The sequence below is a fragment of the Diadema antillarum genome, unplaced genomic scaffold (assembly GCF_040938485.1).
Source record: "Diadema antillarum isolate AM-2024a unplaced genomic scaffold, OU_Dant_1.0 seq00002002_RagTag, whole genome shotgun sequence".
In the NCBI taxonomy this organism is placed as follows: Eukaryota; Metazoa; Echinodermata; class Echinoidea; order Diadematoida; family Diadematidae; genus Diadema; species Diadema antillarum.
The window spans coordinates 383,955-443,401 of record NW_027272658.1 but is presented as its reverse complement, the minus strand read 5'-3'; the positions used below and the strand labels follow the sequence as shown (position 1 = coordinate 443,401).

Below are 59,447 nucleotides of genomic sequence, written 5' to 3'. Positions count from 1 at the left end.
GTATATGAATAGTCTGTCTTCTTGTACATTTATGTCTTTAAATGTAAGAGGAATAAGAGATAAGTTGAAAAGAAGAATATTTTTGAATGGTGTAAAAGTAAAGGGAGTGATATAATTTTATTACAAGAAACATATAGTACACGGGAGGTGGAAGATATATGGAAGTTAGATTGGGATGGACCTATGTTTTTCAGTCACGGATCAAATCATAGTAAGGGTGTATTAACGTTGATATCTTCATATTTAAAATTAAAGATTGAAAAAGTGGTAATAGATGATGACGGAAGATATGTTATTTTTAAAGGTGATATGCAAGGGGTTACTTTGGTAATGGGAAATTGTTATTTCCCTACAAGAGATAAAGAGAGAATGCAAGTGGAGTTTTTGCAGAAATTAGATATTAGTGTATCTAGGTTGTATAATCCTAATCAATTGTTTTTTATAGGAGGGGATTTCAATTTGATAATGAATGGAAGTTTAGATTATATGGGACCAAGGAAGGTGTTGAAAACTGTTTTTAATGAAAAATTTGAAGATTTTTTGAATAAATATAATTTGATAGATATATGGAGAAAGAAAAATCTGAATAAACAACAATTTACGTTTAGACAAAAAATGGCCTGTTATTCAAAGCCGTTTAGATTACTGGTTTTGTTCTTCTAGTTTACAACACTCTGTGAAAAAGTGTGAAATAATAACGTCAATAACGCCTGATCACTCTGGTGTTTTGTTACAGGTTGAACAGTTGGTAGATATATTTTGTTATGGTAAGTCATACTGGAAATTTAATAACAGTTTATGTATGGATAGAGAATTTGTTGAAAAATTTAGTAATGAAATAATTAGATTAAGGGAAGAATTGAGTTTGAGTATTCAGGGTAAACGATTGTTATGGGATTTTATGAAAATGAAAATGAGGGGATATATTATAAGTTATTCTAAAGATAAAGCAAAATTGAGAAGAAGTAGAATAGAGGAGTTAGAAAGAAATATTGAGGAATTAGAGAACCAGATATTAGTTTCATCCAGCAATGCGGTAGTAGATGATATAGAGGAGAAGAAATCGGAGTTACGAAAAATATATGAGTATTCTCGACAAGGTTTGAGAGTTCGGTCTAGGGCTGAATGGTTTGAAGAAGGAGAAACAAAAACACAGTATTTTGAACAATTGTTGAAATCTAATAAAAAGAAAAGTGTTATTAAGGAAATATATGATAATAAAGAACAGTTGATAAAGGATGTAAATGGAATAATGAAAGTAATTAGGTTATTTTATGAAAAGTTGTATTTTAATAATGATGAAAATATTTATGATATAAATTGTGTATTTTTTGATGATATTCCGAAATTAAGTGAAGAGAGTAGAGAAAGTTGTGAAGGGAAAGTTAATATAAATGAATGTTTTATGGTTTTAAAAGAAATGAAAGGTAATAAAGCTCCTGGAAACGATGGCTTCACAGTGGAGTTTTATCTCACTTTCTGGTCGGTTCTGGGGCAAATGATTGTAGATGCTCTGAATGAGGCATATGATGAAGGGGGCTTTATCAATATCAGAAAAGCAAGGTGTTATTACTTTATTAGAAAAAGAAAATAGGGATGTACTATACATCAAAAATTATAGACCAATTACACTTTTGAATGTAGATTATAAGATATGTATCTAAGGTGTTATCAAATAGAATTAAAGAAGTTTTGGGAGAGATTATTCATTTTGATCAAGTTGGGTACATAAAGAATAGGAATATAGGAGAAGCGGTAAGATTAGTAGATGATATGTTATTTCATTCTTTGCACTACACAAGTGGGTTTTTGGTCACAGTGGATTTCGAAAAAGCGTTTGATTCAGTTGCACATGAATTTTTATTTCGGGTCTTACATAGGTTTGGTTTCGGTGAATCGTTTTGTTCCTGGGTTAAGGTGCTTTATAAGGATATTAGCAGTTGTGTTATGAATGGAGGGCACTCTACTGGTTATTTCAAAATCAAGAGAGGGGTTAGGCAAGGTGATCCCCTGTCTCCGTATTTGTTTTTATTAGTAATTGAAACACTGGCGCAAGTAGTAAGGAAAGATAACACTGTAAAAGGAATATGTTTTGGGGGAAATGAAATAAAGCAAATTTTATATGCGGATGATATTTCGTTGTTTATAAAGGACATAAAATCTTTAAATAGGTTACAGTATATTTTTGATGAATTCGGGAAAATAAGCGGTTTAATTGTAAATAAAGAAAAATTTAATTTTTTGTGGATGGGTAAGGATACAGATAAACCTGTATTATCTGTATCTGGAAAATATGTGGATGCAGTTAAAATTTTGGGGGTGAATTTTGTAAGAGATGTGAGGGGGAAGAATGAGATCAATTTTAAAGAAATATTAAGTAGAATAAAAAAGTTGTTAGGATGGTGGAAACAGCGTGATTTAACACTCATGGGAAAAATTCATTTGTTGAAAACTTATGCATTATCAAGGTTAAATTATGTTTCATCACTCATAGTTGTTCCTCAATGGATATTTCCTGAATTGGATAAGATGGTTTTTGAATTTTTGTGGAATGGTAAAGACCGGGTAAAAAGGAATATTATGTATCAAGATTATGTTAATGGGGGACTGCGAATGATAAATTTTAAGCTGTTTGTCAAAACGCAGCGTATTATGTGGTTGAAACGTTTATTGTATGGTGAGAAGAAATCTGGGTGGAAAATGTATTTTGATTTTAGTTTTCGATCAGTAGGAGGAAGGTTCTTATTTTTATGTGACTATGAATGGTCTAGATTGACATTGACAAATCCAGTTCCACCTTTTTATTTAGAAATGGTTAAGGTATGGCAGGAAATGGATAAATGTAGGAATTTTGAAGATGAAGTGATGAATCCAGTTATATTTAATAATAGAAAAGTATGTATAAAAGGGAAGAGTATTTTTGATTGTGATTTATATGAAAAGGGTGTTTATAATGTACATCATATTTTACAAGGAGGTTTTATTAAACCCGTTGGGTATTTTCGAAATTTAGGTATTATGGGAAATGGTATATTTAAGATAAATGATATTTATAATGTTTTTCCAGAAAAGTGGAAAGAGTCCACAGGGAGTGTAAGGTTTCAGCAAATTGATGTATTAAATTATGATATACAGGTGAAGATTTTTGGTAAGATATTAGAATTTCAAAATATTAAGTCAAAAATAGTGTATGAGTATTTTGTTACAGCTTTACAAGAATTGTATACTCTGGAAATAAGATATGGTGAAGTGAAGTATGATTGTAGTGATAAGGAAATTAGAAATTTATTTCTTAGACCTAGAAGCACGACTTTACTTAGTAAACATAGGGAATTTCAGTTTAAGTTGTTACACGGGGTGATATATACAAGGGAACATTTGTTTAAGTTTGGTTTTGTGAATGATAATCTTTGTTCTTTTTGTCAATTGGAAAGGGAAACTTATTCACATATATTTTTTGATTGTGTGAAAGTAAAGCCGATATGGCAGTTTCTTATTGAGTTTTATGATTTAGTTGAGTTAGAAGAATTAGAATGGAGAGATATCTTTTTAGGTTTACGAGGTAGTTCAAATAGAATCAAATGCGTGAATGCCTTGATAATTTTGATGAAAATTGTAATATTTCGGTCAAGAGAACAAAATAAGTTACCCAAGAGGGAAAAGATAAAGAAATTTGTTTTGGATTTTATAGAGGAGGAAAAGAACGTTGCGGTTAAAGCAGGTAAGCTCGGTTTTCATTTGCAAAAATGGGAGCAGTTGAAACTTTCATAGAGTCAGATGTATGGTCAGTTTAGGTTTTAGCCGTTTTAATGTTTAGGAATCGGTATATGTATCAGCATTATGGTGGTCACTTTTTTTTTCCCCCATGTAAAATGTTTAGTTAGCTTCGGTTTTAATTTGGTGTGTGTTTAACTGTCAAAGAAACAGGTAACCAAGATACCACAAATATGTAGTGTGACTTGGCGTGCAAATGTTGGTGTTTGTGAGTGCGCACTGGTGGGTATGTTGTTGTTTTGGTTGATGTCTAGTGCATATATGGGTGTGTGTGTGTGTGTTGAGGGAAGGCTACGGGGGTGGGGGTATGTTAGTGGGGAAATAGGTGGGGATGGTTAGGGTCATAGGTAGATGTAGTTAGGTTAGAGTAGAGTAATGGTTAGCGGGGAAATAGGTGGGGATGGTTAGGGTTAGGTAGATGTAGTTAGGCAATGGTAGAATAATGGTTAAGGGGTCAGGCAGGAATATGATTTGTTTTGATGATATACACATATGGTTATTTTGTGCGGTACGGGGGGGGAGGGGTGGTTGATAGGTTAGATAGAAAAAAAATGATGAGTTTTGTTCGGTTAAGTAAAGAATGCTTTTTTTTTAATATGTTGTAGGAACCGCTGTATTCTCAAGAGAGTGTAAGAGAATTTATATAATGAAGTGGATATTGAGCAATCTGATCAAGTTGATCAAGATTTTTTTTTCCCTTTTAAGAGTTATACTTTATCTGATATATTTGTGTATATAGTGTGTGCTCTGCCAAAAAAAAAAAGAAAAAAAAGAAGGAAGTTAAGTGAAAAAAGTGATTGAGTAGCACACATCTCTTAGTCGGTGTGTGAGTGATAAGGCACATTCGGATTGGCTTGATTAGGCTGATCAAAATAGCTTTTTCTGAGAATTATGCAGATTTTTATGTCATTTCTTTTATAAAAACAGGGTATGATTTGGTAAAAAGAATCAAATATATTGTACTGTATGTTTGAAAAATGATTTAGCAGCACAAGAAAGAAGAATGCAGCTGCTTTCTTTTTTTTTTTTGTTGATGGACGTATTAATTTTATTGTTAATATGGATTTCACATTGAATGAAACTCAAATAAAAGAATATTACAAAAAAAAAAAAAAAAGTGTGTGTGTGTGTGTGTGTGTGTCATGGCCGGCGGAACTGGGGGGGGGGGGGCTGGGGGGCTAAATGGGCCCCACTTTTTGTGCACCATAAAGGAAGAACTTGAAGTGTGAGCGCGGTTAGGTTATGTTGGGTTTTTTTTTTGCACTGAAGACCTTTTTCTTTTGCTTTCTTTCTTCTTTTTTTTTTTTGTTGCTTGTCAGCTGAAGAAACCCGGAAGTAGAAGGAGAAAGTTGAGCTGAAGGCGTTTTTCTTTTTATTTTATTTTATTTCATTTTATTTGATTTTTTTGTTTTTGTTTTTGCTTGTCAGGTGAAGAAACCCGGAAGTGGCACCAGAAGTTGCTCAGAAGGCCTTATTTTGTTTTTTGGTTTGTCAGCTCATGAAACCCAGAAGTGCCCCCCCCCCTCCCACACACACACACCCACTGTTGAAAATGCTCCGCCGGCCCGCCGGGGGGGGGGGGGGGGGGGGAGGAGGTGTCAAGGTCATGACCCACCCCACTCCACCCCCCACCCCCGCTTAGACAGGAATCTTTGGAAATTAAAAATCATGGGTGTTGTAATTTCTTTCCCGATTTAATTTTTCTCTTTTTTTTACTAGCCAATAGTGGGGGGGGGGGGCTGCAGCTGCAGCCCCCCCCCCCCCACCCCCAATCGGTTCCACCACTGCATTGTACATGTACTATTATAGCTACTAAGTATCATGTTTTAACTCGTGAGGAAAGTAGGGCAAACAATCATAACAAAACATCTAGCATGCAACTATTGCAATGAATGGTGAAAGATTGCTTTCCACCCTCTCCTCTTCTATCCATCTAACATACTGTCCTTGTAATCAGTGCCGTAATATGCGCGCGTAATTTCCAATGCTTGCATGCAGGATGAAGGCATGCTTCGCGCGCGTGCAGTGTGTGTATGTGTTCCTGAACGCGCGCACGAAATCACCCTCTTTCTCTACGAAGGGTTATTCTGGTCTAGCGTGCACACCGTTTCGTGTCTCAAAGACTTAAAGTAAGATGCTAAAATCGAACGTAGGAACACTTGAAACTATAATCAGAAGAAACTTAGTAATTCGAAGCTAATATAATGCAAATCTGCAGTTTTAAACAACCACTGTCTTGCACTTTATAGAGTGAACAAGTCGTAGTCGTACAGCCTACTAACATCGCGTCATGACACGTGTGTAGTGCTAATGTGGTCAGTTCAGCTTGGCTCGGTGCAATGCGCTGTGTATCAGTCGCACAGCACAGTACAGTCCACCGCATGGCGTGTCGACTGTTGGAGTCGACTGGCCACTGGACGGCTGGCAGTTCAATCCCCAATTTTGCATTCCCTTTGTATCATGGTGTCTATTCAGTGCATTGCCATTGATTGGCACTTTGTTTAACTTGGCCGAGATACATCGTATCTACGATCGTAAATTTATGTGTATGTGTACGAGTTCCTTTTAAAGGTGGAATGTACGTAAAATAGAGCAGTTCTCATAAAGTGATATCATTATCAATGTCTGCATGATTAAAAAGTAAGGATTTTTGCTCTGAGTCGAGTCTGTAACACTACAGACCGCACAGTGTGTGAGACTGGAATTTTGGATTTATGGAGATGTTAAAAGCAAGCCGCCCATAATTTGACCGTAATGCCGTTTCAAAAATTTGACGCCTTTTGCATGTGGTTGAATTTTTATTGGGAGGTCGAACCTTGGACAATTTGCTTTACTGTTAGTGTGTCAGAGCTACCAAGTCTTGCGCATTCTGCGCGAGACTCAAGAATTTAGGGGCCATCTCCCGATCTCACGCATGACACCCATTTTTCTCACGCATAGGGCGAAGTCTGCAACTTGGGCCTATAATAATGAGCATAGCTCAAAAGATTAAAGTGATAGTTGCAATTGAAGGTATATTTCCCTTTTGTCTTTCAAAATAAGTACAAAATAATCACTGAAGTGTGCACCTGATCCCACCATTAAGAGCCAAAAATTGAAAAAGCTCCCTACCGTGGGAGGCCACAGGGGGAAAAAAACCCTCCCACACCCTCACTCGCGCGCACATTCGCACGCCAAATATGGAGTCGTGAAAATCTCACTCATAAAAATTGTTTGAACTTGGCATCCCTGCTGTGTTGTGAAAGCAGATGTGATCATTCAACTGTCTTATACTAAAGGAACTGTACAGTTCTGCCTGGTTGAGGTGGGGATTCAGTTTTATAACATTCCAAAGTGAGATAATGAGAAACCTCTTTTTTTATGAAATATGAAAGAGCATGTAATTTTAAGAAGGATTCAACGTTTATTTGATGATAATTGGGTTTCAAATAACTGAGATATCCCAAAAAGTGATTATAAAAGGCGACAGGCCACGCTTTTTATTAGGATCTCTTTGTTTCACCTTGTTTTTGGATATCTCGGCCATTTCAAAAGCGATTTTCATCAAATAAACTTTTGATACCCCTTAGAATTGCATGCTCTTTGACATCTCATACTGTGGTTGCTGAATATCTTGCAAGACATTAAAAGCTAAATCCTCACCTCAGCCAGAACTGTACAGTCCCTTTAAAGGTTTAGGTGCATGTTTCTACTGAAGTTGATTTCGACAATCATGATCGACTTAACGTTAGTGTAATAAAGGCAACTGTATAGTATCGCATTTGCACACACATTGGGATTTCATCTGTGTGATTTGATTGATGGACTTGCAAAAACTGGACATATTGTTGATACAGATACTGAGGAAATTGTACCCTGATACCTTAGTAGTAGAAGTTCTTGAAGTTATAGGGAAAGACTAGTCAGTGGTAGTCATATAGTCCAAAAGAAAGATCCAAAGCTTCAACCTGTCTGTCTGGGGGATATTACTCTAAGTATCTGACATTTCTGTACTTGATGCATAGACTAGTGATCTATTGAATGACCAGTTTCTATACTCGTGTCACATTTCATGATGATAATAGAATGATCACCATCTTTCGTCTGATGCATTTATGATTATCCTCATTTTTATCTGAAAATGTGACTGAATACTCTTGCTGCCCTCAGCTTTTCCCCCAATGACTTTGTTCAGAATTGTATACACAAATGGTTTAGTTATGCAAAGGAAATCTTTCATGTTTTCCAGAATGCGTTACGTGGCCGCATACCTCCTCTGTGCCCTGGGTGGCAACAGCAGTCCCTCAGCCGATGACATCAAGAAGGTACTGGGAAGCGTAGGCATCGAAGCCGACCAAGAAAAAATGGACAAGGTCATCTCCGAACTCAGCGGAAAGAATCTGGAGCAGCTGATCACAGAAGGTAAAGTAGCTTCTAGTATTTTTTTTTTCCTTTGAGGGACATCTCCAGCTCTTGCAGTCATTTTTTTTTTCGCAGTCAGATTTTCCATTTTAAAGGCAGCATTTTGAAGTTGTATTTGTAGGATTGCACATTAAAACTTGGCTCAGTCTCATAATGATTTTTTTTTCCCTGATAACAAATTAAAGGTATAATTGGTTAATGTGCATGTTCGTGTTTCTGTTTCAGTACCTTTAAATGCAACATTTAACAGTTGGAAGAGTGTAAGATAAAGATATCTTGTTTATAATAAGCATGTTCTTGCAGTAAACTTGATGATATTTACCGAGTATGCTGTAATTTTTTTCTAATACAGATGAAATGTAATTGATGTCTTTTCACATGCTGTTTCAAGGAAGATTCTGTTTAATTGAGAAAATCATTACTGTATAATCAGGAGTTAATGTGAATTATGTTCTGGTCACATTTAGTGATGATAGTCAACACAACACCATCTTTCGGCTGATTTTCTGTGATTAGCTACTAGTATCTGAAAATGTGACCTCATATCGATAGTTGTAAACTTTTAAGACTGAAAGCATTCTGTGAAGTTTTGTGGGCATGTTAGATGCTAGACCTCTTCCCTACATGTTAAAACATAGTTGTCAAAGAATAACTCTAAGCAACTTGCCATCCTAAGGGAATGAGCTTAAATTATATTTTTGAAAAAACATTCAAGTTGACATCAAATGTATCAATGTTTGGATTTCATAAGACTTCCATGTAAACGACAAAGCATTGTCAGAAATGCTTGGTGTTCAACTTGAGCTTGATATACTGAGATTTCCAAGCAACTGCCCTTTTTGCTAGCCACACAACCAAAAGGGATTAATTTCAGACGTCGGGGCTTGGGCAAGCTGCAGAAGACTCTTATATGCTGATGCTTCCATGAAATGTTCAGTTACGCCACATTCTTTTCTTGCCAGTTGGCATGTATCCAGCGGTATGCTAAGATATTCTGACACCAGCTGTCCATGAAAGATGATTTTGCAATCCATTACTATTTTACTATAGCTTTTTATGAAGGACAGTCCCATCTAGCAACAGCATGAAATTTTCAACTTGCAAAATTACTGTATTTGTTTGTGGTTGGGATGGGGGGGGGGGCGCTTAACATGTACATGTGAGGTAGTAGTATGGCAGGTTTATTTTTACATTTTGTATGGGTTAAGCAAGCAATGAATGTATTGTAAAGTTTTGAGTGTATTGTGTGGTTGTTGTCTTTCCAGGCAAGGGCAAGCTGGCATCCATGCCGGCTGGAGGAGCCGTAGCCGCCGGCGGTGGTGGAGCAGCAGGCGGCGGAGCAGCCGCTGAGGAGGAGAAGAAGGAGGAGAAGAAGGAGGAGAGCGAGGAAGAGTCGGATGACGACATGGGCTTTGGTCTCTTTGACTAGGCTTCCCAGTGGCCAACACACGCATAAGAACAAAAAACTCCCAAAACTGTTGTGATTGTCAATTTTAGGACTCGATCTGCGCAAATGTGACTCTTATTTTCCACCACCTCAGTGTCACTCGTTAAATCATCTGCAATGGTTGCGTAATAAAGTTATGATCACAGCAAAGCTCTGATGTCACTCTTTACTTTTCCTTTCTGACGGTTTCTTAAAAGCCCGCATTCAAGAAGGTGGTTGAAATCAAAACTATGGTTTAAATTTAGTCCATGGGATGAAAGTAAGCATGAAAAAGGCGTACTTCTCACATGAGTGTATGGACGCGCGGTCATTATTGTCTGTTGGCATATGCAATCTGTCATGCCAATTCACACACAAGAAATTTGTGTAAACCATGGTGTAAATGAAAATCACCTTCATGAATACAGGCCTAGAGCTTTACATTATGAACTGCATGGTAAGGAATATGCTACAGAGGAAACTCGATATAACAAGTCTGGGACCAAGTCGTTTTCCTCATTATAGCCGATACCTCGTTATATCAGTAGGCATAAAAAAGCATAACATTAAGACATTAATTTGTACATGTGGGACTGAATATCATATTTCAATTAATACTGATAACCTGGAAAGGTGTGTGAGGAAATTACCTTTATGTGTAAAAAGAGGTTTTTCGCCAATGAAGTACAATATCAAGAATGAGTTTAAAGAATGTTCAGGGGACCGTTTCATGAAAGTTGTCAGCCCTGACAAGTCAGTCACTGACAATTACCATGGTAACAGTCAGTGACAAGAGCTTCTTAGCCAATCAAAACCGAGGATTTTGCTGAAGTTGTCAGCACTGACTAAATTGATGAAACACCCCCCAGATTTGTAAATGTATACATGTTGTTTGGGTGAGATCATGTCACGATTGTCTGTGGATTGGTATGTGGTTATGGCAAGTGTGTGTTGTATGTAGAAAGCTTGAACATGTTCTGCATAATGCTGTGTGTGTATGTGACACATTTTGTATTTATGTACATTATGCCTGTGTGTGTGAACATTGGGAATTCCATGGTAGAAAGCCAATCACAGCATCAGATTGCCTCACACCTCACACATAATGATGTCATGTATGCATAGGGTCATACATACTCCTAGCACACTCTGTGCACACACACACACACACGCACATGTGTGTACGTACAACATGTGGTGCTAGGTGGAGTGCACTGAAGAAAATACATGCGTACAAGACACACTTTGCGTCGCATCGAGCTTTACAAACTTCGAACATGATCTGGCAAAGTAAAGCTTTACCTGGAGAGATTTCGCTTTACCTCGCTAGAACAGGGCCCCGTTTTATCAAAAGATAAAATCAACTTTAAATCTCCTTACCACACCGGCTTGCCATATACTTACAGTTGAAATAAACTACACTTTGTATATAATCAATTTTAACTCATAAAAAAACGGGGCCCCAAGTTTGATTAACTATGCTTTTCTGTATTCGGACATTATAATTTTATCTCGTTACAGCAGTTACTTCGTAACAGCCGATCTCGCTGTAATAGTAGTGTTTTACATAGACTTGTGTGGAAGGAAATTTAAGACCGCGAAAGTTTCCTTGTACATTTTGTAATAACCGATATCTCCTTATAGCAATGTTTGTTCTACTGTACCGAGTTTCCCCTGGAGGATATCAGAATCCTCCAAAGGAACTTGTTATCCTGGCAAATTGGTCAGCCGGACACTTTCCTTGGTAGACCATTGTGATGTGCCAGCAAATTCCAAAATGATGGATGATTTTTTTAGCCATTCTGAGAACTATGCTAAACCTCTAAGAGCATAATGATTACAATCAGCACACATACATTGATCATGGGTATGTAAGTGCATGTGCGTATCTGTATAGTCAACCTCTCCCAAGTCAAATCTACAATTGTATTCCGACTGAAGAAATACGTTTTTTGCTCCAACGTACAGAAAATTGACTTATGAGGGATTAAAATCAATATAAAGAGAAGAGGACTTCAAAGACCTCCAACGTAGGCGATTATTTGAGGTTGACTGTATATCTGGGTGTCGTGTGCGCATGTATTGTTTCGTGTTAGTTTGCATGTGCAATTCATTTTGTCTGTTTTTACAGATGCTGGGTACTGTAAAAGTGGATATTTTCGCGTTTGGCCAGGTCAGAAGAGTTTCGCGTGTTTTTAATTCCGCGGAATCAAGACATCGCTCCCAGGAACGTATGGCGAGCAAAAATATTCGCGTGCTTTTATTTTTGCGCTAGTTTCTGGTTGCGCGAAATGCGCGAAAATTTCCACTTTTACAGTAGTTGATTGAAGAACTACATATTCCAGACAAAGTCCACACAAATCGCTTAGCTGCATAACAAATTTCCCTTCGCCATGTTGGTCATCAATTTAAACTTTATGAATGACTGTATGAGGGGAAATCCATACCTTTTAGGACACAAAACACCACATAAAGAGCTCAATCATTCTCATTTTCACTCTATGAAGACAATTTAATGAAGCACATGCCAAGTTAAGAGTGTCTATATGCAAATCGTGTTAAAAAAAGTAAAATCACAACCATTAAACTTTACTCCTAAATTAGTGTCACATACAAAACCAATTCGTTGACATGGAAACAATTACAGTATTTTAAATCGAGAGTACATGCAGAATTGAACAATGCTGGTATGCACACCAAATTTGGGGAGTTACCTGTATGTAAAGATGAATAGCCCTAGATGAAATTGTTACTTTTTTGCTGTATTTTGTACTGTTTTGCGTCAGTAACGCTGCAGGTTTCATGGCAATACTGTTCAACAAAAATTGTGTTCCTAAACGTCTATTGCAGGAAAGATAGAATAAGAAATACTGTTTTGTTTGTGTGCTTTTTCCGAACTGAAAATGCGCCTTTCAAGCCAAAAGTCCTAAAGAATACTGCCATGCTGTTTACGAGGTTGGCATCCATGAATAGTACAATATTGTTGGCAGCATCAAGCCTTTCTGTGCCAGGGACTATGGACGGTGTGTACAATGCTATGGGGCTTTCTGTGCCAGTCGGCACTTGAAGCACTCAATGGCCCGAATTCACGAAGGTGGTACAAATGAAACCGTGGTTTAAACCATGGACAAAAACCATGGAGCGCCAAGTGTCGCGTGGTATATTTTGTTGACAAAATTACCGTTTTGTTAACCAAATTATCATTTCGTGGACGAAATGTTCTAGGTTACAAAATGTTGTCATTTCATTACAAAATAATAATTTCATCAACGAAATGACTGATTTTGTCACGAAATATTCAATGCAACACTTGGCGCTCCATGGTTTTTGTCCATGGTTTAAACCATGGTTTCATTTGTACCATCTTCGTGAATTCGGGCCAAAGGGTTAAACTTGCCTAACAATCTCATATGGTGATCTCGTCAACTATGTGTCTAAACACAGAGCTCTGTATATGGGGGGGGGGGGGGGGGGGGGGGGGGGGGGGTCCTAAACATTAATATGGATCAGTTGGTGGCACTAAGAATACAGGAGCTGATCTAAATAGGGACATAAATATCTCTGAGTAAAAGAAGGGGGACTAGTGGCAGCCAAAACCTTTCAGATTTTTCAGATATTGTAAAATACATAACAGATCAGCATCTAGCACAACATCCCCCCCAAAAAAAATAAAAAATAAAAAAAAATAAAAATAAAAATAAAAATTAAGAAATAAAAATAAAAATTAACATAAAATAGCAGCTGTCCACAAGATAGTGCTATTTTCTCAAAAATGAAGATGGTGGGGGTTAGGTGTGGATGCAACTTACGTAAGTGGGAGCATTGGGCAGAAACCATTACAAAACCCACTTTTGTAGAGCAGCACATCTGGAGTGGGATGCCATGCAGTCTTGCTGGAATTCCACACAAAGATTACAGAAATTATGCTGACGTCCATATTTGTCACAAGACACAGAACAGATGCACACAGTGAGTGGAAGTACAGTTTTGTACATGTGACAGATAGACAAGGAAAACTCTTACAATATTAGGCAAGTTCTGCTAAAGAAATTTTGTCATTTTGTCTGCTTTCCACCCACACAAGAGCTCTTCACAATTAGTACAGTATAAGTGGACATGTCACATCGAACAAACTCATCGGAAATCATATTTTACCACTCAATGCTTATGATATAATGAAGTACAATGAATATGAATTTCCTTGCCTTTCCTGCAGTTTCTGAGTGCAACAAACTGAGAAGTTTCCAGTGCTCAAAATGAAAGACTAGCTATAAAATGTAAGGAATACAGACCTAACTATATCACACAGAGAGGAAGCTCAGAAAATCTATATCACATTAACGGACATACAATCCAGAAATGGTGTCATAATTGTGATAAAGCTTATTTCTTTCCACCGCATAACAAATCACACAAGATATGGTGCAACCACTTTCTACTGTGAATATTAAAAAGGACAAATCCTAATTTTACAGTGTAAAAAGAAAATCTACTGTACAACGGTTTAGAAGAAATAGCACACATTGACTCATGCATAACCTGCATAGACAAAACATAGTTAGGTACCCGTGGCCCTAATGGGTAATACTTGACATGTTCTCTTTTTATTGTGCATGACAGCAAGCTGTTGAATTCTATTGAGTGTGATGTCAAATTAACATCACATATTCATTATGACATCACACTGAATATTCATTATGACATCACACTGAGGTCTGTTCTTGTGTTTTTATATTGCCATTAGTATAAAGCAAAGGCAGATCAATGCATTTTGACATATAAAACTTCAATAAATCGCTCATACTTATGTCAGGAAGGGGAGAAAAGTAATTTGGTCCAAGTGAAATTCTTTGTGAAAAAGATAGGCAAGTAAAACATATGTATGCATCAAAAACTAAAACAAAACAGGCCTTTGTCTTTGCTCTGTTTATCCCCCAAACAAGCGCATCAAACCTTTACTTGTTCAGCATTAGCACTTTTACATTCATGATTACACACAGTACACTGCCTTTAAATCACAAGTGAACTTTTCACCTGTCAGAACACCAAAATACATTCTCCCAATGTAACTTCACGCAGTATCTTTTCAACCGTTTTGATGAATGCGACAAAAGGCACAAATTTATCTTTTAAAAAAAAGTTAACACAATAAAAGGAAGTCTACATACACACCAGACCTTCTCTTGCAAATTGTAAAACACAACACTTCACTTGAAAACAGTGAACAGACAAGAAAGATAAAATCCCAACGTTCCTCTCCGCTTTCCTTTTTGATACAAAAATATATACAAAATATATCATACATTGTACTGAACAGAAAGTTAGCATGACTGCATTACTGATATTCTTTAGGCCATAAAGAAAGTCGTAATCATTAATAGATTGGCATTCAATTCATTCTTTGGATAAATATGTTTAGAAAAGAAAGTAATGTTAATATCAAGAAATATATCACGAAAAAAAACGTCAAGACAGGCAGTCAGGACTAGCTCATAAAAGGATGGTGAAAGACGACTGGAGGTGAATGTTGCTGAAATGACCTTTGACCTTCAAGAAGATTACCTGCTTCATTTCACTTGCACACGCCACAAACCTCATTTGCATACAGGCTTCTTGGGCAGTATTTGATACGATATAACCAACAATCAGTGAGTTATCATCGCTGGTGGAAAAACAAATTATTATTATTATTTTGTTTTTTGTGCAAGGTATCAACATCAGGCCCATGACAGCTCGATAGCCGTAGCCTACTTCCAAAATCTGAATGTGCTTTCAACACACAACATGAGGTGATTGGTAATTTTTATCAAGATATTATGATGAAGTACTTGTTTAACAAGATGTCATAAAGAACTTGATATGTAATCTATACATATCTCTGCACAGCTTTGAAGTTACTGCACTGGGCGCTTCCCTAGGTAGAATTCCCCTTGAAAATTATTATTCTTATGAGCAGTCACATTTACTAACATGCTTGCCTGGAAAATAAAGAATTTTATAGCTGTAGACCATGTAGGACTTTACGTGCCTATACCCTTTTATTCATTGAAATGGTAATAACAAGCTGCATTTTTCCTTATTTCAAATACATTGAAACGTCACTCCTACTCAGAAGAAATATAGATATCAAAGCACACCGTTGCAAAGTTATTTATCTTCCTTAAAAAAATGTTATTTATTTGACATTTGCATGGGCAAGAGACTTAGGACATTTTGAACTCTTTCATGCACTACCCAAAGCACAGACATGAATAGACGGTTGTGGAAAACTTACAGGCGCTGAAAAATTAATTCCCCATAACTTTATGTCACCACACAGACGTGGCACAATCATGCACATAGCATTTCATTGCTCGCTTTTCGACACGTCTCAACAGGCATGCATCTACAAGTACAGCGCATTGCCTTACATTTTTTTGCACACGTTGAATAACATTTCGTATCTTAGAAATATACATGTACACTTTGTACAGACAGTGACCACTGTGGGGTACCAAATACTGTCATTCTCAGTCTCTTGGTCACAGAAATGTAAAAATACACTCCCCTTTCTCAGCCTCTAGTAGCAAAAAAAAAAAAAATGTTAGCATACACTAAAAATCCAAAATCAGTTGAGCACGACTGTTGCATTCAAACAGATTCAACATTTGTATCCCTGTGAAATTATTGAAGAGGCCTGTAATTCAATCTCCGTGAGTTACAAAGCAGCAAGCACAAAACATCACCAGAGTTTGAAAATGGACTTTGGAGCAAACAACAGCAAATCTATTTACAAGATGGAACCAGGATCGTGGTGAGGGCTTGTGTTGTGTGTGTGTGTGTGTGTACACCATGCTGGCATATTTTACCAAAAAGTGGACAACTTAAACGTCACAAGACCTCCATGATGCATGACGTCAACTCTTTGTTACTGTACAAATCATGATACAAGAACTTCATATAAATACACAAGAAATGTTTCAACATGAGTAACAGTGCACATAAACAGATTATGTGTGCCTAGAGAAAACCTCGACCAAAAAAGGGGGGGAAAAAAATCAGCAACCTATATTTTAACTTATTCCGCAACGTCATAAAGTAAGGCGATGTTTTTATATTGTTGACTTTAGTAGATGGTCATTAGTTTCAAATCATATGGAAGATGTTTATTCCACTCGCCATATTTATATCCAAACATGTAGTTACAGAGTCATGTGTTCCACTGTGATAGATTCAGAATTACACAACATGGTTGCCTTTTGCCCCATCCTGCAAATATACCAAAACAAATGCATTTCCTTTGCGCAGCTTTTGATTTGATCTTGATAAAAGTAAAAACGGCAGGACAGATAAAATTCATAGATATCTAAAAAAAACCCTCATACATCTATTCTTATTACCGTGATAATTTGTACAATGTACAGTACAATTGCTACAGGACATGACTTTGACTTACTAGGATGGACATGGTATACACTCATTAGTCCCTAACCCTTTCTTCGTATGTTTACACCAGAAAATTGCACATAACTAGCTGCAGTGACGACCTTTATATCCCGCCAAGTGACACTTGAAGAAAAGACAGTGGAAGGTGAAAGGAAGAACAGCTCTCCCTAGCGCTGGATGGCCGTCCACTCCAACTGATTGCTGGCGAACTTCTGGTAGTAGCTTCTGATGAGCTCCGCGTTGATCTCCTTCTCGTCGCACTGGGCGACCCGCTGCTCTGGAATGTCGACCAGGACGAGGAGCGGGAGGCTCTCGTCGGCGATGCCCAGGAAGTGCTGCAGGTTCTCCACGATGTCGTCCTGACAAGGATGGGAAAAAAATAAAACATCACAAAATGGTGCCACCACTTACATATTAACCCGTTAATTTTGCTACAAAACGCATTTCCCACAGACCCCTGCCCGAGTATACTCGGGACTTGTCCACAAAGGGTTTTTAAAAAAACAACATAAATTTCACCGTATCAAAAACAAGACCACACAAAATTTCTCAACTAAAGTGAATATCCACTTACATATCAAAATCAACACATATTAAAGGGTATGTACAGTTCTGGTTGAGGTGAGGATTTAGCTTTTAACGTTTTGCTAGATATTCAGAAACCACTCTATGAGATGTCAAAGAGCATGCAGTTCTAAGGGGTATCAAAAGTTTATTCGATGAAAATCGGTTTGAAAATGGCTGAGATATCCAAAAACAAGGTGAAACAAAGAGATCCTAATAAAGTTGTGGCATGTCGCCTTTTATTATTAGCCCTTTTTTGGATATCTCAGCCATTTGAAAACCAATTTTCATCAAATAAACGTAGAATCCTTCTTAAAATTACATGCTCTTTCATATTTCATAAGAGGCTTTTCATTATCTCACTTAGGAATGTTCAAAACATGAATCCCCACCTCAACCAGTACTGTACAGTCCCTTTAACATCTGTCCTGGGTAGGATTTGTCTCAACTTTGGAAATTCTTCTTGTGCCAAATCAACTTGGGCGGGGTTGACTGCAATTTACCTTTCCCCCGGCTTACACAGACAGAAAACAACAGACTTCACTTGGTTTCCTTCAAGGGTAAAGGTTCTTGCCACAGCTTAGTTCAAAGGAGCAGCGGTTTGGCGATCTGGAGGTCTTGGGTTCAAATTCCCATGAAATCCCATTTTCTTTCCTCATATTTCACTTATTTTACATAAATTTCTGGTCAGTTTCCTTGTGTTTGCACTTTTGCTTTTGAAAAACAAAAATAAAACAAAAACCTGATACCATAAATCATCTACATGAGTGCAAAACACCAACAGAGAAAGCACACGATAGTTGAGACGAGTCAGACATGTATGGGAAAATAAACACTTGAGCTCACACCATCTGACAATAGGCAGGTCTGCAAGCATATGAAAAATGCATGGGTATTTCTCCTATCAAGTCCTACCAACAAGTTACTCAAATCATCTGTACAAGCTAGCTCAATTAATTTCAGATGGAATCGAATTTACAATGCATTGTTTTTTATTAGGTTGGGAAAGGCCTTTGGCAAGCCTTCATGTTTAAGAACATTCTTATAGGGCAGACACAAAATTTGAATACGTCAGTTAACTGGTATATCAAAGGAGCACAACAAAAACAACAAATGTCTATATTTAGTTATGTTTCCTATGCTTGCTTTTGGAAGAGAGCTTGTAACATATTACAATACTTTGCACAACCTCACAATCAAAGATTTGCTTTGAAAATAAGAAAGATTGTCCAACCTGCTAACAACGTCAGACTAAGGTTTTAACAGTAAATCTACAAAAGTCACAGACAGAGCATGTGATGGAATAGCAAGTTACACAGATCATCCAAAAGAAACATCCATACATCAAAATATTTCCCCCTCCCCCTGCTGATTTCTGATTGAAATCACATAAACTTCATATCTGCTCATCTTGGTTGGCCATCCCTCACTCCTTGTGGCCAAACCAAAGAGCTCATAATGAGTGGGTACTAGCATGTGAAGTATGCATACACCCTGTACAATTGCTTAGTGAGTGCACGGGGAGATGTGAGGCGGTAGGCTCACCAATCATACTAACACACTAGCATACGAGCAGCCGAGGGGTAGCCAAATCAAGCAGTGCACACTCGCGTAAAAGTTCAAATACACGTTATAAAGAATGTTACTTGAGCGCACAAAGTCCGCCATTACTAAGTGGGTAATGGCAGCCTCCATGAAATCTGAGACACCATTGTATAGTTCGCCCTCTAGTGGTGGTGGTGAGGAGGAGAAAAATCTCTTTTGGGCCAAACCCACTGTGCGGTGGCTGGTATCAGCCAGCCCCACACGAGCAGGAAGTTTTGAACTTTGAACTCACATCGCCGGCGACGATGAACTTGCAGGCGGGTTTCTTTCCCTTCTCCTTCTCGGCTGCAATGATCTCCTCCGCCACGGGCTTCATCAGGTCCATAGCCTTCTTGACGTCATCATCCTCCTCGATGTCTGGCAGATTTTCAGAAAACAATGGACAGAAAGTAAAGATTTAAAGGACAAGTCCACCTTTATAGACATGTGGATTGAGTGAATGCAGCAATACTAGCAGAACACATCAGTGTGAGTTTGAGGAAAATTGGATGATCCATTGAAAAGTTATGAATTTTTTAAGTTTCTGCACAGTCACTGCTGGATGAGAAGACTACTAAAGCTTGTGATGTCACATGTGTAGAATGGTACAAAGAAAATATAAAGAAAATTCAACATATTTTCACTTTTCTCGCATAATAAAGGAATACTTGACTTTCCTCTTTCAGAAGGCAGGGGGAATAATATTACCCTTAACATATGTCACTGACAAGTCGAAGAAATTTGCACTTTTTTCAAAAAAAAATTCAATTTTGTTAAATTCTCTTCATGTTTTCCTTATATCGTTCTAGGCATATATGACAACATACACTGTAGGAGTCTTCTCATCCAGCAGTGACTGCGCAGATCATTCAAAAATTCAAAACTTTTGAAAGGATTGTCCAATTTTCCCCAAACTTTCACTGATGTACATTGTATTCTATTAATATTGCTGCGTTTACTCAATTCTCATGTATACAAAGATGAACTTTTCCTTCAAATGCAGAGATCATGGAATAATTTCCCTTCTTGAAACTGAAAAGCAATTTTAGTCAATGGACATTTTTTATAATCAAACTGATATACAACTCTATGTACTGAAATTGTCCTGCAAATGAAATTTTGTGAAGCAGTCATATCCAAAATGCATAGGAAATTGCTATGCGATACCAGGAAAATTATTCCCAGGAGATGTGCACCTGAACGGCCAGGTGAAAGCATGGACATGACCTTGTCAAAAATTAACTACATGGAAGGTCCACAATTGCACAGCATCATGACAATACTGAAAAAGTGATATTAGTGGAATGAAACTTGGGCTTGTTCATTCCATCACTGTCTAATGCAAATATACAATGTACTATGTAAGTAATGACACTCATTTGAGAGTAGGAGGGCATGGATTTGTTAAACCTCTTAGGTGCCATGACATTTTCTCCTACGACAATCGCTCCCATCAAATATCTGCAAGCAAAACCAAAAAAATTCTACCCACAAACATAACCCTAATCCTAATCCTAATCCTCATATCAAACTAAACCTAAAACCCTATAACAACCCTAACCCTAACCCCAAGTCCTTGGAGAAAATAAGACTGGAGCATCTGTCGCATGTGTACAGGTGAATTCACTGAAGTGGGTAGTTTGTTTGTTTGTTTCTTGTTGGTCTCCCAGCTTCAAGTACTGCACCACTTCAAAGAATTCAAAATACAGCTGCTAGGCTTGTGACCCTTACAAAAAGATCTGACCACATTACTCCAGTTCTCCAGTCCCTCCACAGGCTCCCCATCCATCAACGTATCACTTTTAAAATCCTCCTTATTGTTTACAAGATATGCAATAATCTTGCCCCATTTTATCTTAAAGATTTAATTTCCTTCCGCTCCTCCACTTCAACCCGTTCTCTCCGTTCTTCCTCCACTATCCAATTATCATGTGGTCCCCGCACCTGTACACGTTATGGTGATAGGGCCTTTTCAGTTATTTCCCCACTTCTTTGGAATAAACTCCCTTTTTATATTTGTAACGCTGAAAATGTTGATAGGTTTAAGTCATTGTTGAAAACTAATCTGTTTACACAACCTTAATTTTGCTGTTGTTGTTGTTGCTGTCGTTATCATAATATGTACATAATGCTGTATTTTGTTTTTACGTTATATATATTATTTTTTCCCCAAATTGATGCGCTTAGAAACATCAGTATTAAGCGCTGTATAAATGTTATTCATTATCATTATCATTATCATTGTTTGTTTGTTTGTATGTTTGTTTGTTTGCTTATTTGTTTGTTTGGGGGGGGGTAGGGAAGGTTGTTTATACGGCTTTAAAGTCATCCCACAACTTGAAGATGTGTTAATTTTTCATTGACAAAACAAAATGATGATAGCTGTAGTCCTTTGTTTCCATTCTTAGTCCATAAACAAACAAACACACAAAAATATTCTCTCTTTCTTCACCAAATAAGCTCTCTTCTGGTAAACATGTTTTATTAAGAAAGAAGTAGAGATGAGAGGGAAATTTGTATACACCTAACATAAAAGGTGTCATCACTATGACAAGGACACTCTCATATTTCTAGACAGCAAGATGCATCAGGGCAATCAAAAAAAAGAAAAGAAAAAAAAGGACGAATTGAAATAAAATGTCTCTGCACAATCTCATGTGGAAAAACATACAGTACTTTGAAATGCTGTGCCATGAAGTTTGAATGCTGCAAAAGAATGTTAACTCTCCCGGCAACTGGGCAAATATAATGCAGCTGCAATGAACCAATGGGGATAACTTTGGTCTGTCGCTATGGATACAAACTCCCACAAATTAGCCACAGTTGGAAAGTTTCAAAATGTCAATGTCACCATGTGGGGCAGGGAGGAGGACAAATCTGCACCCCAGTGAGTTAAGATCTGTAATTGTACCACATGGGCAATAAGAAAGGGGGAGGGGAGGAGAAAAAAAAAATCATGTTCTGTAAAAGATACATAGACTAAAAGGAGAATTTACCAGAAACTTATATTGAATTTAGTGAGGGCAGAAATATTAGTAATGAAAACACATCAGTAACAACATAGGACAATCCTTTCAGCAGTTTCACACTTTTAAAGGACAAGTTCACCTTCATAAACATAAGGATTGAGAGAATGTAGCAATATTAGTAGAACACATCATTGAAAGTTTGAGGAAAATCGGACAATCCGTTCAAAAGTTATGAATTTTTGAAGTTTTTGTGCAGTAACCGCTGGATGAGAAGACTACTGCAGTGTGTGAATAACTTAGATGTCACATGCGTACAACAATATACCGAAAATATAAAGAGAATTTCACAAAATTTCATCTTTTGAAAAAAGTACACATTCGTCCGACTTGTTACCGACAAATGTTATGGGTAATATTATTCCCCCTGCCTTTAGAAAGAGGCAAGTCAAGTGCTCTTTTATTATGCGAAAAAAGTGAAAATATGTTGAATTTTCTATATATTTTCTTTATACTGTTGTACGCATATGACTCACAAGCTGTAGCAGTCTCCTCATCCAGCGGTTCCAACACAAAAATTTTAAAAATTCATAACTTTTGCATCGATTGTCCAATTTTCCTCAAACTTGCACTGATGTGTTCTACTAATATTGTTGCATTCTCTCAATCTTTATGTTTATGAAGGTGAACTTGTCCTTTAAAGTTTGATTAGATCCATGTGCCATAATTACTGGATAAGAAGAATACAACAGTTTCATTTTGTCACAAGTAGTGAAACTACATAAGAACTTTGGACAAAAATTTACTTTTTCTCGCATAACAAAAGAGCACTTGCCTTACATCCTTCAGAAGTCAAAGGAATGTTTACTATTCATAAAAATCAAAAACTTTGTGAAATTCGCTTTAAACTTTCTCAATATTGTTGTACTATCTTGTCATCATACACTGTTGTAGTCTTCCCATTTAGGCATGAAAGCCTATGGATTTTGCCAAAACTATAAAAATTCATAACTTTTGAAAGGAGTCTCCAAATTCCACTTATGTGTTCAACTACCTTTCTTCTTTTTTTTTCATCCACTCATATGTACATATGCGTGGTATAAAATATGTACCTGTATTTAATATGTTCTTGTATTGAATATGTTCCTGTATTGAATATGTTCCTGTATTGAATATGTTCCTGTATTGAATATGTTCCTCTTACCTGCAAAGAGGATGAGACAAGGCTCTTCATTGATGACTCCTGCACTGAAGGAGTCCAGCTCGCAGCATGGAAGTGGATACCATGGAAACTCCTGCATCAGAGGAGAAATGTCAGTAAACCATTTTAGCAACATACCATGTGTCACAGGGGACTTTCCTCTGAATGTGGGGAACGAAAGTCCTCCCTGCGACTGGGATCTTTTCTATAGTCAAAGGTTGACTTTCTCTAAATGCAGCAGATTGTTAGCAGACCATTCACTCATTCAACTCTTTCGACTTGTGCAACTACAGTGCCTCGAAATAAGTAGTCAATCACACAGTGTTCTTACAATGTAACAATCAATAAGATTTATTATACTGGTCTCAAATTGTCGTTTGCAACAATAACATAGTACAAACTTGAATACAGATATCCAATTCCACTTGATCTTGAGCTTGGTTGCTCTGCTCGGTGGTTTATTCTAGAAGCTCCCGTGCTTGGTTGCTCTAGGTTGTCGACGATGCCCTGCCTGAAGTAGCGGGTCGTCTCCCCTGACTTCTGGTCCTCTCTGGAACCCTAAACTTGGTCCTCGCTGGAACCCTAAACGGTGGCTCTCTCCCTGGAACCCTAAACGGTGGCTCTCTCCCTGGAACCCTAAACACCAACAGTTGTTGGTGTTTACACTCGAATCCTCCTAGATTCTCTGCTGGACGGTCAGGCTGTCCAAGCCGAAATGCAACAATCCCTGAATCACACTGATTCCAAATAACACTCTGCTACTCTAACTTCGCAATCTCGAAGTACCGTAGCCTGGTCCTGAGTGTTCCGCAAATAATGTGGCATCTGAATTTTATGCCCAAACACTGCATATTTATACATTTGTTGGACCATAGGTCTCCATGTAAAATTGATCAAATCAAGTGACTTCCTAGAAAGTTTTCATAGAAGTCCTGCCCCCTTTTCCTTATTGGATGGAGTTTTCTGTCTGTCAGAACTTTCCTGAGTATCTAATTTTGCATTGGTCAAGCCCCTGCTTGACGTCATCACTTCCTGTCCACGGAAACCAAAATTCTTTGAAGTGGTCCTGTTTTGACCTAGCTAGAAACTTGTGTTTGACGTCGTGAGTGACGTCCACATACCAGTTAGTATGAGGCATACTACCAGGGATACCCTTTCCTCGTATTTTGACGTCATGTAGGGTTTACTCATCCCCAAAACATTTAATTCCAAATCACTCTCTTTTACTTTGATTGTGCATCGCAACATCTCCTTATATGGTTATTTTGATGCAAGCTTTTGTCTTTAAAGCTGCACTTCTTTTGTAACCATTGCGATAACATCAATTTCTTACATGAGCTACCTAATAAACAGTACCATTGTAGTACAATGAGACAATTTATTACGTGACAAATACAAAATATGTCATATCCTGACACCATGATGATGATGATGACGATGAAGATGATGATTTTGAGGATGATGATGATGAAGACGTAGAAGAAGAAGAAGAAAAAAAAAAGGAAGAAAAAAAAGAACAACAACAACAAGATGAAGAAGATGAAGATGAAGAAGAAGGAGAAGAAGAACAAGAACAAGAAGAAGGAAAAGTAGTAGATGATGATGATGATGATGATGAAGGAGATGATAACAATGATGATGATGATGTAGGTGGTGGTGGTGGTGGTGATACCAGCAGTGGTGAGGGTAGTGGTACTGGAAGTGGAGGTAGAAGTGACGATGCTTATCATAATGATGGTGATAAGGTGATGATGATGATGATGATGATGATGATGATGATGATGATGATGATGATGATGATGATGATGATGACAAGAAGGACAGATATGATGGTGACACTGTTTACATCATGAAGATCTGGGTAACTAAAGCCTATATTTGTGTGCACACTCCCATCAAAACTCTACCAAACTGAAGACAAACCTTGTCATCTGGAATCTTGCATTTTACATCACAAATACTTTAATCATTGAAACTGATTTCTGTTATATTTTGTTCATTGTTCTTGCATTACACTGATGCAAAGCAGCCCTTTCCTTTCAAGTAATTATTCTATCAAATCGGGAAGGGGGCATTTGGCATTAAAAAAAAAAAAATATTGAATTCAGATAAAACTTCCTCTTTATTTGGTAATGCGAAAAGACCGACCTTCTCTTATCTTCTTCTGCTTTCACTGATTGCAAGAGGTGCACACTTGAATTTTGGGGTCAAAGTGAAAATTCATGCTTTGAATAGTGTGAAATCATAACCCAGGTAAGACATCATTTCTGGTCTAGATCAGCTTACTCCCCCCCCCCCCCTTTTTTTTTAGGAGGGGGGAGACACATGACAACTCCCCCCCCCCCCCCCCATCTATTCCACCTCCAAAATTACCACTGCTACACACACACACTGAAAGGCCAGCACCTACCACACCCCTTTTCAAAAGTGGCTGTGTGTGTGTGTGCGAGTATGCATGCACCTCACCCCACCTCAAAGCCCCCACCCCCTGCCCTCTCCTTGACCTTTCACCTTGCCCTCTGGATCCTTCATGATGCGACCTCTGCCCTCTGCTGTGATGACCTTGCCCTCAGCATCCAGGATAATCAGGGATGGAATGCCTAGGGATAGGAGGAGGGATAAACAAAGAGTTTGTTTCCAGGTCACTGCCATAAACATGTCAACTTAATTACAGACATGATTTCAAAGTGCTATAAGATTGCATCTCTCTTCTTTCTATCTCTCTATATCCCCCTCTTTCTCTGTATGTCTCACTATCTATCTCCCTTCTCTCTCCCTCTCTCGCTCTGTCTATCGTTTTCTCTCTCCCTTTTCATGTACTGTACGAGCTGAAATTTTCGCGGTGATTTTATTTTTGCGAATTTCGCGAATTGCCTTTGAACCACGAAAATAACAACACGCGAATATAACGCGCAAATAAGCAAGTTCAGTTAGACCCTTGCAACCGCAAAATTAACAACAGGCGAAAATGTCCTCCAAGTAGCAATTAGCGAAAATATCTGTACTCGAAAATTTCAGCTCGTACAGTAACCTGTATCCATCCACTCATTTACCTATCTATTAAAACATCCTGCTATCAGTCCAGAATGTAAGTTTCTTTGAACCGAACTCTACTGATACCTGCAATATCAACATTGTATTATATGGGTACATACATATACACTGTATGCACATGTCTGCATATACCAGTAAAATATTTACGCCATATGCCAGTTTATGTCGCTGCTGCGGTAGTGTTTATTGCCTTATTTTTAGGAGGAGACATTGTGAGGCAGCGATCTGCTGTATGAACTTGACTTTTAACTCCTGCCTCAAAGTCATTCCCCTTGGGGAGCAGAGCGGCTCTGAGCTATGATGAACCGTCTGGAGCTGTGGCGGGGAAGAGAGGAGCATAGGGGTACCAGTCTGCTCATGCAATGGGGGGGGGGGGGGGGGGGGGGGAGGGGTAGGAGGGACGGGAAGGAGGGTTCAGCTCAGCAATTTTTTACAAGTTTGCTAATAATTTTGAAGCATACCCAGGTTGAAGTACATGTATGAAAGCTGATTTTTTTTTTTTTTTTTTGAAGTGGATAAATTGATAAAAATATGGCAAGGTATATGATATAGGCCTATAGGCCTACATATACTGTAAAAGTGGATATTTTCGCGCGACTACCAGTAATTTTTCACGCTCGGCGGGGTAAGAAGAGTTTCTCATGTTTTTTATTCCGCGGAACCAAGACATCAACTACTGGAACATGTGGCAAGGAAAAATATTTACATGCTTTTATTTTCGCGCTAGTTTGAGGTTGCACGAAATGCACGAAAATTTCAACACCGCGAAAACGTCCACTTTTACAGTAGATGGAGTGATGTTTGGTATTAATTTCTATACAAAGAATCAGAGACTTTTGGGATTCATGTCACTGCAGACTAGTGACACATATGACTTTTTGGAGCACAGAAATAAAACTGGGGACGGGGGAGGCAAATTGTTTTTTTTAATTGGCAAAATCCTTACATAGATACTCCATTAGAATATCCGTAATGAAACTTTTTTGGGGGGCGGGGGTGTTCTAAACTTGTTGACACTGATGTGGAGTGGTTTCTTTGTGTACTTTTATGATTGTAGGAAACAGAACAAACTGGCCTTTCATTTCACTTACAGATGAATAAGAAGACAAGAATATATAATTTGGTCTAACTATGTATTAAAAAAGAAGGTGGAAAAATATACAAAAGACATAGAAATTACTGTTTGATATAAATATAAACATGCACAAACACAGTGACAATATCATACATACATACATGTATACATGCACATATAGTGAACAAATAAAATACAGATATGAATGAATAAATGGACAGATAGCAAATAGAAGATGGATATCTATCTACCTATCTATATATTTGTCCATGTGTTGGTATGATAATTTTATCAAAAACAAAACTGAAGCAAAGTTCATGCTGTATTCACCAACAGTTTATATGGTACAGAAATTTTCAAGCAATTCGCTCCTCCTCATGCATTGATACTGAGAGAACAAAAGCAATTGTTATTGTTATTGTTCTCTTAGTACATGTATCAACACTTGAGAAAGAGCAAATCACTCGAAAGTTTGTTTGTCGAACTAAACTATTGGTGAATACAGCATGAACTTTGTTCGTTTTGTATTTGATGATGATGATAAAATAATTAGATAGATCCTTGTCATTTGATTGGTTGTTTGCTATTGCTCATTCGTCCCATTTTACGATTATGTCATCATTCATACAAATACAGCTCCATTTACCATGCAACTTTGGATCCATACAATTTCCTCCATTGCACGCACACCGAGAGCTCGGCACACTTTGCATGTAAAACGCTTCCATTTGCAGTGTGTATGCCACAGCGCGCTACCATACAGCGCTCAGTGAGCACTCTCTCCATCTCAGATGCCTCACATTCTGTTTCTCTTGATACGCTTCTGACGAAGATCGCTGTCTCTGTTGTGCATTTTTGTTTGCTATTTTGTCTTCTATTTGTTCATCGTTTCCATTCCGTTTTGTCCCGTACAGCCTTTTCTTCAGTAGTTGTTTTGCTGTCTAGTCTTGTTTCATGTTTGTTCGCGTCTGTTAGTCTTGTCCATCCCGTTTTGTCCAATACAGCCTTTTCTCCAGCAGTTGTTTTGTTGTCTAGTCTTGTCCTATGTTGTTCACGTCTATAATAGTAAGTGTATTTATCTGTGAAGCTAGTTCCCAGTGGGCTTCCAGACTTCTTCCTCTTTTTTTTTTTCCTCTCCTTTTGTTTTTATGATGCTTCAATCAATCAATTAATCTTTCCATTGATGTTATTATTCCAGAGGGGCCCACATTCTACAAGCTCTGTCTTTTTAGTGGGTCTCTCCATTTTTCGAACTTTAAGCAAAGTTATACATGTACTTTATTTCGATACTACAATATATAATTACTACAAGGTCCTCCTCAATTGTTTTACATTCTTTTCGATACATAATGTTCTGTTTACCTTATTCTCTGTCGTCAAAAGAAGTGTAACTTATATGTTTTGTCGAAAAATGAAATAAACTTTGAATTGAATTGAATTGAATTCTCTCTTGTTTCTAAATTCATAAAACATCAAATGACAAGGATTTATCTTTTGTGATATATAAAACAAATAATTAATGTTTTCATTCATGCAATGGACAGAATATTTTATTCGGTGAAAGATGAAATTATTGATCCATTCACCTCATGAAATATTCTGTCCATTGCACTCATAAACAATCATTATTTGTATAATATAGGCCTATAGATAGATATTGTATTGCTGTATATCTCTTGTGTGTCTATCACATTTACGTATCCATGTTAAATGTGTGCTCTGTATATGTATGTCTCTATATATGTATGTATCAATGTAACTTGTATGCATGCAAACAAAACAAATTTCCAGAAATGGACAAAAAATCGAATTGAATTGAATTGAATTGAATTGAATAGACAGATACAGATTGATAGATTCAAGGGGAGACACAGACACACAGACAAACAGACAGACAGAAAGACGGACGGACAGACAGACAGACAGACAGGCATGTTTGAATTATATCACTGGGAGGGACAGTGTATTATCGAAAGGATCAACACCCCTGGAACACTCTCTCACGTGAGGCCAGCATTCATGTCTGTGCCACTGATCTGTGCGATCTGGGAGCTATTCCTGAATGTACATTTCAAATTGCTTCTGCCACTAAGTTTCGGGCGAGAAATCAAGTCCATCTGTGGCCTAGCCTTGCTTCAAGACTGTTGCACTAGTTGTTTCTTGGGTCCTCTATAATCAATCCTTGGGTTGCATATCAAGTTTTCCTACATGATAGCTAAAAACACTAAAGCTAAATGGCTACAGTAAGATTCAGTTAAATGCATGAAGATCATCCATATTAGAAATGAAATGCAGGTATCATAGAAACATTATAGAAATATTAGAAAAGAAATACAGGTATGAACTGCTGGCTTTAGGCTAGCCATGACGAAGCTCATGTTATCATCTTCTTGATGTGTTCTTTCATCATGGGGCAGCTTCCATCTGTCTCTTCATATATAACTGAACCTGGAATGGATTTGCAGCTGGAATGTCACTTTTGTTGTTGTTGTTACTTTATTTTTTTTTTTACTCTCTTCCTTTCCTGTTTTCAAGGCAGTTGTGTGCATATGTGTATGTATTCATGTGTGTGTGTGTGTGTGTGTGTGTGTGAGTTTGTGTGTGTGAGTTTGTGTGTGTTAGTTTATGTATGTGTGTGTGTGTGTGTGTGTGTGTGTGTGCGTGCGTGGATGGGTGGGTGAGTGTGAGGCTGCACATTCTGAACTTGCCCTGGACAGAGACCGTCTCTAGACGGATAGCTTTCAGAGGTACTGCGTGTGCCGAGGACAATTTTCACAACTGTCTACACCAATGCGTGAGCAGACAGACTCAAGAGGATGGCTTAAAGGGAAACAAGAGCAGCATTATGGTACAGTATTGGTAGAGATGACAATTGGGCTTTTAACCTTTTGCGAGATACCAAGAAAACACTCATGAAATAGTACAGAGCGTACCATTTTAAGAGGAATTCAAAGTTTATTTGATGAAAATCGGGTTAGGAATGACTCAAACATCCAAAAACAAAGTAAAACAAAGCGATCGTAATAAAAGGTAGGTCCCACACTTTATTAGAATCGCTCTGTTTTGGATATCTCAGCCATTTCAAAACCAATTTTCATCAAATAAATGCTGAATTCCTCATGGAATTACATGCTCTTTCATATTTCATAAAAGGTTTCTCATTATCTCACCAAAAAATATTAGAAACCTGAAATTAGGTCTCAACCAAAACTATACGATCCCTTTAAGTCATGTTCGATGGTGATTCACTGCTCATGAATTGTTTTGGAGAAACAATTTCTGATTCATGTTTCTTGAATTTGACCTTTCTTTCTTTCTTTTTTTAATTGAGAGTTTAATCAAGTGAAAACTAGTAAACATTTAGCAATGATTCTTTCAAAAGTCAGCATCAAGAAACTAGCAACAAAAATGCATGTAGATTCTACAAATTAACTACATGTAAATTTTATGCAATGAACATTTTTTTTTTGAACTTCAAGTAGGGTACAAAAATACAAGTCAACAATTGGATAAACATGATCATGAGATGGTAAAATATGACATGTGCTCAAAGGGAAGAATATGGTGTTATGTTCTTCAAGGGGAGGATATTTCTGTGGACTACGATTAAACCCATGTGATATGATAAAATAAAGATTTTTTCGGTTGAGAAATGCGTAGGGAAATGACGTTCGGGGGAGGACGGAGGCTACAAGCTCATCAACAACAATTTGAACTCTTTGGATAGAACATGATGGACATTCCCATTGATGATCTTTATTTGTGAAGACATTTACACACCATGTTACTCTTTCCTGCCTTTTAACCTACCAAAACAATGCATGTAAATAGACGACAAATCAAATCATAAAACACAGGGTGCTACATAAGCACTTGTCCGATTGCCCGGGGCAAGTGAAAATCAAATTCGGACAAGTGTTTTTAAACAATTAGAACAAATGCTTAACCCGAATTGGGCAAGCAAAAAGTTTTGAAGCCACCTTTTTTTTCACTTATTCCCCCAACAAACGCACAAAGTCAACCATACAGAAGCTCAAAGAAAATGGTTGTTTAGTGATGCAACACACTTTATATTCCGCTTCAGCAACTTTCCAACACTTATGTGAAGAAGCCCCAATGCAATGCAACGGCAACACTTGATCGGACCAAGTTTGTTACCCCATTGTGTTTAAGCATGCAAATCAATGTGTGCTGTTTATTCAAATGATTGTGATTTATTAAGCCTTTGACTTGACATAATTTTTCTGTATTACTACCTTATATTTTCAACTTTTTTTACAGGCAAGTAGAAGTAATATTCGGGCAAGTATTTCACAGCAAATTTGAAAATCTACATGCCCGACCAGGCAAGTGGTAAAATAAACTTATGTAGCACCCTGCAAAATGGCATAACTCCAGTCCTACCTGCCACTTGAAACACCTTGGCCAGCTCAGCTACACGCGGGTCGCCGTAGGGGATCGCGAGCCACGGCATGTCTTGGAAGTACTTTGTGAATGACTCCTCCGCCCTGTCCCAGGTTATGAAGATGATCTCAAAATCCCTGCCATCTTCCTTCAGCTTGTTGTATGTCTTGACCAGTTCTGGAGTGAAATTTCTACATGGTGGGCACTGTACAGATTTCAATGCACATACAGAGTACATTGATTATACATGCATGCATATATTTACTTTAATTTATGTGTGTGTGTGTGTGTGTGTGTGTGTATATACATGTGTATGTTTGTATGTTGATCTCAAATTATAGTTTTCTGCTCAGAGCTTTTGAATGAGTAAAAAGAATAAGAAGTGACAGATAAACATCACTCTCTCACAAAATTTCTCTCCATCTCTCTGTCCTTCTGTATATATCTGTCTATTCATCTTTCTATTCACATACCTATCAATCTTTATATAAATACATATAAATTCATTCATTTCACTATCTTCTAGCTAGGTACTGTAAACGTCAATATTTTCGCGCGATTAATTTTTCGCGCTGAGCGGCTCGAAAACGTATTCGCGGGTTCTTAAATTCGCGCTCCGCAGCAGGTTACTTTACTGTAGTTCACATTCACTGCTTTCATCCAAAGCCTCTGCTACATAGCTTGCTATGCCAGCGTACGACAAGCGACGTAGCGAGCGGCTCGACTGCGAGTACAAGCACTCAAATACGTAGTACAGCTGTGAATGTAGTACGGTAGTCACGGGGAATGTAGCATCGGTGCGTGCGGTGCACACATGCATGCTACAATACACAGCAATCTATCGTCTCTTCGCACAGTACTAGTAGCGTAAACATGCCTGTACATTGTACTACGTAGCAGTATCATCGATGAAGCGCACACAATTCATCCCGTTCAAAATGTGCATAGAAAATTGTGAAGATATATTCGCACGTTTTTGAATTCGCGCTAGCCGAACGTAGCGCGAAATCCGCGAAAATTAATGTATCGCGAAAATTTCTACATTTACAGTATATATATTTTCATTCATCTACTGGCATACCATCTATTTTCTCACTCTGGTACCTATCTCATCTATATCTATACTTGAAGCTTGGATTACGGCTCATTCACAGTGGTCAATTGTTAAAGCAAATAAAGCAAAGAAAGCAACAGAGAGAGAACACCTACAACCCTAGAGCTTCTGGGGGCCTCTGCGCAGACCCCAGCAACAAGGGGCATTGTGCAATAACATAAACACACAATGCCAAGATTTGTTGCCTTCCAAGTTGTGTACTGACAGAGTGGGGCAGCACTATGTATATTTACTGTTATCATTAATGAACTAAAATGCACTGAAGACAAACCCAATTTAGCAATCTTATTAAAGTTTAGTCGATAGTTAGAACCACAAGACATCTTAGGGTTTATGCTCTCTCCAGTAGCCAGGGAGTCCACACTAGTAGTTTCGCTATGTATGGCACAATAAACAACAAGCTTGTGAGTTAGCGTGACCCTCGCTTCTCTTTCGCATTCGGGTCAAGCTCCAGCTGCGCTAATTTTATGGGCATAAGGTCATGTAGCAAAAACTCTGCACTTCGGTGAAATCATCGAGTGGGATTCGCTCATGAGTTGTATGTAACTTAAAGTTTACGTGCGCATGTGAACCCGCGTCGTGAATTCATGAGCGGAGCTTTTCATCGACAGTTAAGTTTTTAACCTAAACTTGAAGTTTAGCGTCTGCATGTGAACGTAACTTTAAATTGGAGGATGATGGAATCTTACCCAGTGTGCAGAGAAGTAGAGCCCAGTGATTTTATCCTTGACTTCAGGGACTTCCTCCTTCTTATTATTGATCAGCTTCCCTGGAATCACCTCTGTGTGATGAGAAGGAACAACACAAACAGTCTGGCATCAATTCATGTGCCTGGGTGCATAAAACGACGGCAACTTTAAAGTCCAAACATAGCTTCAGAAGGGCTCAAAATTCATTTTTCCACCTTTCGTTTTGGATTTTACTCGCAATACATCAAAAGGATCTACCAAGAAACTTACCCATTGGTACCTGGATGATGGGATTCAGGTTGACAGAAACTAAAATCTTGTTACAATGTAATAGAGCATTATTTCACATTTATTTCTTATATGCACGAGTGTACATTTTTGGAGAAATAATTAACAGTTCTCCAGCCTAAAGAGAACTATGTTTTGGGTTTAATGGTAACTCTACAAATTAATGGTAACTACCATAGCAACACTATTCCACAGCCAATCAGATCCAAGATATCACTGATGGTTAACATTGATAAGGTTGTTATAATTTAATGCCACAGAGCTCTGGTCACTCCCTCCCTGAAATCAGCTGCAAAGCATATGGTGCTAACCTCCCATCTTTCCCTGCTCTGAAAATCAAATACACTGCACTCTCATCTGCACACCAACAATAATGCCAAAACAACAACAACAAAATGAACTCATGCATTTTTTCAAAGTTTTGCCCCACCCTTTCCATCCTCATGACGAGCTATAATGTCACAGAGAATTCGACCTTAACTACATGTATATGCGGATATTAAAAATCAAATGCAGAAACATTACTACAGATCACATCAGTGAGGTTTGAGGAAAATCAGGCAATCCACTCAAAAGTTGTAGATCTTTAAAGTCTTGATTAAACCCATGTACCACCCTTACTGGATGAGAAGGCTACAAAAATCAGTGCAATTACAGTAGAACAAATAAGAACATATATATAGAATGCCGCATATTTTCATTTTCCTTGCACGACGAAAGAACACTCCACTTAGCTCTTCAAGAAGGCATGAAGAGTATTATTACCTTCTTCACATGTCAGGTAATATGTCAAAAAATTTGTACTTTTACCCCCAAAATGGATATTTTATTTTCATTTGCTTATCATTGCATAGTTCTGAAATTTTTCAAATAAAATATTAAAACTTGAGACCTTAATGCATGTATGTGGAGTTCATGTACTTCAAAGGTTCAAAATCATAATCACAATTGCATTGTGATTATCATTATCAATATCATCATTACTGAATAATAATCATTAACATATCACTACCATCATCATTCCCATTATCATTATCAATAAAGATTGAAACCAATACCAAAATCAATGTCAATATCAATTTCAGTACCAATATCATCATTACTACCATCATCACTGTCATAGTACATGTAATATTCCCTTTCCTGAACCACACGTTGTATGTGATATGGATGAACGTGGTCTTATTATACTGTAAATTGACTCTGTAACATGCTTATTTCAAGGCCAACAGCACTCCCATAGGGTCACAGTCCTACCCTCTAGTCGCTAGTCGGGGGACACCCTGGGATTACACAGCTATGCTCTGATCTCTGCCCCCATCCCTGTGCAATGCTGGCTATGTGCTTGTTATTTCAAAAAGACATGGTTGGGGCTGATGATCACTCCGCACATACTTGAAATTCCACAGTGACATAAACCTGCTGTATCACTGTAGAGCAATCATTTCTCTATTTTTTTTCTTTTACTTTTTATTTAAAGAAGAGCCGGAGACCCATTTCATCAGTAATTCACCTGACATGCTACTGATCATGTGTTTGCACTGTGTAAATAACTAGATCATGATATTCAATCACTTGCGTACTTAAAGGGTCAAAATCCTCCTTATATTGACCATATCATGGTATATGTAGGCCAACCTTTCTATAGGGGTAGATATTCCTGTTGCTTTGGATATCGTCAAGTTTATTTTGATATGTGTGCAGAAGTTATGTTTTCTGCTTACAAAAAATTTAATAAACTAATAAAGGGGAATATACTTTTACAAAAACCCCAAAACAAACAAACAAACAAAACACTGGAAACATCACATCAAACATCATCACTGCAAAAATTACTTGTAACACATTCTAGAACATAAACTGGGATTGCCATGGGAACACCTTGCCCTATTCGCACACACACACACACACACACATACACAAATTATGTGTGTATAATTATTAATATGTCTTGCACATCTATACCATACAGTCATGAGTACTAAATCTCTCTAAATGTAAAATTCTCTCTGCAAGATCAAAGTGATGAAATTATGGTTGCCATGGTAACATAACAGTCTCCCATGCATACATGAAGCACTTGTCTTGATGTATAGGTAGTCAAAAGTGGAACAAATGAATTGGAAGTAGAGCAAGAGAAAACGCAAAAAGTTTTTGAAAAGGAATGAAGAGCGTAGCATATCTCCCAATAATTGACCTGTTAATTAATAAATGTTGTCTCCTACATGTATTTGCTGTTTCAATCCAAAAGTGATACTTTGATGCATTGCAGCCATAAATGATACACACCTGCAAACGATCTTGGTTTCCATGGAAACCCTTTGGCATCTGGGTCATCCGCGACCTCTCCACGTCCATTCTCGCAGACGACCTCTCCGGTCTGCGAATCCAGGATCACCAATGACGGGATACCGGAGACTTTGAATTTCTTTGACAGTTTGTTCTGAAAAGACACAGGAAAACACACACACACATTGTATTTGACATGGTATTATGTTCATACCACATTCACATACTTCATCAAACTTGCACAAAAGTATACTGTAAAAGTGGCAATTTAGGTGGAATGTAGCTTAAATGTAGACTGAATGTAGCTTGAATGTAGCTGAGTCTCCTGAGAGTTGGGGGGGGGGGGAATAGAACATGTTCAATTTTTCACAGACTCTTTCTGATCTCCAGCCGGTCGCGAAGACATCTCTGTCACGTTTCCTTCTAGTCACGACCAAGTCGGGGAGACCAATCTTATTTGCAAGGTCTCCAAGACATCTCTAGAGTCTGCAAAGACCAACTGGCAAACTAATGGATATATGTTGCAGAGATGTCTCTGAGACATCATAGTGATGTCTCCACAACTTCAGGATGAATATAACCCTTTGGAGGCATCTATGAAGTAACTGTGGAGTCCCCTCCTTGTTGAAAGTGCAAGCCATTTTTTTTTTTCTTTTTGGTCTTTCGAGTGGCACGAGTCGCAGCGACTGATCAGTCACAGCAGTCCAAGCAAAGTCTCCTCCGGTGAGATACGCCCTTTAGGCTCTTACCAGCTCATGAACGATAGTCACATTCACAGATTTCAAAAAGCCCTTGCACAGACGCCTCTGGGTTCCATCTCTCTTTCTTTGTAACTGTTCATAATAGAAATTTCATTGGTATCTCACTTGACGAACATATACATAAAACCTTACTCTATTATTACTTGGGTTTGTTGAAAGCTTTTTTACCAATAAATGCGTAGCTTATTGCTACGTACAGTGGAAACTCGATATAACGAGATGGACGGGACCGAGTCATTTTCCTCGTTATAGCCGATATCTCGTTATATCAGTAGGCATAAAAGAAAGGATAACGTAAAGACATTAATTTGCACATGTGGGACTACCCATCATCTTTCAATCAATACTGATAACTTGATAATGTGTGTGAGGGAATTACTCACCTTTATGGGTAAGAAGATGTTTTTCGCCAATGAAATCCAATATCAAGAATGTGTTTCTTATTAATTGTAGATATTTGAATCTGTAAATTATATAGCTTGCGATTGTGTCAAGATCGTCTATGGATTAGTATGTGGTGTGTATGGGTGTGTGGAATATGGTCTGCACAATGCTGTGTGTGTATGTGACACATTCTGTATCTATGACTGCGTGTGTGTGAAGATGGGGAATTCCCTACGTAGAAAGCCAATCACAGCATCAGATTGCCTCACACCTGCTAAACGTCATGATGATGTCATGTATACATATGGCCGTCCCACAACATTTTCTGCATGTATCAGTGTGCGCGCACACACACACACATACACGTACAACATGCGGTGCTAGCTGGAGTGCACTGAAGAAAATATGTGTGTACAAGACAGTTTTTGGCGCATCGAGCTTTACAATCTCGGAAGGTGATAGCACAGGCGAAGTAAAGCTTTACCCGAGGACATTTTGATTTACCTCGCTATAACAGGTTTGATTGGCTATGTTTTTGTTTGTTTGGAAGTCACAAAATTTATCTCGTTATAGCAGTTATTTCGTTATAGCCGATCTCGCTATAAGAGTAGCATTTTACATAGACTTGTGTGGAAGGAAATTTGGGACCGGGAAAATTTCCTCGTAATAACCGATATCTCGTTATAGCAGTGTTCGTTATACCGAGTTTCCCCTGTATATCCACAAGATGCCGTCACGATTCTGGACAGTTTAATGGAGAGTGGCAAGTTTGACAAGTTTTATGGGAAATGGTCATCACTGTAAAGTGCTAATTAATTGATATTCAGAGTCCACAAGCTTATCTTTAGGCAGAGGACTATATACAGTGTAGTGTACCGAGGATGGTATAGCCTTGTTAATTATGCAGGTTGTCGTCCACTCACATAAAGTGCCTGTTTTATGGACTTTTCATTAAGGCTGTTGTCCACCGAATCCAATAAAGTGACAATGACATCCATAGGTGGGTTCACGGCATCTGAATACTAGGCAACTGCCATCAGTTGGTCACCATGTTAATGAGAAAAAAAAAATTACTGCTTAAAGGGATCATATAGTTTTGGTGGAGACCTAACTTCAGATTTCTAATATTTTTTTGGTGAATGAATGAGAAACCTCTAGTGGAATATGAAAGAGCATGTAATTCCCAGAGGAATTCAATATCTATTTGATGAAAATCTGTTTTGAAATGACTGAGATCTGATAACAGAGCGATCCTAACGAAAGGTGTACAATCGCTTTGTTTTACTTTGTTTTTTGATGTCTCAGCCATTCCAAAATCAATTTTCTTCAAATAAACTTTGAATTCCTCTTAAAATGGTATGCTCTGTACTATTTCATGAGTGGTTTCTTGGTATCTCGCAAAAAGTTAAAAGCCCAATCCTCATCTCCACCAATACTATACCCAGTGCTGCATAATGGCACTGGTCCGATGGTCCCTGACCAGTAAAATTCACTGTAGGACCAGTAACATTTTCAAGAATGGACCAGTAAAACATGGGAATACTGGGTACCTACTGGTCAGACAGACAGGCTAGACCAGTAAACAAAATAGGTTTAGTGTGCAGCCCTGCTATACGTTCCTTTTAAAGACGCAGCAAACTTTTGAAAAATGACCTGAATATTTCAGATGTTTTGTGCTTTGTAACAAAATTTCTCCCTGCTCCTGTAAAGATATCAAAGAAGACAACTGATAGAATGTGTGTTGAAAACAAGCTTATTTATTAAACAAGTTTATTGCCTACAGACCACACTTAAAACATCAATATAGTAGGCCACCTATTTGTCCAGAACAAATCTTGTGCTAAAGAAAAAAGAAGAAGAAAAAAATCTGTACTTTGAGAGATTGTCCGCTAATACTTGCAAGCATTGTCTAACTGATACTTTGGGGCCTGGGGCCTGTATCACAAAGAATCTAAAGTCAATCTTAGAATTTAAGATTAGCTACCAATCATGGTATGCTGTGTGTGTCTTCAACGTTGCTCAACTTTCTAATGAAAATGAAGATTTTGGAGACTTTTTTCATGTAGCCATTGATAATACAAGATAAAATAAATAACAAAGAAATTATTCTGTAAATATTGATGATAATTCGAAGTGGATGGTGAAAGGCTAACAAAATTGAACAGGGAAACGAGTGGTATAGGCCTACCATAATTTTTAGTCAATCTTGAATCTGCAATAAGATCGACTTAGAATCTTTGTGAAACAGGCCCCAGACTGCACTGAAAATATTGAGTTTGGAACTCAATAGGAATAGGACTAACAAATATCACTATTCTACAGAGATCATTCCATTGTCTTTAACATCCTCATGTTCTAATGAAATACTTCAATCCCTCAGCAGCTATGGGATGTTGCAGGCACTAATATGAAACTCAACAATACATTCACAGCTCCTTTTCCCCTTCATGTGCTGTTCTACAACTACAGGAGGGAGTTTCATACGAACAATGGCACAGCCTGGAATCGAATGCTATCTCCCTGTAAAAGATCTCTTACTGAAATGTGCTGTATCTGCACCACAGCTGATGCATACCTTTAAAGGACAAGTTCACCTTCATAAACATAAGGATTGAGAAAATGCAACAATATCAGTAGAACACATCAGTGAAAGTTTGAGGAAAATTGGACAATCGATGCAAAAGTTATGAATTTTTAAAATTTTTGTGTTGGAACCGCTGGATGAGGAGACTACTACAGCTTGTGAGTCATATGCGTACAACAGTATAAAGAAAATGTAAAAGAAAATTCAACATATTTTCACTTTTTTCGCATAATAAAAGAACTCTTGACTTGCCTCTTTCTAAAGGCAGGGGGAATAATATTGCCCATAACATTTGTCGGTAACGAGTCAGGGGAATGTGTACTTTTTTCAAAAGATGGAATTTTGTGAAATTCTCTCTATATTTTCCTTATATTGTTGTACGCAAGTTATTCATACACTGCAGTAGTCTTCTCATCCAGCGGTTGCTGCACAAAAATTTTAAAAATTCATAACTTTTGAACGGATTGTCTGATTTTCCTCAAACTTTCAATGATGTGTTCTACTAATATTGCTACATTCTCTCAATCCTTATGTTTATAAAGGTGAACTTGTCCTTTAAGGCACCAGAAGGCCAGGAACCACGGAGAAAACTAGGGAGGGTCTCTCCTCCACCTCCCTGGTTTAAAGGGACTGTACAGTACTGGCTGAGGTGGGGATTCATGTTTTGCACATTCCTAAGTGAGATAATGAGAAACCTCTTATGAAATATAAAAGAGCATATAATTTTAAGAAGGATTCAACGTTTATTTGATGAAAATTGGTTTTCAAATGGCTCAGATATCCCCCAAAAAAAGTGATACAAAAAAGGTGACAGGCCACACCTTTTATTAGGATCTCTTTGTTTCACTTGTTTTTGGATATCTCAGCCATTTCAAAACCAATTTTCATCAAATAAACCTTTGATACCCCTTAGAATTGCATGCTCTTTGACATCTCATAGAGTGGTTTCTGAATATCTTGCAAAACGTAAAAGCTAAATCCTCACCTCAACCAGAACCGTACACACCCTTTAAACAGGAGACTGGGTTGGTATACAGCTTCTTTGTCTGCATGCCTTAAATTCTTCCAGTGTGCTGTACTTTCAGGGTCTATCTAAGAATCAAAATATGACTCAGAAGTTATGCCCTCATAAACAGGGCTGGAAATTATTTCTAAAACCAGAAGATGCCTAGTTTCATTACAGGAGATGGTATAAGCATGGTAACACCTCATTTATGAAGATTTACAATTTTGATGTGGTTTGCACTCATTTTTCTTTTGGAAAATTGCTCCTGGGGAGTGGAAATTGGGTAGCACTAAAATTTGTATCCCTCACAACTGGTTAAAGGGTGCTCATACACGTATAGATGACACTGCATTACAGCATTAAATCCACCAATGCTGTTAGATACGACCGATACGAAAGTAAGTATGAATTTTAAATTTTATCATTCTCCAATCTTTATGATCACACAAAAACATTCATAAAAGTACAGGCTTTTGCATATGAATAATAGATGCAAAAAATCATGGGCACAACATGAGACACAGATTCTCAGCACTTTAATAGCAACTTTCATGAGCAGTGATCAAATAGACTGCTTTTTTAGGCCGACCAAATTTGAACAAAATTTCATCGTAATATATCCTGTTGTGTTAGGATGGCATTGTGTGAAAATTGTTCAGGCACAAACTGTCAACATGTTCAGAAGTATAAAAGAGGGAGGAAAAAAAACAGCTTTATGTCTATCCTTTCCTTTAGTCTCAGAAATGTTTCGTCATCTTCCGACCCCCTTTGGCTATACAAGGAATCTGATTATCTCATCAGCCATTTGGCTCAAATAATAAATGTAACACTCTGGTCTCTATGTAGGCTGTCTATTCTTCTTATCCCCCCCCCCCCCATGACCTTACAATGATTTGCAATCAAGAGTTACATTGTTGAAAACTTTGCAAACAGATTCAGGAAACTGTCAGAATGAAGTAACAGGGAGAAAAACTCAATAATCACAGGTTTCCTGATCAATATCACAGGAATGATGATACAGCTCATCTTGCTGTCCGCTATACAGCTGTATGTCAACATGGATATCCTGTCCTACGTCATCGTATTTGGAAACAAAACAGCCACAGTCAATGTCACTACCAACCAGCACATTTGACTGACATATGTATAATGCCTTGACATGAAGACACAAATGATTTACAAAATTAACATTACATGTTTTTGATCAGATGGCCCAGGCTCCGTGTATGTTTTATTTCCCATTTCATTAGAGAGATTGCCTTCAGCATGGGTTGGAACTCTTCACAGCCAACCGCTGATCTGCAAAATTACATCATCGTTGGGGTGGTACAACACCTTGTATCTCAAATTTTGGTGAAAATCACTTTTTGGGTTTAATTGCCCAAATCTCAGCTGTCTTACCCCCAAAATGAAGCCACCACAGCATGTCAAAGAAAAGGTGATTCCGTTTGTACTATAGTGCTTTGGCTGCCATATTTATTCGCACTCTTGAACATCTGACATTTTTTAGATACGAGGTTTTGTCACCCCAACAGCGGCACATCATACTGGGAATCATACTCCTTGACAAAGAACAAAGAACAAATCTAAACAATATCTTTATACTTTTCTTTTGTCCTCTCTATCTATCTGTATATTTGGGTATTATTTTCTTTTCTCTTTCGCCGCACCTACTTTATGGAATTCTCTACCAGACCCACTGAGAAGTAACATGCCAATAGACAATCTAAAACAAAAACTCAAAACTTAGGCCTATCTATACACAGTAGCATATGAATGTTGAATTTGAACTCATTAATGTAGTTATGTCAGATGTATTGGCAACTCTGACCCTTTATGTACGTATAAGAAATAGTTATTTTAGAGTAATATATTGTGTTTGATAAATTGTAATTTTTGTTGTTATATTTTGTATGATGGTATAATATAAGAATGTGTAACAATAATAATAATAATATTTATTATTATTATTATTATTATTATCATCATCATCATCATCATCATCATCATCATCATCATCATCATCATCATCATCATCATTATTATTATTATTATTATTATCATTATTATTATTATCATCATTCCCCTTTAAAACACACCCTAAAACTTTAAATGGCAATTGGAATATTCATGCTGATGTACACGTGTACCATATCAAAGCTTGAAGCTGAAAAAATAGGCCATGTTTGCTTGATGAAATAAGGAAGTTACACAACTGGAGCAAAAGTTGGGGCCTTTTGATGGACATGGCAGGTGTTATCAACTTCCTTCGAACTGGACAGGCTATAACCAGACCACCTCCCTCCTATAACCACTGATATCAATTGGACAGCAGTGCTTAGTCTGAATTCCATGTATTTTAAAGGGGAAGTTCTGCCAAATATACATGCTGATGTTGATTGAGTGAATGCAGCGATATTAGTCAAACACATCAGAGAAAACTTGAGGAAAATTGGAAAATCCATTCGAGTTCTGGCGCAGCTACTGCTGGATGAGAAAATTTCAGTGGCATCACTACATAACAAAGATATAAAGAAAATATAGGGATAATTCTGCAGAATTTAATTTCTTCTAGCATAATGAAAGAGCAACTGAGTTACTAATGTTTGAAAACAGGGAATAACATCACCTGTATGTCAGTCACAAGTCAAAGGAATGTAGGCCTACACTTTTCATTAAGAAAAGAAATTTTGTGGAATTATCTTGTTTATGAAATTAAACCATAAGAGGATTTTTAATTCTACCAACAAACATAGCCCTAACCCTAATCATAATCCTCACATCAAACTAAATCTAAAACCCTATCACAACCCTGACCCCAACCCTAAGTCCTTAGAGAAAATAAGACTGAAGCACTTGTCGCAGGAGCAAATGTCATGTCACAACTTGCACCAGATACCCAGAAAGTTCATCCCGTGTTTTGGCTTATTCAAATTACTGAACGTGGGTGGGAAAGATGGACAGATGCACGAACAAAATACAAAATAACTCCAGCAGCTTTTACCATGGACGCATACAATAGAACTAAAAAAAAAACAAAATTTTATTTAAGATTTTTTTTTTAAATCCTTACGCTTCTGCGAGAGTGACATCAAAAATTCCCAAGCATCTTCTTCTGTTTTTCACACACACATTACACATCTTCCCAAAAATTCACTCTGCAAAAATACTCTAAAATATTCTGAGAAGTAAATATCCCATTTGTAGAGCAATAAGGAAGTACAGGAATCTGCCTTGCAATACCATGTCACAAATTGTTTAGAGACTACGTAAAAAGCCTTCATTCAATTCATTCAATTTCAAGAGGTCCTTCACTTGAAGAGCCTCCTTCCTGGGTTTGACTAGTCCTTGTTAAAGGGCCTTTCATCATATAATAACTGCCAACAGTGCAAGCAAAGGGTCATCACGCAAGATTAACCCATTGAGGACAGGCTAATTTTGCTACATCACGCATTTCCCACAGACCCCTGCCCGAGTATACTCGGAACTCGTCCTCAACAGGTTAAGTCAAGTTTACCAGCAAGAGGCAAGTCCATCCAGAGGGCCATTTGAGACCTGTTTCAGGGCAAATTTACCCTAGATTTGTATTTTTTAGCACTTTTATCCACTGTGCAGTGAATTCTGATGTTGTGTTTGCATTATGATTGTAATACAAGTGATAGACCTCCTTCGTTTATTTGTATACAATGTACAGACCACTTTGTTATGTTTGTATAGTACACATGTTTTTACGCATAATTCCATGGGATGCATATTTTTCATCTAAAAACAAAAACAAAAACAAAGTTGTGTAGCATTTTTCATCATACATTTTCATATTAATCATTGCCCTACTGTGACATCATCAATAGATGCAGTCTCACTACAAATGTAGGCACACATTTGTAAGGATGACGGCACACATATCTAGGCAGAATGTTAAAAATTCATTACTTCTGAACCTACTACCTGATTTTCCTGAAACTTCATGAAGTTTATACTAATATTTCTAATGTATTCACTTATTTGGAGGTAAGAACTGAATACCACTATACCAGCATTTGGGGGCAAAAAACAGTTTTCATAATTAGCAGGGCTCCATTTACAGAAGCTCACGGATACATTGCGTACTGACGGCCGACGGACAAAATAATCTAACTATCCCACTGGTCACAGCATGGACCTAATATACATGGACATTCATCATATCGTTAATCAATTCATGCACCTGCACATCTCAGAAGCGAAACAAAGACATTTTTAACATGCTTCGCTGCTTTGATCCCTTGATCGTCACCGCCAGCAAGCCAGGAGAAGAACGGCGCAGAACGGCGCAAAAAAATAACTCACAAAAATCAAGTAAAGTGAATGTGCTGTTGTGGTGTATGTTATGAAATCATGCCTCAAACAATTTCGCTTGGGAGAAGCAGACAGTTTTTTAAAGAAAGCTAACATTTTGGCAGAATGATTGTCATTTGTGATCTCAATATTTCACTTTTCCACAGCTTATTCCAGAGCAGGTAATGGTAGGTAATGGTAGAGAACAGGTATATCTTGCCATTAGGCAAGGTCTTATGCGTGTGCGAAAATGTGCGAATCAGCAATTACCCATCTTTTGACAAAAAATTTGTCATGTTCTCAGGTTTTGCTGCTCCTCATCCTATGTATTTATTCAAAGACATTTCCGTCTGAAAAAGGCACATCAGCGAAACAAGAACGAAATGAGGAAAACGATACATGATCACACAATCGTTACCGTCCAGACACCTAAATGTACTCACTAAGATGCACATAATCAGGTGGCGGTGGTGATGATGGGATCAAAGAAAGACATCCATTCATCGTCTATGTGTAGTAGGTTCATGGTCACAGTGACTGACCTATTAATGATTCAATAAGAGTGGATTCACAATTTTTCCAGGCTCAAGAGACATACTTTTGTAATCACATTCGCAGATCCAAAAGGCAATCATGCTGACACACTTGGCTTTTAGCTCACTCCACTTGCAGATTATCACATCACTTTTCATCACAAGGGCCTTTGAATAAGGCTAACTTGTGTAGGAAATGAAGAATGGATAAAACCAGCAAGAAAGGCTTTGGAATGTAACAATAGACTCCACTCCCCCCCCCCCCCCCCCCGCCCCCCTCTCTCTCTCTTTCTCTTGTCTTCCTTTATACTTCTATTAATTGACCTACATCCATTACACATACTGTGTAGTGCCTATAGTGTACATTTATGCATACATACCCAAATACACACAATTTTTTTAATTTCTTTTACTTATCGCGAATGAGCTAGCTGTTGAATTTATGTCGTCTGCTCTTCTGCAGTGGAGGTGCACGTTATGACGCATGCACAAAATGGCTCGCAAAGACAGTGTTGCCACACTGGCCTTCATTTTCGCTCTTGAGCTTACCCGCAATGCCTTTTATACTAAAAACATCACCCCAAAGTTTCCCGAGGGCATCCAAGAGTTTACTAGGGACAGTAGAAGGTAAAATTTCTGAAAAGTCATCTCACATTTTACACACAATTTCACCTGCCAGACATTTCATACAACATCATCAGGCAAGTGAAATTTTGTCAGTGTGAAAGGGGTATTTTACTGCAAGTATCTGAGCTGAGCAGGAAGCTTTCCCTAGCCCAGATAATGAGAAAGTAGCACTATCATTTCCTTCACAGTACTTGTGTGCAACCACAAGTTCATTAGGCTAAAACAAACCAGATTACATTATCACGGTGAGGCAGCATGAGACTGGTCTGGAAAAGGGCAAACATAAACACTGCTATCTCGCTGACATAGATAGGCGAGTGTGAACGCACTTTGAACGCTTGCATCACATGCACAGAGATTACACACACACTGACTGTTCAATCATGGAGCTACTAGTAGCTCCATGGTTCAATTATACCCCTTTCAGGTAATCGTGGATGCGGATAATAGGAGCACTAAGTCGTAAAATTTTGATTACATGAACGGGAGAGGAGTCAAAAAGTCCGCATTATTTTGATGCTGATATTATCCGCATTATTGCAGCATCAGGAGTTGATCGAGAATACATGAACGCGTTTTACGACTTATGCGGACTAACATTCCACAGTTCGGTCAAAGGTCACTCGATTTCCCGCACAACCGCTGATTGCTGAGCTTCAGCGAGAGCTGTGTATACACGTGAGTCCCGTCCCACGCGCGCTTGAGGATATATCACCGGAAACATTACGTCATTATAGAGGCGTGCGCAGTAACCATGACAAATACTCCGTCTTTCGCACCGTTATATGAACGTGCGCTCGTAAAAGTAGTGCGGACTTCATGGGATATATGAACGCAATTTTGATTACTTCATCCGCATTATTTGGATGCGGATAATTGAACCGCGATAACCTGAAAGGAGTATTACAGTCAATAAAGTACTAATTTGTTTACACTGTAAGCAGCATCTTTTATTGCATTACAAATATAGACAGGATACTGTATCTGAAGAATGTAAAACCTTAAGATGCAGGAGTTACAACCTTTATTTAAGATAGTTATTACCCAAAGGGTGAGGTTTTGTATGATTAAAAGTTGGCTAGATGGGCCAGAGATCAATCGAGCCTTTAGCTACATGTACTGTTTCCTGTCAGGAACTTTTTTTGCCAAGGTTGTCCACAAGCGTGTGAATAAAGGTACCATCTAACAAAGTGTCTAGTTTCAAAAACAATATAAGCTGGGCAATTCCGCGGTTAGTAACATTACATTTAAGCAAATTTACCTATTTACTTTTAGTAATCACCACCTATTCATTTCAAGTCTCAGTCATGTTACAACATGTTCATCCTTCCCCAGTATTGTGATATAGAAAAGAATTAATACAATTACACAAATATTAGAGTTGCCATGGTAATTTGAAAGGTTGGTAATGTTACCACAAAAAAAAAAAGCTTGAGAAAAACAAATCAGTCTTTTTTTTCAACAAAGAGTTTGCTAAAATGTAACGAAATGCCACATCCATTCTATTCATGGAGTCATGACAAATGTTCCTGCAAATATCTTTAGCAGTTTGAAGCATGATTTTTTTTTTTTAGCTAGACAGCAAAAGCATGGTTAGTAGTGTTACAGCTTATTGTCCACAGTAACTCAGCAGGTCATTTCACCCCTTAGTAACTGATTTCACATGACTTCTGGAATACTGAAATATTCATCTTTTTCCTTATAGCAAAACTTGTGTGGAAAAAAAATCTTTAATGAGTGATTAGCATTATCTAATTGTCTCCAGTTCAACATAGTACATTTTAAATGATGGTTTTGATATAATCTTGCAAAAAAAAAAATTAATATATAAATAAATTCTACTAAATTTGAAAGACTATTAATGACTGCTAAGATCAATGGCATTTAGGTGATACCTAAAATCAAAGAATAACATAAAGAGGTAGATTTCTTCTATTGATGTCATAAATTACAGAAGTGCCCAGCCGCATAGTCCCAATGCTAACCTACTCTCTGACAGCATGATAAAATTTGTTTCAAGGTTTTCTTAATAATGGCAGCACAATTCTCTGAACGTTTTATAATACCTGTAGTGTTTTTTCTTACAAGTGTATTTGAACTGAAAATCATGTGTAGGCCTACTGCTTTTAGCCAGCAAAGTTAGTATTTTAATAACATGACTGTTAGTTTTGAGAATTACGTTGTCACTAACATGGAATTTATGAACAAACATCATCATGCTGAAAAATTGTGAATTGTTATTAGTGTTAACTGAATAAATGATCATAACCCCAGCTATCGGAAGTATTGAGAATTGTAAACCTTGTTACACAGTTTGTTTTTTTTTGGTTGGTTTTTTTTTTTTTGGGGGGGGGGGGGGAAAGGTGTCACCTTTTGAAGAATTTTAATAGCATTAAAGTGATTTTTCAACCATAAGATTTTCATAGCTTCAGATTTCCACAGACTCCAGTAGTACGAGTGCATCACACCATACAGCTCACATCCCGATGGAATCCCATTTTCCCCATTCATTTTCACTCATTTTCTAAACCGGCATTAAGAAGATTGTTGAATGGTGCCTTTAACTTCAGGAGACACGCTGCTGGAGACAGTGGAAATGCCTGTCCACCACGCCTCTTTAATGAAGAGATAATTCGGAGCAGTACAGCCACACAGACACATGTATCCATGGTCATTGCTGCCATCCATAACCAGACTATAATGCCCCATAGTCAAGTTGGCATCTCTGCCTCCGAATGCCCAGACTGGCAGCCATGTTCTCTCCTCTCTTCTTTCTCTTCCTCTCTTCTCTCTCTCTCTCTCTCCCTCTCTCTCTCTCTCTCTCTCTCTCTCCCCCAACTCCTCCTCCCAAACCCCTCCCCCCCCCCTTTATTTTCTGTTTCATCTCTGGCATTACCTCATCAATGAGGTGGGTTGGGCAGATGTATATTATTATCACCACTGGCACACAGAGGTCAAATGCATAATTTGTCATTCTCTGGCGGCCCCTAGTCACCTCAACTCCTCCTTTTCCACTATAAAGATAATGGTCCCTGCTGATGTCTAGCTCTGCTTGTAACATTTTTTCCCAGCATTAGTCTAGTTTTTATACTCATGTTGTAAGTTTCCCCTAGCATCCTGCTGTCCTGAGCATCTTCATGCGGTTGAGTCTAGATTTTGGAACAACCCTGACAAGAACCTGGTCTTTTGTAGTTTCCATGTTTCATTTATAGTTATTATTTGTTATGTACTGCATGTTCATGTACTCGTTCCCTGTCCTTAGTTTTATACTGTACAAATGATATGTTTTTGAAATGTTCAAGTTCAAATTTCTACTTCTTCTTTTTCTTTTTCTTTTTTGTCACTGTATGACTTGCACCTAACACCATCCTTGGCAATAGTATGTCTGAAGTGGCAAGACTACAAACAGTGGAAGCATCCACCCCCTATATCCACTCATCTTGTTTTAGTCATTGTTTTCTTATTATGAACTTTGAATCTGCAACAGTTTTCGTACAAAAAACTGCCACCTATTCAAAATCAATAATAATGTAATGCCCGCATACTGGGCTTCATGTGGAGTGATTTTCAAGGGCCAATACCAGCCATCGATTAACCTGTTGAGGATGGGCTGATCTTGCTACAACACACATTTCCCATAGATCCTTGACAAGTATACTCGGGACTTGTCCTCAACGGGTTTTATTTATTATTTACATTGAGGCAATTTTGCTGTGGTACCTCTTGAAACCGGTACATGTCATTATTCTATTAATGACTACCTCTTTAGGGGCCTCGCAAAGAATTTTGCAATACACACTGCATACAAATGTTTACCCTTGGGGGCATTCTACACACACACACACACACACACACAAGTAGCAATTTACCTGTTTACCCTAGGGCCACCATGTACTTTCTGACTGATTCTGCTTTCCCTACATGATAACAAGGGATCCTTCCTGACAAATCTGGTCAGAATACACTTCACAGAATATGGCAGGATGACTTTTTTATCAGTGTGAAATTGTGATGAAATCTCTTATCTTTTCCCAAAAGGTATCTTGGGACATTACTATCAGCTGTCAGTGTGTTGGATGCTATGTTCCCTCTTCGGTAGGAAACCAGGCCAAGACTACCATGGTCACAAACTGTCATGAACTAATTAATATATATTCTTCACACAATACTGGTATTGTTATTTTACATGTATTCATAAATTTGTAACAAATATAACAGTTGGTAAGTCTTACAACACGATTATACTACTTTGAACTACAAAGATGACAATGTATGTATTAAAAAAACAAATTGATCTACAATCAAATTTTGTACATATGTATATGAATGATGTGTATAATGTTTGTTTGCTTTATCACATTGTCATGTTATATTTGTCATATTGTTGTCAATTTTTATGTATGCATGTTTTAGTAAGTAACATTGAATTAATTAATGGATGGATGAATGAATGAATATTTAATTAATTAATGGATTTATTAATTAATTGATTAATTAATTAATGAACATACTCCATTTTTAATGAACTTTTTGCGTACAACTATCTCTCTCTCTCTCTCTCTCTCTCGCTCTCCCTGGCACAATCACCAGAAATTTGACTGTCATTTTATATCCTGGTATTCCTTCTCATGAATGGCTATAAATAATACCCTAAATATTTGATAGTAAGAGGTGTTACTAAAAAAAATCATTCTTCATTAGTTGACACCAGCAACAGATTCTCATAAAGTTGAGGTGTCTCACAATTATGAAAAACTGTTGGTGATCTTGTTTCTAAACTCTCTTGCATGACCATTGGGAACATGATGGCACATCCCTGGTTCCTTCTTGAGTACGACTATACTGTATACGCCGAATATTTTGCGAGGTTTTTATTTTCGCGAATTTCGCGAGTCAGGTGCTATTCGCGAAATTAAAGACACGCGAAAATGTAGACTCTGATCCCTATGTGAATGTGACATACGCGTGTGCACTTCTCCGTTCAGTACAAGGCTCCACGGTCGCAAATTTAACCACTCGCGACATCCGCGACATCGTCGGGAATTCCTTATTCGCGAAAATTTAGAATCGCGAAATATATGGCGTATACAGTAATAACTTTGACATTCAATTATTAAACATGTACAAATAGATTAGTAAAAGATAATAAAGAAAAAAACTTTCTTCATTAATTGACCCCACTAAGACATTCTAATGACACAGAGGTGTTTCATCCTCAAAAAGAACTTGTTGCTCAAAAAGAACTTGTTGCTGATCTAAACCTGCTTTAGTATGGAGTGCTGAGACACTGAAATGAGCCTCAATGCAAATGCCCTTCCTCACAACAGCTTTGCCACAAAGTCCATTGGACAAGCAACTCTTAATACTCTATACAGGCAAGCGTGTGTACCGATTTGTGCACACTGACAGCAGTGATTTTAAGATCTGTACATGGGTGTTAGCCCTGCCTCAATCTTTTCAGACTGCAAATATGCACAATTGACCAACACTCCAACAGAAAACATTATCGACTGTGATTGGCATATCGTAATTTGTGCTTGCTTCCAGATTTTAACAAACCAGGGGGAAAAAATAATTCTACTCGCATAAAGCTTGTTTAGAACTAAACACATTTTACAAATGAGTTCTTGGCCAATCTGAAAGGGCCCTACCAATATACACAAGTCCCGCAAGCTGTGACACAAACACAGCTGGTAAGCATACAGCAGTAACAACACTTGTCAATAGCAATCTTACAGTCAGTTATCACCAGGTTATTACAATACAAGCAGGAGTCACATTACATTGCGTATTATCTTTTGACATGGGAAAGCATGCCCTTGCGAATGTTGCCCCTGAGGACTGACATAAGAAAATTTAATGTTAATCACCTCCAAGCCAATGTTTCTAGACATGACATTCCCAGCAGGGAGCAGCCTACAATCGTACCCTGCAAAGCAATGCAGAGAGGCATACACACGTCTGTCAGGAGTAATGATATATTGCCTCGCAAGCAATGACAAGTGATATCAAGACCATATATGGTAACAAGGGATATGTGTGTGTGTGTGTGTGTTTGCATTTGTGAGTGTGTATACATACGTTTGTGTAAAATTGTGTCAGTTCATCTCTGTGTACTTTGCTGCAAACTGAACAGTATTTGTACAATTTTGATAAAATGACAAGTCCATGCCATGTCTAAATTTGCTTTAATACAGTTTGTAAATACAGCAAAGTCAGATGAGCGAAATGATTGAAATTTCATCAGATTTTTATGAAATCTCTGCAATTCTGTTTGTCTGGTTTTATCATGTGGCTAATGAATGTGGAAAGATTGACAAATTCAGAATTGTTAGTTTGAAGAAAAAAAATAAGGAGAAAACACAAGTCTGTGATGAGGTCATCAGGGTTGCAGTTCATTTAAAAAAAAAATTAAAAAAGTTGCTATAAATAGAAAATCTTGCTGCAATGGCAAATGTCATGGTAAGAATCCTGCATCCTGACTGGCTGTTGCTAAAAGAGGTTGCTAAATCCAGCAAAAAAAAAAATGCTACCTTAACACCTTTTTATATTAAATGGGACATTTATAGTCATCAATATAGGCTGTCAATAGGTAATCTGAAAAATGGCCTGAAGAAATTCAACAAAAAACTGTAAAGCCCATAACATACAGTGTAATCATTGCAAATACAGTCAATCACTGTGTCAATCCACAGTTCTGTTGTTGGGTGCTGTATCTGTAGGCCCTATCTGTTTACTGAAATATGTACACTGTACCAGTACTATTCATTGTTGGTGTTGACGAAAAAGCACAAGATTAGCTCTTTCATTTTAGCCTGATATTGAACAAACTATATCATTATTTTTGCAGCAGAATTAAAAAAAACAACAACACACAAAATAAAAAATTCAGAATTGCTGAATCTATAACTGATCATTAGACTAGTGACACATTTTAGAAGAGTAAAGATACAGTACATGCTATTGACATTTCTAACTCAAATTGAAAACTCTTTATTCTTATTTTGTGCAGATTCAAGGAAGTTTCATCCAATCTTTCTCTAACATACAGTACCTGCCAACCCTGAGACTTAATTAATCTGAACAAACAAAGAAAAATTATTCAAAAATCTGAACTTTTATTAATTTTTTATACTTTACTACTAAAGATATTTCCAAAATATCAGAACACACTGAAATTAATGCATTTTCTTTCAGTGAAAAATCTGAATATTCAGATTAAAACTGAACAGTTGGCAGGTATGCTCTAATATAGGATATATCATATACAATTGTACACCTTGTAGTATCAAATCAGAGTTGCCAGAGGACAGGACAATAATTTATGCAGCAAACTTACATCGGGACACAATGGATTAAAAGTCCTCTTAAATGGTTTAATCTCATAAACAAGAATGTGAAAAAGCCAGGAATATGATAATACATGTACTTGTACATACATCTATTTGCATTCAACTGTACATGACATCATAGAGTTTAAGTTTGATTTCTGGCAATCATACTGTCAACAAAAGAAAAAAAAAAATCAGACAGTCTATACGTGAATTGTATTCATAATGACATCCTCTATACAAAATGGCTGTTATCAGCAGTGTTGCTAATACCCACTAGAACTTTAATCATTTCCAAAACCTTGAAACATAATGGCCATTAAGGTTTGCAATGTAAACAACATTACATCTGATAGGGATGGCATTTGAAGGTATCCATGGTGGTAAACTAAATAGATCCAGGACGTGCACATGCCTATTTTGTCTCTACATTGGGGGGGGGGGGGGGGGGGAGGTTTCCCATCCTATCTCTTAGCAACCAAGTAAGTGGCAAACAATTTTCAAGCAGAACGCACACATTCCTCCTCTCATAACCTCTTCCTCATGTTGCTCCACATTTCATGTCAATCATTTTTCATCAGATGTTGATACTGGTTGCTAGGGAGGACGAAAGTTTATAGTTGCTGGAGCCACTCCAACGCTTCATCATTAAGGCTCGATTACATTTCCACACTCACACCTGTGTCCTCTCTAGATGATGTAAAGAACTGAGGTTTAATAAAGGAACAAGGGACTATCATCAATTAGATATAAATCAGGAACTTCAATCTAATTCCTGTTATTTCTTCTTGAGTAAGGCAGTGCCCAGTGATTGTGATCTTCATTCATATCAAACGCTCATACATGTAAAGAAAAACTAAAGAAGTCACAATGTGTCTACAAAATACAGGTTGAAAAAATTGACTTTTGTTTTTCCTCACCGTTTTTTGTTTTTGTTTTGTTTTTGTTTTTTTTTTGGGGGGGGCCGTGTCAATGTCTGTGACACAGTTACATTGTATATGGTACTACTGGCATGCTCCTTTTATACTGCTGAAAATGCATTTCATGCAAACAAAATACTGTATACGCCACATATTTTGCGAGGTTTCTATTTTCACGATTTTCGCGAGTCAGGTGCTATTAACAAACAGGACATGCAAAAACAATGACTCTGATCCCAATATGAACGTGACGCACATGTACTCATTTCTCTGTTTCGTACAGTACTCCACGATCGTGAAATCGTTGGGAAGTCCCGATTCGCAAAAATTTAGATTGCTATATATATCGTGTATACAGAAATAGATAAATATAATACAGCGTTACCACTATCAGCTTTTGACATTCAGCTGTGGTAGTTAAATGGTCATTTCTAATGTCTTTGATAACAATAAAATGTAACTTGTAACATGTAAAAAAAATCACTATTACTGGCCAGTTTAAACGATTTATCAATTATAGTTGTATCCAGAAAAAAACTGACATCAGTTTGAAGTTTAGATCAGAGAAAGTCTTCTAAAAATATGACCAGAAAATAAACAAAGCAAGACAAAACTAAGTGAATTCAACTACCATGCATTTGAGTGGGATAATTCAACTTCTCCCACTTAATCATAATAGTATGTGCCACACATGTTTTATGCTCCTTCTTGTATATTTTGATGAATTTTCTTATCTTGACCACAGGATTGACCTTACATCACTTATCACAAGCCAGCAAATTCTATTGTCACAACACACACATATCACGTTATGTTACATACTGGCACTGTTGTTCACACCAGGAAAGTGACTTAGTCACCTCCAAAAATTCATATAAAATCCCAAATTTCACCATCAAATATGCAGAATCGGCACAACTTTTCCAAAGCGCGTGCGAATGTAAGTCCCGAGTAAAGAATCAGGGTCGCCGAAAAAGTGCTAAAAATTGAGAAATACACCCTTCTGTTGCAAGATCTTTTGCTTATCGCAATCTCAGTGTGTGATGGTATCCTAAAAAACATAAAAGAAAGACAAAGTTTTTGTAAGTGCCGATGCATTGACCTTATGTACAGGGGTTGATCGTTGAATGCAAGTGCCGACTCGCCAGAATTCGGACACCAACGGGCGCCACAACGTCCCCAATGTAACCTTGTGCCAAGAAGGTATGGCGCGGTGCATTTTCAGTGGCCTTGTTGTATAAAGTACAGACATTGAATGCGGATAGCGCACATCCGTATTCTGAAGAGGCCGGACGGATTCTGGGGGATTATCAAGGTGATAATTATAAATATTTGGGGATTTTGTGAAATTTTATGATGTATTTAACAATTTAATAAACATTGAGAAAAGTATATTGAACATACATAGTTATGTAATTTTGTATGTATTTGAGTGATTACTAAATAATGAATATTGCAGAAAAGCTCTATTGGCTGAAATTGGTGGTTTTACTCTATCAGTATCAACTAGTATATAGTGTATACAATCTGCTTGATGTTGTTTCAATACAGAGCAATATCCTTTAGGTAGAGTACCTTAAACGTTAGTTTTCATGCTTTTGGGCATTGAATTTATTTCCCCGCTTCTACATCTTTACTTCCTTGCCCTGCCGCTCTTCTCCATCTTGCCTTATGCTTTGAATCTCATTTCCTGCTGTGCAATACTCATGTATTTTATTCTCAGTGTTAATTAATTTTATTTGTGAGTCTGATGTCAAGAAACCATATCTGCCTTGTTATAGAGCTGCGGAATTGTAAATTTAATTTCATATTTGCAGAATAAACCGTATTGAATTCAATTGACTAACTTTAGATTGACTTCTCGATCTCTCAGTCTTCAGAATACTATTAAAATAAATGATAAATCTTACCTTCTCTGTACGAAGATCATATGGCAGGGCTAGCCAAGGCATATCACTGTAGTACTCATCAAAGCTGGAATTATCTTTATCGGAGCTGATGAATACAATTTCAAGATCCGCACCTCTCTGGCTACTCTTGAATTTCTTGTAGAATTCTACGAGCTTTGGGGTGAAAGCTTGGCAAGGCGGGCACCAGTGGGCAGAGAAGTAGAGGCCCACGTACTTGCCATCCCCGCTGATACTCGAGGTGCAAACATCATCATCTTCCTTTCCCTTCAACCTGTCTCCAAGGAGCTCTACAAGAGCCATTTTCGAAGGATGGAGAAGCTAGAACAAGGTGATGACTAGGAAATGGCGCAAGTGGACAGAACCAGTGTATGTTGGGTTAGGGACAAACCCGAGTTCCGCCAGGCGTTCTCCTCGGCGCTCCTCCTCTGTAGGACGACTTTTCACTTGACAAGACAGTTAATACAATACTGAGTATTCACGCACGTACTACAGACTTGCATTTAGCAAAGGGCCGATGATTGAGAGCGCGCCATGCACAACGTACGCTATGAATGTCTTCGATACACAGTAAGTGGCTTCATACACCGCACAGCGAAACAGAGATGGTGGTGTTGTATGTTCTCTCATTTCCAACGCTGTGATATCGGAGCGCCGTTGGCAAGTGTAACAATTTTCGCGCACGCACACGAACGCACTAAGGCTGGGTTCACATACGGTATACGGCATACGTATTCGCTATTCGTTATTCGTTATTCGCTATACGCTATACGGGCATGGCGGGTCACATATTAGCGAAGGTAAAACGCGTGTACTGAAGTTAATTTTTGTTTTTAAAAAAAAGAAAAGAAGAGAAAACAATTTTTTTCAACATAACTTATTAATATTCGAAAATAAACTTGTTTAGGACTAGCTTAAAGCAGAGAAATCACATCTGCAAATTATTGAACTTCTAATTACAACTTTTAATGATTTTTTAATGGGGGTTATCAGTTCAGTCGATCGAGATGGGGTTATTTGAGCCATATGATTTTACACACTAAAAACTGTACTCATATGTGAGAATGTTGGCATGTTTGACATAGACACTCCATGGTGTACTATGATTAGTATGCCAAATGACGGCACAGAACATCGCGCGCTGCTTCGTGCCGTCACTCTGTGAATATGACTGTAACAATTTCTAACAAAACAATTGTGACATCACAAAGCATTTTGTCCTCGATCGCGCATGACCATCGTACTGTCAGCGTAACAATATTTCTAACAAAACAATCGTGACGTCACAAAACGATGTTGCCATCGCGCACCGCATCCTTCGTACCGTCACTTGCACTCTGTGAAATGTAACAATTTCTAACAAGACAATTGTGACATCACAAAGCAATTCTGACATCGCGCACTGTTTCGTAGTCATTGTAAAATGTAACATCTAGCAAAACAATTGTGACATCACAAAAAACAATTTTGCCATCGCGCACTGCTTCTTACCGTCACTTGCACTCTTTGAAATGTAACAATTTCTAACAGAACAATTGTGACATCACAAAGCAATTCTGACATCGCGCACTGTTTCGTACCGTCACTGTGAAATGTAACATTTAACAAAAACAATTGTGACATCACAAAACAATTTTACCATCGCGCACTGCTTCGTACCGTCACTTGCACTCTGTGAAATGTAACAATTTCCAACCAAACAACTGTGACATCACAAAGCAATTCTGACATCGTGCGCTGCTTCGTGCCGTCAGTTTGGAACCCTCCACAACATTGTATCAACCACACGACTTCTCTCCACACAGTTTCCCTTCTTTTGTTTAATCTGAAATACAGTTGCATAAGACAAATTTAACTCTGCCTTATTTCGAGTTTCCGGTTAAAACTGTAAGGCCTGGATAGGTGTCTCAAAAGTATTTTTCACTTCGGAGTTGCGCCCCTCAGTCACTTGATAGTAGTATTTGGGAAATTTGGAGTCACCCCTGCCGATAGTTTTAGCCAGAAACTCTCAAGGCAAAGAACGTTATTGTATACTATATTTTGGATCAAAAATTTAGACAAAGGAAGGGGAAATATGAGGCGAGAATTAAGTCGGTGGCTGATGCGATGTAACAGTGAAGGGATCTTACAGTGATCGAGCGAAGCATGCAGTTAAAATGTCGGATGTGATGTCACAATTGCTTTGTTAGGGCCTACTTTAAAAAAAAAGAGTTTCCTTCATTATTCATGCCACCAAAAACTTAAAGGGACTGTACAGTACTGGTTGAGGTGAGGATTCAGCTTGTAACGTTTTGCGAGACATTTAGAAACCACTACATGAAAGAGTTAAAGAGCATACAATTCTAAGGGGAATCAAAAGTTTATTTGCTGAAAATCGGTTTTGAACTGACTGAGATATCTAAAAACAAGGTAAACCAAAGAGACCCTAGTAAAAGTCGTGGCCTGTCAATTTTATTAGGATGGCTTTTTTGGTTATATCAACCATTTGAAGGCCAATTTTCATCCAATAAATGTTGAATCCTTCTTGAAGTTACATGCTCTTTCATATGTCATAAGAGGCTTCTCATTAACTCACCAAAATTCAGGTTATAAACCTGATTCCTCACCTCAACCAGTACTGTACAGTCAGTAAAGTTAAGTTATTTTAGTGGTCCCTACCAGGCCACTAATTAAAAACATGTTAATGTCTAATGAGCCTTTCGTATAATGCTACATAGGTAAACACAAAGATACAAGAAGAAGAAGGTTAGTATGCATTTTGCAGTTTACCTGAGCCCTGTATAGATAACCCCATAAATTCCAGGGCTATCCGCAGCAAAGATG

General features: G+C 37.7%; 2 protein-coding genes across 2 annotated transcripts; one reads left to right on the top strand and one right to left on the bottom strand.

Moving 5' to 3' along the window:
• The first annotated feature begins 5,844 nt into the window (after positions 1-5,844).
• On the top strand, positions 5,845-9,772 carry LOC139713549 (uncharacterized). Its single transcript, XM_071625271.1, has 3 exons — positions 5,845-5,903; positions 8,003-8,175; positions 9,441-9,772. The coding sequence occupies exons 2-3, from the start codon at positions 8,004-8,006 to the stop codon at positions 9,602-9,604; spliced, it is 336 nt and encodes a 111-aa protein (XP_071481372.1). The 5' UTR covers positions 5,845-5,903; position 8,003; the 3' UTR covers positions 9,605-9,772.
• Positions 9,773-15,906: 6,134 nt separating this feature from the next.
• On the bottom strand, positions 15,907-56,966 carry LOC139713558 (nucleoredoxin-like). The gene is made up of 8 exons (XM_071625279.1): positions 56,628-56,966; positions 36,255-36,408; positions 33,678-33,769; positions 31,875-32,079; positions 25,853-25,941; positions 23,345-23,435; positions 19,428-19,552; positions 15,907-17,385 (listed from the first exon to the last, which is right to left on the bottom strand). Exons 1-8 carry the CDS (start codon positions 56,925-56,927, stop codon positions 17,194-17,196), a joined length of 1,248 nt encoding a protein of 415 aa, XP_071481380.1. The 5' UTR covers positions 56,928-56,966; the 3' UTR covers positions 15,907-17,193.
• Between the last annotated feature and the right edge of the window lie 2,481 nt (positions 56,967-59,447).

Excerpts from the sequence above, each read along its gene's own strand:
- LOC139713549 (XM_071625271.1), top strand. The coding sequence starts at position 8,004 with ATGCGTTACGTGGCCGCATACCTCCTCTGTGCCCTGGGTGGCAACAGC. Across the intron at positions 8,176-9,440 it reads GGAGCAGCTGATCACAGAAG|GCAAGGGCAAGCTGGCATCC; the intron begins GTAAAGTAGCTT and ends TTGTCTTTCCAG.
- LOC139713558 (XM_071625279.1), bottom strand. The coding sequence starts at position 56,927 with ATGGCTCTTGTAGAGCTCCTTGGAGACAGGTTGAAGGGAAAGGAAGAT. Across the intron at positions 25,942-31,874 it reads CAAGGTGTTTCAAGTGGCAG|GCATTCCATCCCTGATTATC; the intron begins GTAGGACTGGAG and ends TCCTATCCCTAG. Across the intron at positions 17,386-19,427 it reads AGTTCATCGTCGCCGGCGAT|GACGACATCGTGGAGAACCT; the intron begins GTGAGTTCAAAG and ends CATCCTTGTCAG.